This window comes from Eschscholzia californica, unplaced genomic scaffold (genome assembly GCF_041429995.1).
Source record: "Eschscholzia californica isolate CP2 unplaced genomic scaffold, dmEscCali1.0.p SCAF_1, whole genome shotgun sequence".
In the NCBI taxonomy this organism is placed as follows: domain Eukaryota; kingdom Viridiplantae; phylum Streptophyta; class Magnoliopsida; order Ranunculales; family Papaveraceae; genus Eschscholzia; species Eschscholzia californica.
The window spans coordinates 60,954,395-61,020,074 of NW_028238198.1; the positions used below are offsets into that span (position 1 = coordinate 60,954,395).

Genomic DNA, 65,680 nt, shown 5'->3' on the forward strand with positions numbered 1-65,680 from the left:
AGTGAAGGCCTCCCATTCGAAAATCTATCAGATTTGATATACCTGAGAACCTGAAGCTGTTTTTTAACCTCCTCCCATCGATTTTACCTAGTCGACTACCACTTGCACAATTGCACCTGCTCCCAAAGTTTTATAGTGAATTCGTTCGAAATGAAGATAAGATGGCAACTAGGGTTTTTATAGGGAAATATTCTTACCGTTGGAGAAAGTTGGGGGAAGGGAAAATTTGGGAAAAAATTCCACAACTATATGAAGTGACAAATTAGATCTTGGTCGTTGATCTTGTGTGCTTACACTGACCGTCGGATCATGTAAAAGTATATTTTCGTCCGCTGACAAGCACGTGACTCGCACGCTCACTACTTAACGAGATTTTGACGGAAAAAGGGGCAACGGGGGTTAACGCCTGAACGATAATGTTTTTAGGGGTGATGTCCTAATATTGCTAATGATGTGGCGTTAAAATGCCACATTTGGATACTTTAACTTTGATGAGTTAGTTCTTTTCGTGTTTTATTTCTAATTATTTATAAGTTTTTCTTGGTAGGTACCTCATTTGGAGTTTGACTCTTAATTCGGAATAAAACGGAGCGTTTGTCACATTTTCATCTCATGTGGGAACCGTAAGGAAATAGCACCAGGGGTATTCTGGTCATTTTGGTGAAAAATCAGAGGTTAAATGGCAAGTTGAGTCAATGGTGAGTCCGACGGCGAAAACGGAAGTCGAATCGGAGTTCGGACCGGAAAATTATGGAAGAAAGAAACCGAGGATATTTTAATCTTTTCTGAGAATTAGATGTGTAGAGAAAATGATGAAGGCACTCTCTGGTCCTAGATGAAACTCAAAGGCAAGCCCAAAGCCCAAAGCCCAAAGCCCAAAGAAGAATGAACAAAATGGAAATCTTATGAGCACCCTTTAAAAGCCCAAATCAAAATAGACTTAAGACCAAGTCAAACTGAGTGGACCAAATGAAGGTGATCCTAGTTTCTAATTGACAAGTCTGACTTTGGTTTTAATGATCAAGGAGTTAGGGTTTTGGGGAGAGCTCCATTAGGTATTTGAGAAAAAGCTAGAGAGAGAGAGAGGGAGGAGAAGCCGCCGGCCAAGCTTTGGCCGGCCGGGAAAACAGCAACATTAGGCTTCTAGGGTTCCAACAGCAGCAGCTCGGGTTTCCACTTGGACAGCAGCTCGGTTTTGCCTCAATCCTCCATTATAACAGCTCGGGTCTTCATCTTCAAGAACAGCAGCAGCCACGGGAAGAGCTCGGGTATTCACGGGACGCTTACGGGAAGCTTAACCGGGAGCACGGGAAGCTTGGCCGAACCTCAGAGCAGCTCGGATTTCAACTTCTTGGCCGGATTTTGCAGATCTGGTCGGACAGTTTTGTGGTGATTCCGGCCATCTTTTTGGCCGGAAATTTTAGGGTTTATGCTTGAGTTACTCACTTGATAATTTCCCTTGTGTTTCCTTGTGCTTTGGTGTTCAAATTTCTAGTGAGAGAAAGCTTAGTTATAGCTTTAATGGTGAATTGTTTTTGAAAGGAAGAAGAAGACACTGTCGTTAAGGGGAGGTCAAGTTTGGTTAAGAGGACACCTATTATATTTTGTTAAAGGGACTCCTGCATTCTTTTACAGGGAGATCGACAGCACTTCAATACATATATTTCCCGTCGATCTTAGTCTCGCGCCTCATCGGAATAGGGAGATTCTCACCTTAACTCGTGTCTTTCTTTGTTTTATTCCCGTTTATTAATTGTATCGCCATGTCTAGCTAGCTTTGTAGTCGGATACTCGTGAAACATGTTTTGATGTGACAAAGAGTCTTTATTGCTTTTAATGATGACACTTTCCGGATTCTAGAGCGTTCATGTTATAGAATTCGAGTAATATAAAGAGTTCGTTGACCAATCCAAGTAAGTGGGTGAAGTTAACTAACTTTTCATGCTCATAGATTATTCGTATTAGTCATTATCGATCGTGTGAATCGAAATATCCCTCTCACTACATTCTTGCTCGACTCTTATCCTGAGTTTCTCTCACCTTTTAGTCTAGTTAGTTTTTCTTTGTTTATTTATTTAAAATCAATCCAAAAACTCAACTTATTATCTTTTCGTTTTTAGTCTGAGTTAGTGACTGACACTTAAACCGGTGGGTTAAACTCTTTCGGTATTCGTATTACCTTCCTATCTTCGTGGATCGATCCCGGTCTTACCGGGTTATTACTTGACGCCCGTATACTTGCGGGTGGAGACCTTTTAGGGTAACCTTTTAGGCCCATCAAGTTTTTGGCGCCGCTGCCGGGGATAGGTTTAGTAGTTTGGATATTGTTTGTTCGTTTTGTTCATCAGTTTAGTGTTATTTGTTAACTTAGACGTTTTTGTTTATTTTCGTAGTTTCTGACTCTTTCTTATTTTCAGGAACTACTCTAAGGAAAAAGCCAAAAAGAGAAATAGGGGCGAAGGAAAAGAAAGAAATCGAAGGAAAAACGAAACGAGAGGAGCATTCGCTAGTATCGTATTCTATCTCTTTCTTTCTACTTGTGTGTAATTGGTTGGTAGTTTACATTTATAGCTTGTGTGTTGTTCCTTGAACATTGTGAGATCATGGCACGTTATTCTAACGGTTGGTCATTCCATGATGATGATGATGACCTTGATCTGAAGAGTTCCATCATTACCCAACCTGATATGACCTTAAGAGAATACCAACAGTTGCGTAGAGCTGAGCTTAACCAACGTGGTATGACCCTAGGAGAACACCGACGGGTTAATGAGGGGAATAGGTCAATTGAGCCTAATCGACCTGGTATGACCTTCGGAGATTATCAACGAATGTGTAGAGATGATCCGATTAGTGAGAGGAATAGACCATCTGAACCTGATCGATCTCGTATGACACTTGCAGAATACCGACAGATGTATAGAGATGGTCAGATTAGTGATGGATATCGTCCGACACCAAATATGTATGAGAGACCTTATAGTCCACACTATTCTGAGACCAATGACTTTAGAGGCAGGTATGATCCTAGTATATACGGAGGGAGTTATTATCAAGAGTCTTCATTTTATTACACTGGTGAGCCTTGTTATGAGGAGACTCTTGAAGATAGATCTCGATCAGAGTCCGAGTGTCGTCTTATTGAGATGATGTCACAATTTGCTACTCAAACGAAGCAGAGGATTGAGTCCTTAACTCAAAAGATAGAGACGCTCGAGTCACAGTCATTTGTCGACGAGGAAGGGGTTTCACCACCCCAAACTCAAGAGGGTACTAGGTACGATGACGAGGGTAATACGTCTAACCCTAGTACTAAGTTAAATGTCGATAAATCTACTGAGAGGACCCAAGAGCCCGAAAATATTGATGACCTTGTTTCGTCTTTACCTCAACTTTTATCGTCTCATTATGATAGGACTATACCAGACTTTGATGTTCAGGATGATGGCTCTATGAGCAAGTTTGAGGATGACACGATTATGAACTATCTGATTTTTGACACATGTAAGGAGTCAGTCTTAGTTGCAATGCTAGGAAGGCCTGATATTATAACTGACTGCGAGGCTCCAGATGCCTTTGAGGATGTTGATGACATAGTAGTTAGAGACATGTTGGATAGTTTGTCAGACTATTTACCTAAGGAAACCATGGACCTTGACTTGGTCCCCGAGCTTACTGCCTTACCCTTAGAGTCTAGTTCGACTTTCCACATGATCTCAAACTCGGTTGTTGATCCCTTTTGGGACATTTCAGACGTCTTTCCAAAGACGTCTATGGACATAGTGGATATTCTGTCTACTAAGCTTCCAGATGATTTTTTGCCTTCGACTGATATTTTGACTCTTCACATGTATGTCGATCCTTTTGATGATTTATTTGTTGTCGTTCCTTCTATTTATGCCTACTTAGTGGACTGTGCACCCACTAAGTTTGGGGATGGCTTGTTTTCTTCTATCGTCTCATGTGCACTTCATATCCTTTATCTTTTTGTGAGACGATTAGCACCTGCATATAGCTTTCTTTGGGTTGACCCCCAAAATTTCCGTCTCTTATTGTATGATCTTTGACTGATTGAGATGGGTCTTGATGTTTGTGGGTATCATCTCTGGAAACCCTCCACGAGACAGAACTCGTGCTCTTGCGAAAGCAAGAGAATCAACGGCTAATTGCATAGCTCAATGCAATCGTGTTTACCCGCGTTAGTGGTCATTTTTATGGTCATGATCTTATGTGCTTCATTCTCATATTTCTTGTTGATCATAGGAGTATTTCTTACTTGCTTTGCTTCTGAGGCATGGTTTGTTCCAAGTTTGGGGATGGCGACGAGCTCGACATCAACTTGGAACCTGTTCATACACGAGTCTCAGTAGTAGTATCTATTTTCTCCTCCGGCTACGGTAATATCTTTCCATTCTTCTCTTTAAATTAATATATCTTATCTTTTGGTGAGTATATGGTTGAAACATTGAGGACAATGTTAATTTTAAGTTTGGGGATGGGGTATGACTTTTAGCCATGACCATGGGGTTTCAAAAGACAAGAAGGTTCGATAAATTCGACCAAATTTGAAAATTTTTGGGTAGATTTGATATGATTTTAGTGGTATGCTTAAGTATGTTGATGCATGTGTTTCAGTTTTGGTGAATGTTATGCATGTTCTTAGTCTTTTTCATGAATGTCGAGTCCTTTAGCGTTTGTTGTCTGATCATGTGAGCAACATCCTAAGGAAGAAGAAACATTTCTGAGGGACCTATACTAGTCATTAGTGGAGACTTAAACCCATGTGAGATATCTGAGCCTTTATATTGTTTTCGAGTGTACTCTTCTGCGCTAACTCTGAGTAGAATGAAGAGCTACTCAACCTCGCAACTTTTAAAAGAGCTTAGACGATCTCATGAGCTCAACTTTCTTAGCCACTAGGAGTGACATCAGGATAGCGACCTTACTCTTGTAGTCCATGAAACCCGATAATAGTGTCAACTTTAGGTAGACGGATACTCCACCATTTATTCATCATCTTACTCCCGAGAATGAAGGCATGATAGTTATGGAAAGAAGAATGTGAAAGCAAAGTGTGAATGAAGAAAAAAAAGTTGTTTGTTGAGAATACTAGTGTTAGTATTTGTTTTGTTACGAAAAAAAAAAAGAAAAAAAAAAGGAAAGTGAAAAAAAAAATTGAGTTTATGGGTTATTTGTGTTTTTTTATGTGTAATTGTTGTGAGAATAAAGTATTCAAAGCAAAAAGCTAAGTTTAGAAGCTGTTTGAACGTTCTTTTTATTGAAGGCGTCGACATTCTCGGGATCTCATCACTTCCATCTCATTACTTGTATCCGTTGACCTTTAGGAAACATTGTTAGAGGGTAGATTGGGTGAGAAGGGGTTTAAAACATTGAGTGAGCTTCCCCATTCCATTTTAGTGGTTATTTCCATTCTTTAGAGATCATTTCGTTCTAAAACTTGTTATCCTCATTTGTTTTGTATGTGTTGAGTTTATCTTTATTCCATGCTCACACATTAGAGTGAACCGTATTATCTATTTTGAGTGATTTCATGTTTAAGAGTGTATAACCGTGAGGCTAAAGTCGAGGCGAAATGTACTAAGATAGGAATCGAGGTTTTGCAACTTTAGACTTAGATGATGCTCATTATGATTGGACGCTTACATTTTAGGATGAGATTACTAGTGAGGAGACTTTTAACATTTATATGCGTTTATCGATTTTGATTCGCTTGTTTAGCATGCTTGAGTGTGTCATTAATTGTCATTATCTTATTTACATCGATGTTGAACTCTTTTATGTCTTTGAAATCTTGAATTTTGTGGGTATATTCACTGGAAACCCTCACGAGACGACACTCGTCCACTAGGGGTAACCTAGGGGTTTAACGGCTTGTTGCATACGCTAAATGCAACCGGGATTCCTCCGAAAGTGAGTTAGGATTTTACTTTATTGTTTTGTTTTGTTTATTTGCTCGAGGACTAGCAAATTCTAAGTTTGGGGATGTTTGATGTGGCGTTAAAATGCCACATTTGGATACTTTAACTTTGATGAGTTAGTTCTTTTCGTGTTTTATTTCTAATTATTTATAAGTTTTTCTTGGTAGGTACCTCATTTGGAGTTTGACTCTTAATTCGGAATAAAACGGAGCGTTTGTCACATTTTCATCTCATGTGGGAACCGTAAGGAAATAGCACCAGGGGTATTCTGGTCATTTTGGTGAAAAATCAGAGGTTAAATGGCAAGTTGAGTCAATGGTGAGTCCGACGGCGAAAACGGAAGTCGAATCGGAGTTCGGACCGGAAAATTATGGAAGAAAGAAACCGAGGATATTTTAATCTTTTCTGAGAATTAGATGTGTAGAGAAAATGATGAAGGCACTCTCTGGTCCTAGATGAAACTCAAAGGCAAGCCCAAAGCCCAAAGCCCAAAGAAGAATGAACAAAATGGAAATCTTATGAGCACCCTTTAAAAGCCCAAATCAAAATAGACTTAAGACCAAGTCAAACTGAGTGGACCAAGTGAAGGTGGTCCTAGTTTCTAATTGACAAGTCTGACTTTGGTTTTAATGATCAAGGAGTTAGGGTTTTGGGGAGAGCTCCATTAGGTATTTGAGAAAAAGCTAGAGAGAGAGAGAGGGAGGAGAAGCCGCCGGCCAAGCTTTGGCCGGCCGGGAAAACAGCAACATTAGGCTTCTAGGGTTCCAACAGCAGCAGCTCGGGTTTCCACTTGGACAGCAGCTCGGTTTTGCCTCAATCCTCCATTATAACAGCTCGGGTCTTCATCTTCAAGAACAGCAGCAGCCACGGGAAGAGCTCGGGTATTCACGGGACGCTTACGGGAAGCTTAACCGGGAGCACGGGAAGCTTGGCCGAACCTCAGAGCAGCTCGGATTTCAACTTCTTGGCCGGATTTTGCAGATCTGGTCGGACAGTTTTGTGGTGATTCCGGCCATCTTTTTGGCCGGAAATTTTAGGGTTTATGCTTGAGTTACTCACTTGATAATTTCCCTTGTGTTTCCTTGTGCTTTGGTGTTCAAATTTCTAGTGAGAGAAAGCTTAGTTATAGCTTTAATGGTGAATTGTTTTTGAAAGGAAGAAGAAGACACTGTCGTTAAGGGGAGGTCAAGTTTGGTTAAGAGGACACCTATTATATTTTGTTAAAGGGACTCCTGCATTCTTTTACAGGGAGATCGACAGCACTTCAATACATATATTTCCCGTCGATCTTAGTCTCGCGCCTCATCGGAATAGGGAGATTCTCACCTTAACTCGTGTCTTTCTTTGTTTTATTCCCGTTTATTAATTGTATCGCCATGTCTAGCTAGCTTTGTAGTCGGATACTCGTGAAACATGTTTTGATGTGACAAAGAGTCTTTATTGCTTTTAATGATGACACTTTCCGGATTCTAGAGCGTTCATGTTATAGAATTCGAGTAATATAAAGAGTTCGTTGACCAATCCAAGTAAGTGGGTGAAGTTAACTAACTTTTCATGCTCATAGATTATTCGTATTAGTCATTATCGATCGTGTGAATCGAAATATCCCTCTCACTACATTCTTGCTCGACTCTTATCCTGAGTTTCTCTCACCTTTTAGTCTAGTTAGTTTTTCTTTGTTTATTTATTTAAAATCAATCCAAAAACTCAACTTATTATCTTTTCGTTTTTAGTCTGAGTTAGTGACTGACACTTAAACCGGTGGGTTAAACTCTTTCGGTATTCGTATTACCTTCCTATCTTCGTGGATCGATCCCGGTCTTACCGGGTTATTACTTGACGCCCGTATACTTGCGGGTGGAGACCTTTTAGGGTAACCTTTTAGGCCCATCAGCTAAATAAGTGGGGGGGGGGGGGGGGGGGGATTTGCTAAATCTCCCTAAATTATACGTCAACTTTGTTATATATTTTAATCAGTATTATCTATTCAAATTTGTAGAAATAAAAACTAACGCGATACACTAATTTAAACAGTATTCAAAAAATTCTTTAAAGTAAATATAGTTCTCGGCTAAATTATTTTCTTTCTTGAACGTTATGAAATTTTTTAGAATGAAGGAAGAACAAGAGAGAATGAAAAAAATCTTTAAAGTAAATAAAGGTCTCGGCTAAATTATTTTCTTTCTTAAACAGTATTATCTTTTTAGTTGTTATATTATGTGAAGGACGATTCTAATATTGGTCATTCTAATTCTTATTAAGGGTAGTTTTGTCCATAGATATTAAAACAAATCATTTCTGAGAACGAAAATCACAAACCCTCCCCCTTCCTGGGTTTGCTATTACCCCATTTAGGAATAATCCTATTCCTCCTGCATTCCTCTCAGAATAGGATTCCTCCTGCATTCTCGCTAGCCAAACAATAATTTGGATTGTGATTCCTAGGAAACGCATTTCATTCCACGTGATTCCCGCGCGTCAAACATGGCTTAATGATTAACACTTGGTTGCCCAAGTGGTCGATAGTGTAATTGTGTTTCCATAAACTCTAAAACTCTAGAGGTCTCGGGTTTGATTCCTAGAGGAAGTGGAGTCTGTAGTTTATTGAACTTAAGTTATTAAAGCCTTAAAGGGATAAATGATAATATAAATTTATTGTGATTTAGGTTATATATTATTGGGCTTTAGGTCCCGTTAATTATTGGTTTAACTTAGGTGGTTATCATGCTTATCACATGATAAAAAAATTAATACACTAACCTTCAACTTTATACATTTTTGTTTTTCTTCCCCTTGACCAAATATGAACAGTGTCACACGAGTTGCAAACACTAACATGCCAGATTGACCACCATAATCACTTGCACTTGGACCCTTATAAGCTTTAAATACTTTTTTACATAACAAACTCAACACCCATTTTTTTTTTTTTTTTGTTAAGGAACTCAACACCCATTTAACATTCTCATAAAAAAAATACCCATTTAACAAATCTAACGCACGAATTTTAATACCACCCTTAAAACCAAGGGCAGATCCAAGATTTTTACTTAGGGAGTCCAAGATCATATACTCAAGTAAATTATTTTTGTACAAACACAACAATTAAGAAAATACTTATATTCATTAATTATACTAACACATCAACGATTATAAACGTAATTGACATCTACGAAAGTTCATGTTTTGAAATGTTTGCATTATCGAGTCATTGCTAATTTCACTAAAAATTTCATTTTCAATAAAGACTACTAAACTATCATTCAACCATAGATCGCCCATCTTGTTTCTTAAGCGCGTATTGATTAACTTCATAGATGAAATAACTCTTTTAACAGAGGTAGTTTCAACCGGCAAAATTAGTGTTAAAGTGATTTTGGTGTGGTTTGAAATGAACAGATGAAAGATATATAATGAAGTTTATAGGGTTTAGGGTAGATGAATTGAAATTTATATGATTTATGGTAGTTGAATTGAATAGTTTCAAAACATAAAAGTTAAAATAGTTACGAAGGGGCTCAATCCTACGACCTTAACCTTGCACAAATAAACCAGCCACAACATTACCACTAAGCCAAGTGTTACTTGATATCATATTTACACATTAAAATAGATCTAACATAAATCAGTAGTTGATTAAAGAACACCATTAGTAAAAAAAGAAAAAATAAAAATAAATAAATACAACATAAAGACGATCAAAAGGAATAACTAAATCTATTTGAGTAGTAATAAAGAACCTACGAATACAACACTAGAAGATAAACACAATGACTTGAACAATTAGTTTAGAGAGAGGATCGTCTGGAGAGTGGCGAGAGTGGAGAGAGTAAATGAGAGAAATGGGCTTGAGTATTTATATACACGATAGATAATTTTGAAAGATATATGAATTTGGTCGTGGTAAATAAATACTATTACGTGGGTGTGGATAGTCTTGGGTGAGGTAGTTTCAACCAAATTTGGTAAAGGAAGATTTTAGGGAGAAAGTTAGGAGATTATTGATTGTCGGTAGTTAACAATTAGTTTTTAATTGTTTTAGAATCGTTGGATCAAGAAATTTAGATGACAATCGGACGGTCGTGAATATCCAGAGATAAATCTTACGGTCCATCTCAAAAAATCATTGAGTTTTATATAATAGACTAGGTATAACTCGTGCCAATAAGGCACGACTAGTCTTGATAAGAGTTTTACATATTCTTGTAGATAAAATAAAATTTCATCTCTAAAGCTTAAATCTTTCTTTTAAGCCATTCAGTATATTATTATCTCCTGTCTGAACCTCAACATGAACCGGTCGTGCTGAACCAAATGAGAATTGCTTCTTCACATTTGTCGAATCTTTCACCACTTTCTCTATACCACTATCAACTGAAACTACACCAATTTCAAATCTATCTGGTGAATCATGAGTTGAAGAGATTGGAAAGTTTTGTGTCACATGCAGAACCTTCAATTCACAATCTTTGGATAATAAGAGAACAATTCTTTTCCGTAAGCCATCAGTTTGTGCATATCGCCACTAATTCCAGAGTATTTCGTTCCTTCGACCATTATATACATTACAAAAGACGACAAACTAATTAATGGTGAAAATTTGTCCTCCCAATTCTCCGTATAATTCTGTATTACTAATAAAAGGTTACAATACCTTTTTATGTTAGTTCCTCGTAAGTACACCAAAGTATTATTTAAGTGCTATTTATTTCCTGAAATTGGTGAGATAAGAACGAGTGCTCAGTTCAAGTATTTGCCATTAGTAACACAAATAAACGGATTTAGAAAAAAGTCAAATAAACATGAATAGACTACAGAACCAAGTTAAGAAGTTCGGGATAAATGGACTAACCATTCAGTATAACCGGGATCTACCATGAAAACATATATGTCAACAACATCACATATGGAGTGATGCTTATTCATTTCATTTCCTTTGGCAACTTACTAATAGTAGTCGCGTTTAGAATCGTAGTATACGCCTTCTCTCTATGATAATATTGAAAAAAATTCAGTGAGAAACTTAATACAAAATTCATAAATTCAGGTATAATTCATGTCATACCATGTCAAGTTAATCTATACCTTCAATGAATGAGTTTCTTTTCAGTTTCCTACTAAAGCTAAATAAACATAAGAAGTTGATATCCTTAAAAAGTCATTCGTTGTAAACTAGCCAACATAGTCTTAGTTCATATTAGACGTTATGCTCAAGACGTGGGAGAAATTTATAAATATTCAGCTCATACAGATAGCATAACTTTGAAGAGAATTGAATCCAGCTGTTTGTTCCGATTAATCTTAAATCTTAACAGTTAGATCTATTACCTACTATAAAATAGAAAATTTATTTACCCAATCAATAATGAAATAATGTAAGAAATGATGACAAATCTTGATCGTTTGATTTCATTTCACCTCAAATCATGACCTTTGAAACTTATCAACTTGTCATTAATTTATTGAATATTTATTGGTAAGATATGGTAATTAATTCATTAATTCAATTTTGTATTCAGCCAAAGGAGATTTCGATATTGACCCCCACTTTTATATCGATATTAGGACTACACCCCCGTTTTTTAAAACTTTTTTATTTACACCCCCACGTGGACGGAAAACGCTAACTTCTAGTTAATGTCAATTGTACGAATCACACATGTGAATCAGGACAAAAATACCATCATGAATGATTTTGGCATTGACCCCCACTTTTATATTGATATTAGGACTACACCCCCGTTTTTCAAAACTTTTGATTTATAACCCCCATGTGAATCGAAAACGTTAGTTTCTAGTTTAATTTCAGTTGAACGAGTCACACATGTGAATCAGGATGAAAATACTCTTATTTACATTTTAATTCCCTTCCCAGCATGTGAATCACACATGTAAATAAGGGCATTTTTGTCGTGATTCACATGTATGATTTCTATGACTGACACTTACCTAGAAGTTAACGTTTTCCGTCAACGTGGTTGTATAAATCAAAAGTTTTTAAAAATAGGGTTGTAGTCCTAATATCGATATAAAAGTGGGGGTTAATGTCAAAATCATACATAAAGGCATTTTTGTCGTGATTCACATGTGTGATTCGTACAACTGACATTTAACTAGAAGTTAACGTTTTCCGTCCACGTGGGGGTGTAAATCAAAAGTTTTAAAAAGGAGGGTGTAGTCCTAATATCGATATAAAAGTGGGGGTCAATGTCAAAATCTCCCTCCAGACAATAGCTTCAGTTACAAATTCTTAAAATTGAGATCCAATTTATAATATCTTTCCTTATCTTCCGTGACTCTTCATATACCTATTAATTCCAATTTACTCTGCAACGAAGTCACTTCAGTTACGTTTGCTCATCCCCATCAAACAGATTATTCCAACTATTCTGGGTCTCTTAAAACACACCTTATACTGATTTAACCATCATCTAGATTTGTTCTCAATTTTTCTTTGTTTTTCTCCTCAATTATGTACTTATTTTCTTAGTCCCGACTTGTTTAATCAAACTTAATTTGTGTTCTGGTGCAGGATCAAACAAGATTTTGATGTGAGTTATTCTTCATGTCTGAATTTTTTCTGATTAATTTAGAATTATTATTATTATTATTATTATTATTATTATTCATCATTTTTACATGTTTGATTTTATGCAATAGATTCTTAGTAGTTTGATTTTATTGATGTTGAGGATAGCACTCTGTCTACACCACCAAAAGTTGTTCATGAAAAATATTATTGCTACTTCTCTTTTTGTCCAACTTTATTTCCCTTAAATGGCGAGAACTATATATTCTTAAAGAAATAACTTAGCACCTCAAATGTTTTTTACAGGTGATGGTTTTGTGAAATATTCTTCTTTTTTTTAGCAAAACGTTGATCAGTGTCGGGGGTTGAAGGAATTCCAAAACAATTGACACCAATCGAAGATCACGATATCATTACAATTGTGATCGATAATACGTTCAAGATAGAGCTCTCATGATTCATCATCTTCTATTGTGTATGTTTAATCCAAGTTTGTTATTTTCCCGTATAGGTTGATTTAGTTGGGCGTGCATCTATACCCACTGGTAGACAACAAATCAAAAGTATCAAATTGTATAATAAAATATCACTACTTTAAGTATTACGAAACTCAATAGGAATCAAACATTACTTACAACTACTAAAGGAATCAAACATCACTTACAACTACTATAGGAATCAAACATCACTTACAACTACTAAAGAAAAAATTCGTTCAACAATTTAATCAAACACCACAAGTTTTAATCAACCCCAAACTTAATCGAACACCATAAGTTTTAAACTCAATCGAACACCACAAATTTTAACCAAACCCATATATACTTTACGAACCTTATTCTTGATTGTAAACAACTGATATATGGGGTCAGATGTGTACAGCTTGAATGGACACATTTACGTACTTTACCTTCAATTGATTTCGGAACTTTCTTTTCCGCTACTTTACTGTTACGAACAACATCATTTTAACAATATGGATTTCGAAGCTACAACTACCATAAACGTTATAGCAATGACATTATGTTAAGATATACTTAATCAACTCCTAAAAATATATTGAAGATATACTCAAGCATAAAAAGAAACTTAAAAGAGAAAAAATAATTAAAGTTAAATATTATAAAATAAAAAAATAAATCAAGTCAAGAAAATAAGGTCTTAAAAACCAGAAAGAAAAATAAATAATAACTTAAAAAACTAATACTACAAGTTATCGATATCTAAAAGAAATATAAAAATCTAGAGTTATCTTTAGTTTATAACCTAATAATAAATAAAAAAATCTTTAGACAAAGGATCGTTCTTATTTAAATATAGAGTTATTTTCTTTTTGACCCCTATTTTGTGACCAGCTTCTTTTTTGGCCCCCTATTTTTCATAAACTCAAATTTGGCCCCCCTATTTTCAAGTAAATGTCATAACTACCCTTCTTAATTTCAAAATAAAAATATTAAAAAGAGATATTTCCACCTCACCTATTTTCAAGTAAATGCCATAACTAGCCGAAATTTTTTCTCTTTTTTTAATATTTTTAATATTTATTTTATATTTTTATTTTATATTTTTCTTTTGAAATTAGGATGGGTAGTTACGGTATTTACTTGAAAATTGGGGGTCAAATTTGAATTTGTGAAAAATAGGGGGCTAAAAAGGAAGCTAGTCACAAAGTAAAGGGCCAAAAAAAAAAATAACTCTTAAATATACTATAATACATAAGTTAGTAAAATAATAAAAACTTTAATATATAACTCTTATACTGCATTACAACTTTTATTTACTTAAAAGTTAAATGTGTATCAAATTTATGAAGGAAAAGAAAGTACCTTCAAAATAGAAAAAGAGTTACTAGCAAAATTTATTTGTTGTAGTATCATGCTGCTAACTCGTAAAAGTTAAATGTGTTTATCCTTATACATTTAAAAGGTAACTAATTTTAAAGATTACTGATAGGCCCAAAATGGGTCTATTCCGTAAGTATACGGGATCAAGTTATAGTAAATTCAGAAGTCCGGAATCGATCCACAAGATTAAGTAATTTCGGTTTAAATCTTAAATTTACACGTCTTTCGTAAAGTTGATTTTGTTGTTGAAAACAATAAGAGAAGGGATCTACGATTTTCGGTTCCACCACATAAATTGACTTCCTAAAGCGTCCAATTAATTAATTAATCTTTAGGTTATTTCCCAAATAGCCCCCTCCCCCCAAATTTGTGACCAGCTTCCTGCCTAGCCCCCTACTTTATAAAAAATATCCAGATGACCCTCTTTTCCAGTTACCGTTATAACACCGTTAACTAGTCAGCACCTTCTCTCCTCCATCTCATCACCTCTCTCTGCCACCTCACCTTCTTGCCACCTCATCGTCTTCACCGGCGACCTTCAAACTTTTAAAAAAAATCTGGGGTAAGTCGAACTGACCTTGAACAGATTTGTTGAAGGTTAGTTCGACCTACTCCGGCGAAAGGTTTCCTTTCGACGGAGTATTTAGAGAGAGAGAGAGAGAGGAAAGAGAAAAAAAATTAGGTTTGAAGGTGGCCGGTCGGAAAATTTTCCGACTGGCGACTTTCGCCGCTGAAGACGATTAGGTGGCAAGAATGTCAGGTGGCAGAGAGAGGTGATGAGATGGAGGAGAGAAAGTGATGACTAATTAGCGGTGTTATTACGGCAACTGAAAAAGGGGGTCATCTGGGTATTTTTAATAAAGTAAGGGGCTAAGCAGGAAGTTGGTCACAAAGTTGGGGGCTATTTCGAAAATAACCCTTAATCTTTTTCCATTATAACTCGAAATCTAATATAATGACTACTTAAATTTCGGAATATAATCTTGATAAACTCATTTCATAATCATGATGTATTTCTAATTGACTATAATAAAAGCCTATACTCTTTAACTATTATTCATGATTTAATAAGCATATTTCATCTAACAACTTAACGAAAGTATGAGATATCTAATTATGAAGCATGAACAGAGAGACGAAAATAAAATTTAAATGCAAAGACAATTAATAAACATTAAAGCTAAATTAATCCAATGAATCAATAACACATCTCAAGAAAGATCAAATATGGTTTCCTCTACAATCCTAGATATGAAATTAGCTATACATTGAATTTAAAGACATATTCATTGTTAAAACAAAATACACGAAAATAAATGAGATAAAGAAAAGAAGACACCCAAGTAATCAAATCCATGTTCCAATATTCTCTAAATATGATCCAAATTATGCTCCAATCCAAATAATAGCACAATTTATTGCTTGAGAATAGCAAAAAGAATAACAGTTTAGAAAAGAAATTAGAAAGAAATAGTTGTAGAAAAGAAATGGGAGAAGAACATAGGTTGGAAGTAAAAATTAGATCTAGAAATTAAAAGTAGAACTTGGATAGAAGATGTGAAGGTGAGCATGGAAAGTAGAAGAAGATTAATTTTAGGGTTAGAATTAAAGTAGATGGAGAGAGAAGAGGTCAAGATGGTTAAGAAAAATAAGAGGGTTATCAAGTCTAGGTGTTAATGAGGGAGAAAAGGGTATTAAGTAGGACACAAACCCTAGTATGAGTGAAAGTTGGCTAGGGTTTCTCAAATCAAGGGCTAATGTATAAATGGGAGATCTTTAAGCCGTTAGATGAAAACATCTCGGGTTTACACGGTTATAAGTGAAAGAGGTGGGGGCAAAATTGGAAATTCCCGAAAGCCTTATAAATGTCCTAAAATAATCACTGGCGACTAAGTTGAAAAGATGTGGCTAATGTGGGACGCGGCTAAGAAAGAATAGTGCAACAACAACTGATGAGTGTCAGATCAAGGAGCGCGCGGGAATTTGGACAGAAGATGGTCACGGGACTACCGAAGCTAAGTTGGCTCGGAAACACCAAATCATGCGCACATGAGTCGCACTTTGCTGCTTTCGCGATCGTTAACGACTCGTACGACTCTCGGCACAGGGAACATGGAAGCTACTTTGCGGCGTTTTACACTGAATCGCGCCCATCAACGCGCGATTTGTTGCATCTCGAACCACGGGATTAACTTGCAACGGGCACCAGAGAACGCCATCTCATGCTTTGTTGTCTCACCTGCCCGAATCAATCCCGAATGTGTCCCACTTGGTTAAATGTTCCTGACCCATCTTTGACTTTTCTCAATTTTCTCACCCGAAATCCGATTTGACTTCCGTTTCCTCCTACGGGCTTGTCTAGGACTTCACTTTTCACCCCTATATTGATATTGGTCTAATTTCCCAGAATACCTTTGACACCAAAAGACCAAAATGCCCTTTGTGTACCTTTCGCCTGTTTTATCCGTTTTTCACACTTAACTCTATAAAAGACACTTAATCAAGAAATCTAATCATTTTATTATAATAAAGACTCGAAATGGACTAGCTAGCCTAAGTTAAACGACTCAAATGATACATTTTCATGGCCCATCAAACATCCCCAAACTTAGATTTTGTTAAACCTCCTCGAGCATAACAAAAAAAAATCTAACTCACTTTCGGAGGAATCCTCGTTGCATTTAGCATATGCAACAAGCCATTAAACCCCTAGGTTGCCTAGTGGACAAGTTTTGTCTCGCGAGGGTTTGCAGAGAATGTACTCACAAAATTCAAAAACATTTCAAAAATACAATAGGGTCCAAAAGTACTAAAAGTCAACTAAGATGGACCAAAAATATTTATCTCGTAGAAAATTTTAGCAAGCTAATAGAAATCGGTCAAAGTTAACAACACTATACAGACGTTAACAATCCCTTACTAATAATCTAGACTCGAAGTTTACGTAACTAGCCACAATGAGAATAACTTCATTTCCGAATATACAGAGTCTTGATCCCTATCATAATACATTTCGCCTCGACTTTGGCCTCACAAACATACTCTCTAAAGAAGAAATCACTCAAGAACGGTTTGCTCGTATGTGTGAGTGTGATCACGACTATAAACTCAACACATAAAAAGGGTGTGGACAACATTTTAGAACGAATGATCTTCGAAAAGGAATATAACTACTAAATGGAATGGGGAAGCTCACTTACCCTTCTCATCCACTCTACCTTCTAATAATGCTTCCTAAAGATCAACGGATACAAGTGATGGATGGTGATGAGATCCCGAGAATGTCGACATCTTAAATATTAGAGAACTTCAAGCAATTTTCAAACTATGCTTTTTTGCTTTGGACACTTATTTAACACAACAAACTAGAGTTCACGTGAACTTTCTACACAAACTTTCTCTTTTTCAGAGATTTTCTCTTCAACTTTTTTTTTTGTATCACTACTAACAACACAAATACAAATACTAGTATTCTCAACAACCAACTTTTTTTTTCACACTTTGCTTTCACATTCTTCTTTCTTTACTTTTCATGCCTTGATTCTCAAGAGTCATATGATGAATGGATAATGGAGTATCCATCTTCCTAAAGTTGGCACTATTATCGGGTTTCATGGACTACAAAAGTAAGGTTTATTCGTTATCCTGATGTCATTCCTAGTGCCTATGGAACTTGAGCACATGAGATCAAATGAGCTTCTTTTATCAAAATTGCGAGGTTGAATAGCTCTTCATTCTACTCAGAGTCAGCGCAGTAGAGTACGCTCAAAGGCAATAAAAAGACTCAGATATATCTCAAGGGTTAAGTCTCCACTGATGATTAATCTAGTTCTCTCAGAATCGTCTACTCTTCACTTCCATAATACTCATATGGCTAGTGCCGAAACGACCTCAAAACTCGAAACTCATGAAGAAACTTTTAACAACCGGATAGTACGATCAATTCGATTTTATAACTATTTTCAAGCCAAAAACAACTATTATACTCGCAATTTCAGTCTAAAATTTTAAAAATTTTGAATCCCCTGAAATTTTTGAAATGAAGGACTTAGCAAAAGTTCTTCCCTATCCCCAAACTTAACCGAACATTGGCCTCAATTTTTTGAAGACTACGCCATGAGAGGAAATATATTACCATACTCTACTGTTCTATATCTGAAGCATGGGTTGCCTCCCAAAAAGCGATAAGTTTAAAGCTTTCAGTCAGACGATGACTATTTAGAAAAAAAAGAAAAATTACTATAAACCTACTGGATTGTGGGTAGACGACTGCCCATACAATAGTAGCCGAAAAATCTTAGGGTCAACCCAAAAGATGAAGTGTCCAGGAAGGTTCAGTCTCGCACCCATGAAATAATACCACGATTTAAGTGAGACTTCCAATCTGGATGAGTTATCCCCAAACTTAGATGAAACTACAATCATTAAGTTCAGCGATAAACTAGAGTTGACAGACATTGGATAAAACGGATCCTCATACACGTGACAAATAACTTGAGAGATCATGTTAGAATTCACAAGTGATTGCAGCGGGGTAACTTGAACTTCGGAGGGAAATGATGCATAATTATTTAAGAGATTTGACTGACCTAGATCGACACTCAAACTGGAAGGTTTTAAAATAGCCTCATTGGCTCGTTCCGTAATTACCTCCAAGTTAGGTTCAAGTTCCTCAGATTCTGACTTAGGTAAGAACTCAGAAAAACTTTCTAAACTTTCTTTTATTATGATCTCATTAGTGTCTAGAACTTCACCTAAGTCGAGTGAGTACTCTCTTTAGACATTTCAACTAGCCATAGTTTTTCATCTTCATCTTTGGTATGACATCTAGTTTGATTCAAAAGATTATCATGGATAAGATGAGTTGAAAGTTTAGACTCAGGAGACAACACAGACTCAGCTTTTGATTTCTCTAAAGGTGGTTCAAGAGTTTCCTCAGCAATGGACTCATATGATGATAGTGGCGACTCTACGGTTGGCAAAATATTATGCTCGGAAACTAAATATGGGGTAGAATCGAATAAAGTATTTGCTTCACTTGTATTACCGTACTCATCATCATAAGACTAGCTCGAGGTATTGTGTATTGTACTCCATATTATCAAAGGACTCGTCTTCTATGATGTTGGGCTTCTTATTGAGGGGCAATCATAGATTTTTAGCAATTATTTCCTTTAGAGCTAATCTTTCAGCTCGTAGCCCTTAACCTTTCCGCTCGAGCTCTATATTAGTCCTGACAAGATGACTATAAAGTTGGTTTAATGAAGATATGAAGAGTTATTAGTTTGAATGTTATCCCATTGAGGCGGTTGGGACATGTTTTGATCATGAAACTCTTCATTATATTGATTGTAGGATGAACTATTGACATATGCATAGTGTGACTCATAACATTCTTGAGGTCGACAATACTCCCAATAATTATCACCATAGACATTAGCGCTCTGATTCTCAAAATAATTTTTATTGTTAAAACGTTGATAATTATTGGTATTTTGTAACCGAGGGACACAACCTTATTGAGCTTGATGATAATTCCGATAGTTATCAACGTTCTGACTATCATAACGGGACCGATTTAGAGTAGTGTTATTCCCCTCAAGTCTAGATAATGATCGTGAAAGTATCTCTTGTGCTTCTAGAAGTAATTGTTCCTTCCGCCTCTCTTCCAATTCGTCTTGATATTTTTTTTAAAAGAGTAACGAAATTACGAAGATCCAAAGAAAAACGCGCAGACAAGCAATCTGATTCAACCAAGCAACCTAGACACATCTAGACGACTGGGTGGTCTTTTTCACCTAAAAATAGATCTAGACAGCTTCTACTTCTGTCCAAAGCTCGAACTATAATTCTTATTAAGAGTTACTCTGTCACAGTACAACAATCAAGCGATTCTCTGGGAGACAACCAGCTATGGAAGTTGTAAATAACCGTCCTACCCTTGGCAACGTTTCATCTTCTCAAGGCAAACTTGGAAAAGAATTGTGCGCTTGGATTATTCCCTCTCCTTGGAAATACTCCAAATATTAATCGAGTTCTAGATTTGTTAAAAAGGTCATATAAGCTCGTTACCCTGTGGCCAATGTCTAAATCAAATTTTAATTTCAAGTGAGGTTTGCGATCGCGCAATATTATTACCTAAATGGGCAAGAGACCGACGATGAAATTCGACTCCTATCTTGTGATGGGGTTAATGCCCTTACTAATATGATAACTAAACTAACATTTCGATAATCAATTAGGCAAGCAAAAAACATCACAAGTACTCACTTACAGGTAATTCGTGGGTGATCTAGAAGTTACCTCCCGTTAAAGATGGGCGACGACCTTTATAGACGACCCGGGCCACTCTTCATGCAAGTGTGCGAACCCGAGGCTTCTTAGTTTCGGTTAGAAAATTAAATGTCCTCCAATTTAGGGTCAAAACAATAAACTCCTTAAACAAAACAAAAATAAAGAAATAAAAAAAATTATAACACTCTCTCACTGATAGGTCATGAAAATGTCTCATCTGAGTCGTTTAATTTAGCCGAGTTAGTCCGTTTCGTGTCTTTATTATAATAAGATGGTTGGTTTTCTTGATTAGGTGTCTTTTGTAGAGTTATGTGTGAAAAGTGATTAAAAACAGGAGGAAGTTACTTGAAGGGTATTTTGGTCATTTGGAGTCAAGGGTATTCTGGAAAATTTGGACAAGGTCAGTGATGAGTGAAAATTAGAGTCCGAGACGAGCTCGTAGGAGAAAACGGAAGTCAATTCGGAGTCCGGAAGAGTGACATATGCATAGTCAAAGTTGGAGTCAAACAATGTAGACTGGTGGGACACTTTCGGGCATCATTCTGGCTGGTGGGATAATAGAAGGTGACGTGGCACGTCCTGAATGCACAAACCGGACAGAATACCGTGGTCCCCTCTTTTCTCCTTTTAACCCCCCGAAATTACCTAAAAGCCCTTCCTTTTTGTCTCACTTTATGTTCAACCAATAAGAAATCATTTCTTGAGTAGAAAGCAACCCTAACTTCCCATTTTAACCCTCTTTCTCCCATTTCCTCCCAATTAACTCCTAAAACCCTAGCCATCAACCCACCTATAAATAAATCTCTACCTCTTTCATTTCTCTTTAGACTTAAAATCCCTCTCAAAAGGCTTCCTTCTCTAATTTCTAAGCCACTTCTCCTTCCCTCTTCTAACCCTAAATTCATTTCTTCTACTACTTTCTCTACCACCTTCATCTCTTCTTTCTAATTTCTTTCTACTTCTAATCTCTACATCTAACCTTCTAATTTCTTCATCCAAACTTGTAATTTCTTCATAAATCTCTTCTTCTTCTATCTCTCTTCTAAATTTCTCTTCTTTCATCTTCTAAAAAGCTATTATTTGGAGTTTTGGGTAATATTTTTAGAACATTTGGAGCTAATATTGGACATCAACATGGAGGCACAAGGAGCTATGGATCTAAATCTCATTTGGTGATTTCTTTTCATTATCTTTTGTAACTCCATTTACTTTAGAATTTCAATGAATATTACTTTAGATTTCATGAGTAGCTAATCTTGTATCTAGGGTGTAGAGGAAACCCATACTTGGACTTATTTTGAAATATGTTATTGATTAATGAATCCTTGTATTGAGCTTCAATGTCTATTAATTGTTATTTCATATAGATCTGATAATCTTGTCTTTATTCATGCTTCATAGTGAGATATTTCATGCTTTTGTTAAGTTATTAGATGGGATATGCTTATTAGATGATGAATGATTATTAAGGAATATAACTTTTATGTGATAATCAATTAAAATATAAATGATTTTGAAATTTGTTATTAAAGAATATCTTCCGGAATCTAAATAGTTTATTATGTTAGATTTTGAGTTATATATGAAAAAAGGAATTTGTTAATTGAATGCATGTTTTAGATAGTCCATTTATGTGGTGGAATCAAGAACCCTAGATTCTTCTTTCTCATCTTGATTTCATTTCTTTTAGTCTTTTATTGTTTCTTAAAATAGTTTTCAAAAACCAACCAAAATTAATGAAAGGGGTTTTAATTTAAGATTTAGATAAAATTACTTGTCCCTTGGAACGATTTCCCGATTTACAAACTTTACTATAATTTGATCCCTACACTTGGGGAATAGACCTATTTTTAGGCCTATCACTCACCAAAATAAAAACTAGACCACTACAATAACTAAAAAGATCTTCTTTTATGTCCCCTTTCTTGTTGCTCCTTATCTTTAGCTCCTTTGTGCACTACACACAAAAAGAAAAGAAAAGCAAGTCAAAGTAATCAAAAGAGACAAAATAACAAATAAAAATTAAGGGTGGGCAACGGTCGGTTCTTTTCGATTTTGGCTCGAGCCGAAGTCGAACCAATAGGTGGCGTTTGACTAAATCATCGGCCAAAGTCGAGCCGATCATTCGGCCGGCCGACAAGGTTCGACTCGGTTGAGTTCGATTGATCGATTTAACCGAGCATAGTTTAGAGAAAATAGTAAACTAATGTTATTCATTTCATTGCATATACCAAAAATAAAAATTAAGAATTCATCGTACTTTTCCACCATTACATATACAAAAATTAAAATTAAAATCCATCATATGTTTCCACCATTACAAACAAAAAAAAAGAATTGTGAACTCGAAATGGAGATGATAGTAAAAGGGAGAAGAAAAGTTTAACTTCTTTTAGCAGGAACTTATTTGATGCTTTGTTTATCTTATATTCTATCCAAACTACAAACTTGAGTAATAATGGATTGAAAGTGCTAACATATAACAGAGGAATTAGCCAATTACTTTGATTATCTCAATTGATTGTGTTTGATGACGAAGACGGCTGGGACGACGGGGGACTTGTGAAGAGTAACATTTTTTTATTTTTTCTTTTTAGTTTAAAACTTAAACTTTCTTAAGATTAGTATTAAAGTTTAGTACTTTTTAATCTCTACTCCTGTATAGAATAATGTAGTGTGATAAAAACCCTCACTGTTCGGTCGGTTCGGCTTGAGCGGTTTCTAGAAACCCAAGCCAAAGCCAAACCAAACCGGTTTGGGTTGTTTTTCGGCCGAATCGAGCCGAACAGTGATCGATTCGGCCTAAAAACCGATCGGTCCGGTTCGACTTGGTTTGGTTCGGTTTTTGCTCACCCCTAATAAAAATGAAAGAAATAAAAAAATCCTAGATATACCTAATTCAAGATTTAAAACAAACTTAAACTTACCCCGCCAGCGGCGCGAAAAACTTGATAGGCCCAAAATGTGTCTTTTTTCCCGCAATTATACGGGATCAAGTTATAATAAATCTGGTAGTCCGGAACCGATCCACAAGGATAAGTAATTGCGGTTTAAATCTTAAATTAACACCCCTTTCATAAAGTTGGTTTTGTTGTTGGAAACTATTTTAATAAGAAAACGATAATAGACTAAGACGAAAGCAATCAGAAAAGGAATCTAGGATTTTCGGTTCCACCACATGAATTGAATTCCTAAATCATGCAATTAATTAACTAATCCTTTTTCATTATAACTCGAAATCTAATATAATGGACTATTTAAATTTCAAAATATATTCTTGATAAACTCATTTCATAATCATGTATTTCTAATTGACAAAAATAAAAAGACTATTTCCAGCTGTTGATGCAGGGGCACCTGGCGTGGAGACTATTTCCATGACCGAACCCGGTCATGGACCAACCGGCCAGAGAGAGTAGATTTAGGAAGTCCTTATTTTAGTATGATTATTAGATAAATTAGGTTAGGAAATTATGCTATTTTAATATTTCCAATAATTGGAATGGTCCAGATTTGAGTCTAGTTATTTAGGCAGTTGCAGTATTTTAATTATTTAGGAAGTCTAATTCAAGTCTATCTAGGAAAGTCCAGAATCCTATAAAAGGATATCTAGTTTGTCTATTATTCTCAGATTAAGAGAAAAACCCCATTGAAGTTTTAATAAAGTTGAGTATTTAGAGTTATTTGATCTTTATTTTCATTGTTCTTATTTAGTTATTTATATCTTTTAATTCCGCTGCGTTTCTACATCAAGTGGTATCTAGAGCCATAATTTTTTTTTTAACTCCTTCATCACTTTTATCATCATGGTTAATACTACTATCTCTACTACACCAACTAAGGAGAAAACACCAACCTTCTCCTCTGAATGGGACAACATTAAAGAAGGGCTATCTGCAGGTAAAAAGTTGGAAGAAGGTTTCAATGAGTACAAGAAGGAAACGACAGCAAGATTCGATAAAATCGATCAACGATTCGATCGACTCAACGACTCCATCAACATCATCTCCAAACAACTCGAAGGTATGTGTAAAAACCAAACTCCACCGCCCACCACTATCACACCTCAACAACCCTCACAACTACCGACTACCACCAACACCACCCGATTTCCACCTCTCGGTTTTCCTCCCGAGCCCACGACACCACTATTCGGTCACACCATTAGCAACCCCCCTCCGATTATCACACCACCCTTCATCACCTCCTATTCACAAAACACATCTTTTCAAACACCTATGTACCCCTCCTATACCCACACGTCAACACCACCATCGTTCTCCTTCCCCGAGCCAACTACAACACCACATCGACCACCACACGAAAGCCACTTCTCGGCCGACCACCACCTCCTCACCAACCACCAAACCAACAACCGAAACATCACCAACCAAGCCCAACCAATCGCCCCTTTAGGAACCATTACAACCTACTAAGACCCCCGTCTTCTTTACCCGTATACCCGATATCCTTCAATCCCTACCAACCAAACCGAAACCCACTCACCATACCAACACCATCACACCCACCACAACCTCCAAACCGAAACACAATACACCCCCACGGTTACTGATCCAGTTACACCACCTCCACAACACCGCCGTCCACATGAAACCGAGACGACCATCACCCTCCCTCTACAACCCGACAACACCACACGGTTACTGGTGTTGGTATTTGCATTGTTTGTAGTTGTGTTTCAAAAAAAAAAAAAAAAAAAAAAAAAAAAAAAAAAAAACAGAAAAATCTCTGAAAAAGAAATTGTGTATAGTGTGTATGAAAGTTCATGTGAACTTTAGTTTGTTATGTAAAATAAGTGTTCGAAGCAAAAAACTAAGTATGGAAGTTGCTTGAAGTTCTCTAGCATTGAAGACGTCGACATTCTCGGGATCTCATCACCATTCATCTCATCACTTGTATCCGTTGACCTTTAGGAATCATTATTAGAGGGTAGAGTGGGTGAGAAGGGTAAGTGAGCTTCCCCATTCCATTTAGTGGTTATATTCCTTTTCGTAGATCATTCGTTCTAAAATATTGTCCTCACCCCTTTTTATGTGTTGAGTCTATAGTCGTGATCACACTCACACATACGAGCGAACCATTTCTGAGTGATTCATCTTTTAGAGCGTATGTCTGTGAGGCCAAAGTCGAGGCGAAATGTATTAAGATATGAATCAAGGCTCTGTTTGTTCGGAACTGAAGTGATTCTCATCGTGGCTAGTCACGTATACTTCGAGTCTAGATTATTAGTGAAGAGACCTTTAACGTCTGTATAGTGTTGTTAACTTTAACTGATTCCTATTAGCTTGCTAAAAATTTCTAGGAGATAAACATTTTTGGTCCGTCTTAGTTGACTTTGAGTGTTTTTGAACCCTATTGTATTTTTGAAATGTTTTTGAATTTTGTGGGTATATTCTCTGGAAACCCTCACGAGACAAAACTCGTCCACTAGGGCAACCTAGGGGTTCAACGGCTTGTTGCATACGCTAAATGCAACCGGGATTCCTCCGAAAGTGAGTTAGGTTTTTCTTTTATTTTGTTTTGCTCGAGGACTAGCAAAATCTAAGTTTGGGGATGTTTGATGGGTCATGAAAATGCCCCATCTGAGTCATTTAATTTAGCCGAGTTAGTTCTTTTCGAGCCTTTATTATAATAAAATGGTTGGTTTTCTTGATTAGGTGCGTTTTGCGGAGTTAGGTGTGAAAATGGTTAAAAATGAGAAAAAGATACACGGAGAGTATTTTGGTCATTTGGAGTCGAGGACAGTCTGGTAATTTAGCCAAGGTCAGTGCGTGGTTGAAAAGTAGAGGTCGAGACGAGCCCGTAGGAGAAAACAGAAGTCAAATCGGAGTCCGGATGAGTGAAATATGCAAAGTCAAAGATGGGTCAAATGCTGTTGACCAGGTGGGACACATTCGGTAGACATTCGGGCGTGCGGGATTCTGCGGGACACGTGGCGCGCTCTAGGGACCGGTGTATCCAATTCCCGTGTTTCCACTGGACATCGAAATGGCCCTTATAAGCCTGATTCAGTGTGACGCGCTGTAACTTGTTTCGGTAGCCCCGTCTCCACGTTTTAATCTTGGCCGCTACCTACCGCGTTGTCAAGATCTGACGGCTCCTGTGCATCCCGTCCTTTATTGTTTATTCCGTGTACCCGTAGCAGCATAGCTGCCGTGCTCTCGGACACGTGGCCTCCTCTTAACCATCCAGATCCGTGCTCGGCTTAATCCGACGGGTACCAGCTGCTGCCGCACCTCATTGCATTAGCTGCGGTACACCTTATCAGCCGAATCCTTACCAGCAAACCCTAGCTGCCGGGTCACTTGTGTAATTTAGGGTTTTTTTGCAATTTAACCCTCATAAATTCCAAAAGTAGCCCTCCAATTTACCCTTTTTACCATTTTAACCATACCAAACCCTAACCCTATATAAAAAAACTCTTGAACCTCCATTAAACCTAGACTTGCAAACCCTCTCAATCCCCTCTTAGCCTTCCTCTCTCCTCTTAGCCTCTCTTTCCTCCTCCTTGTAGTAGTAAAACCCTAAACCATTTTCTCCTCTTTTAGCCTCCTTTTCTCTCTACCTCTTCTAAACTAAAAAACCTAGCCCCCCATTCTTTTCTTCTACTTTCTCTACCACCTTCATCTCTTCTCTACACTTTCTTTCCACTTCTAATTTCTTCTTCTAACCTTCTAATTTCTCCATACCTTCTTCTCTAAAATCTCTTATTCTTCTATCTCTCTTCTAAATTTCTCTTCTTTTATCTTCTAATAAGCTATTATTTGGAGTTTGGGTAATATTCTTGAGACATTTGGAGCTAGTTTTGGATATCAAAATGGAGATACATGGGAATATGGGGTTTGAACATTCTTGGTGATTTCTTTCCATTAATCTTTTGTAATTCCATTTATTTTATAAATTCAATGAATATTACTTTAGATTCCATGAGTAGCTAAATTTGTATCTAGGGTGTAGAGGAAACCCATATTTGGGCTTATTTTGAGATATGTTATAAATCAATTAATCCTTATATTGAGCTTCAATGCCTATTGATTGTCATTTCATGTTGATTCTATAACCTTATTATCATTCATGCATTATAATTAGATATTTCATGCTTTTATTAAATTATTAGATGAGATATGCCTTTTAGATAATGAATGATAGTGTAGGAATTTAGTTTTATACGATAGTCAATCAAATATTCTTGATTTTGAATTGTGTTATTAAAGAATATTATCCGAAACCTAATTAGTTCATTAAGCTAGGTTTTGAGTTATAAACAAAAAGTGATTTGTTGATTGAATGTTTGTCTTAAGTAGTCCATTTATGTGGTGAAATCGAAATCCCTAGATTCTTTTTCTCACCTTGATTTCATTCTTATTAGTCTATTAGTATTGTTTTCTTTCTTTAAGTAGTTTCCAAATCAAATCAAATTTTTGAAAGGGGGTTTTTAATTCGAGATTTAGGTAAAATAGCTTGTCCTTTGGAACGATACTCGATCTTATTTTAAATACTATAACTTGACCCCTACACTTGGAGAATAGACCTAAGTTTAGGCCTATCACACAACCCCTAGTATGAGTGAAAGTTGGCAAGGGTTTCTCAAATCAAGGGCTAATGTATAAATGGGAGATCTTTTAGCCATTAGATTAAAACATCTCGGGTCTGGACGGTTATAAGTGAGAGAGCTGGGGGCAAACCTGAAAATTCCTGAAACCCTAATCAATGTCCTAAAGTAATCACTGGCGGCTGAGTGGAAACGATGTGGGTAATGTGGGACGCGGCTAAGAAAAAACTGTGCGGTAGCCACTGATAAGCGTCAGATCAAGGAACGCGCGGGAATTTGGACGGAGGATGGTCACGGGACTACCGAAGCCAACTAGGGTCTGAAACACCGAATCGTGCGCACATGAGTCGCACTTTGCTACTTCGCGGTCGTTGACGATTTCTACGACTCTGCTAAGTGGTGTTCAATATGGGAAAGCATGGATCTGAAGCGTACGTGGCACAGGGAACACGAAAGCTACTTTGCGTCGCTTTATACTGAATCGCGCCCATTAGCGCATGATTTGTTGCATCTCGAACCACAGGATTAACTTGCAACGGGCACCAGAGTACGCCACCTCATGCTTTGTTGTCTCACCTTCCCGAATCAATCTCGAAATCGTCCCAATCGTCAAATATTGTTGACCATCTTTGACCTTACTTAATTCTCTCACCTAGAATGCGATTTGACTTTCGTTTCCTCCTAAGGGCTCGCCTTGGACTTCACTTTTCACCCCTATACTGATATAGGTCCAATTTCCCAGAATACTCTTGACACGAAAAGACTAAAATACCTTTTGTGTACATTTTTCCTGTTTTATCCGTTTCTCCCCTTCACTCCATAAAAGACACCTAATCAAGAAAATCAATCATTTTATTATAATAAAGACTCGAAATGAACTAACTCGCCTAAGTTAAGCGACTCAAATGAGACATTTTCATGGCCCATCAATTACGAAAAATAAAAGACAATCAAATTATTATAAACTTATAAATAAAAAAATAACTTCAAAACATTAACACTTGGACAAAGTATCAAATTGTGTAATAAAGAATGAAAGCCAAAATAGTTTTTAGTTTTGTAACAGAATAATAAAGCTTTATAAAAACATAATAATATAAAAACTAAAAAAATAAAATAATAAAGCTTTAGAAAAACATAATAATATAAAAAACTGAAATTATATTTTAAAAAAACCTTAAGAGAAGAAAGGTAACCAGAGTCTTTATGTAATTAAAACACTAACGCTATAAGCAAAAAAGACATTAAATATGTGAAAATGATGCTTAAGCAAAAAGAAATTACTTTTTTTTTTTATGAAAGTAGGTCTTGCCTAAATTTTATTAATACTCAAAGATATGTTTGCTTTGTCAATTGGCAACTGACTTATAATACAATTCGGAGCAACATAGAATTCAAGAGGTACATCAACGTTATCCGTAAGTTTCGAATGTGCCAATAGGTGGGCAACTTGATTTGTAGTTCTAGGACAGTAAGAGAGCTACAACCTTGAACTCTTGATGCTGTCTTTTGAATATCCATTACCAAAGATCGAATCATCCACGGTATGTTATCTTCCTTCTCTGAGCACGCCTTTATGACGTTCATAGCATCACCTTCTATAATGCATTTGTATTGATAAAGACCAGTCGCTATTTTCAATGCTAATTGGGCTGCTTTTCCTTGAGCTTCCATCGTTGTCGAGGCATTAGATGCTTGAAGTAGTGCCATAACCATTTCGCCATCCTTGTTTCGATAAACAGCTGCAATGCTAGCTTTTCCTTCCCTATATGTTGCGTCAAAATTGATCTTTAATTCATTGGGAGGTGGAGTCCACAAGGGTATGTGAGGCACCTGTTTCTCGTCTGACAAAGTCATCGGGTTCATGCTATCAATTGAGAAATCGTTAACCATATTAATTGCTTCGGAAATAATCTGCCGACTTTGGTAGGGTGTTCCTTCGAAAATAATTGTTAAGCAAAAAAGAATTTATGTTCTTCTCGTTTACTCTAAAATAAAATCGCATGTTATTATCATCCCACTTAAAGCTCCTTAAGGCTCTATAAAGTTTCGACTACATCGTTTTATTTGAGCCCAGCTTATGCCTTACACTAGTGATTTAAAATCGACTAGTGACATACTGATGTGGCGTTAAAATGCCACATTTGGATCGCTTAACTTCGATGAGTTAGTTCTTTTCAAGTTTTATTTCTAATTATTTATAAGTTTTTCTTGGTAGGTACCTTATTTGGAGTTTGACGCTTCATTCGGAACAAAACGGAACATTTATCACATTTTCATCTCATGTGGAAGAGACCGGAAGGAAAGAGCACTAGGGATATTTTGGTCATTTTGAGAAAATCAGAGGTTAGATGGAAAGTGGAGTCAATGGTGAGTCCGATGGCGGAAACGGAAGTCGAATCGGAGTTCGGATGGGAAAGTTATAGAAGAAAGAAGTCGCGCGTCATTTTCGTCTTTCTGGAAATTAGAGGAAGTAGAGACAAGTTTAAGGCACTCCTTGATTTCTAATGAGAAGAAAAGCCCAACAGCCCAATAGCCCAACAATTCAACAAGTGAAGTAAATTTATAGGCACTCACTTTGTTTAAAGGGTTTTAGCCTTTAGGGTTGCCTTTAGAAAAGAAAGGGGGCTTGAACAAAAAGAGAAGTGAGACTTCATCTTCTCCATTGAAGTTTTAAGGGTTTGGAGAATTGGAGAGAGAGAGAGAGAAAAGGGGGTGAAAGATTCCGGCCAAAGCTTGGCCAGAAAGTTAAACCGGCCAAAGCTTTGGCCGGCACAAGAAGGGACGGCAAGGGAGACCACGAAGCTGCTCGAGAGCAGCTCGGCAATTGAAGAACTCGAGCAGCAGCTCGGGGTAACAGGATGTCGCCGGAACCTTCATCACCAACTCGAATCACCAAAGGAGCAGCTCGGGTTTTCGTCAACAGCAAGAGCTCGAGTGGGAACAGATTCAGACGACAGCAGCTCTTCAACAACAGCAACTCGACGTATTTGAACCATTGGATAAGCTCGGATCACACGGACAGCAGCTCCTACCTTCATCACCAGCTCGGTTCTTGAAGCACAAATCCACCATAGCAGCTCGGGTTGAAGCTCCTTCATTGTAGCTCGGTACAGGACCTAATAGCAGCTCGGTTATTCAAGAGACAACAACAATTCTGCCTTCCTTCTTGCCGGAAATACCCAATCTGACCGGATTAGTTTGTGGTGATTCCGGCCATTATTTTGGCCGGAAACTTTGGGGATTTTGTTCTTGGGTCTCTTGCCTTGATTACCTTGCTATTTGATTTTGATTTGAGTTGCAGACTCTAGAGAGAGAAAGCTTAGTTATAGCTTTCATGGTGGATTTGTTATGAGGAAGAAGATGATACTGACTGCTACGGGGAGGTCAAGTTCTGCTGACAGAACACCTATTATACACTGTTAAGAGGACCCCTGCATTCTGTTACAGGGAGGTCAACAGCACTTGAACACTTATATTTCCCGTCGATCTTAGTCTCGCGCCTCATCGGAATAGGGAGATTCTCACCTTAACTTGTGTCTTTCTTTGTTTTCTTCCCGTTTATTATTTGTATCGCCATGTCTAGCTAGCTTTTGTAGTCGGATACTCGTGAAACATGTTTTGATGTGACAAAAGAGTTTTATTGCTTTTAATGATAAAATCTTCCGGGTTTTTAGACCGTTCATGGACTGGAATCTGAGTTAAACAAAGAGTTCGTTGACCAATCCAAGTAAATTGGTGAAGTTAACTAACTTTTCATGCTTATAGATCATTAGTACTAGTCACTATCGATTTTGTGGATCGAAGTATCCCTCTCATTCGATTCTTGCTCGACTCTTCCCGAATCTCTCACCTTTAGTTTAGTTAGCCTTATTTGTTTATTTATTTGAAATCAATCCAAAAACCCAACTTATTATCTTTTCGTTTTTAGTATGAGTTAGTGAGTGACACTTAAACCGGTGGGTTAGACTTTCTCGATATTCGTATTACCTTCCTATCTTCGTGGATCGATCCCGGTCTTACCGGGTTATTACTTGACGCCCGTATACTTGCGGGTGGAGACCTATTTAGGAAACTTTCTAGGCCCATCACATACCTAAGATAGAAAGGAAGTAATGTATTTAAAAACAATGTTTACTGACCATAACATAATAAATACGAAACTATAGAAAATAATAAATAATCAACAATTGAATCATGAAAAAATTATAAATAGTAAAACATGTCCTTGGAATATTGAAACTTTTTTTTTTGATGAGATTAGAATATTGAAACTTGGAAAAGGTAATCAAATTATGTAATAAAGAATAAAGCCTAAAATAGTCTTTAGTGTTGTAACAGGACAATTATAATAAGTTATTTATATTTCTTAAACCAAAATAAAAAATTTAGGTGGTTTGTTATTATTTTTTTTTTTTTTTGAAAACTATAACAAATAAGGTACGAATTCTTATAAGAAGAAGAAAGGTAATCAAAGTCTATATGTAATAAAAAAGATTAAGTTAAAAAAAACTAAAAAGCTATATTTTAAATAAAGGTAACTTGAAAAAAATTATATACAATTAAGGTAATCTAAGTCTATCCAAAATATTATGAATAAAATGGTATGCGACTTTGGGGAATAAAACATTCTCCGGGAAAAAAAAAAAGAGTTTAGTCAATAAATATTAACTCAGAGACATATTTTTTTAAGTCCGAAAATTGACTTGACCAAAAATTGCCCCCTAATGTTCATCTTCTATCTCTCTATATCTCTCTCCCACTGTCTCGCACCATCTCTCTTTTGTTCTCTTATTCTTTCCTTCTTCTTCTCTTAGTCTCTCTCTCTATTCCTCATTGTCTATCTCTTTCCATTGCTCTCACAATTTATGTCTCTCGATCTTTCATTGTTTCTTTCTCAATCTCTCAATGTTTTTTGATCGATCTCTCGTTGTTTCTCTCCCTCTCTCACACAGAAACGCTTCGGCAAAGGGAAGTGTTCCCTTTTTTTGAAACCTGACATCAAGGAGGGGTTTCTAGTGAAGCCCTCCACGAGGATTTCATGGCCACGAAACATTTTGTGGCCATGACCATGTTGTGGCCACAAAACGTTCCGTGACCACGAAATCTTTGATTTTCACAGAGAGGTCTATAAAGATTGAGAGAAAGAGATAAGGAGAGAGACTCGAGAAAGAGAGCTAAAGACTGCGAGAGAAACAATGAGAATGATCTACAATGAGAGAAAGAAAGAGAGACAGTGAAAGCAACAAGAAGAGGGGGTAACAGTGAGTTAGAGAGAAAAGGTGACAATAGTGTTCGGAATAGTGGTGGTGGGAACTGGGAAGTTGTTGTGGTGAAGGTGATAAAGATGATGAAGATTAGGAGGCAATGTTTGTGAAATGAGTTTTTGGACTAAAATAAACCCCGAAAATATACAAAAAAGAAAACATGGATTCCCTAGAGAATTTATTTCCCGGAGATAATTCTTTATTCCCCAAAGCCGCAGACTTACACTTATAACCAAACAATAAAAATAAAATCAACTTTAATACGAGAGCTCAGATAAGCTTCGGTTATTTATACAATTAATTTTTGGAAAAAGGTAATCAACTCTTAAGAAAACCAAAAAAAAAAAATTAATCATATATTACAATTGTGTTTAAGTGAAACTATTAAAATTAAAACATAACCAAAGTTTATGATATTTGTAGGTTGAAGAGAAAATATAGAAAATGACTATTTGGGTAGTAAAAAATTTCAAAATAGCTAAAAAAACCCTCAATGTATTAGGTGTATTACTATTAGTCATTTTCTATCAAATTATTAAGGCTAATCAGAGGTTAGGTTTAAAATAATATTGATAATTATTATTCAGGTCTTTTTTTTATATTTTCGTTCCCGAAATACCCTTGCCTATCAAAACTCACTTTCTCTCTAAAAAAACCAGAATTTTTTTTAGGGTTGTTCTTCTTACATGCTTCTTCTCCAAATCTTCTTCTTCTTTCTAAAAAATTTAGGGAAGAACATTTAGGGTTTCTTCGTCCTCTTCGCTACTTCCACACAGAGAGAGAGAGTTTTCAACACAAATTTGTCACCATTCGTGTAACTGTAGCTTGAAGAGATGAGAGAGCTTTGAGGCTATTGACATAGCACACCCACAGATCGATCGAGTTTTTTCTGCAGATCAAATCGTCTACCTCCTTCAGTGGCGATGAAACTGCTTCTGTCTTCCGTTTCCTTGGAGCTGCTGCTGCTTTTGTTTTCTCATGAACACATCAAACCTAAACCTAGATCAATTCAACTTGATTGTGAAGTTTCTGGTTTTTAGGGTTTTATTATTAATATATGCATTTTTGAATTTGTAGGTATGGGAGCTGCTTATGCAACAACAAAGAGCGGAGTTGGTGTAGCATCAATGGGAGTTATGAGACCATAATTGGTTATAAAAACAATTGTTCCAGTTGTTATGGATGGAGTTTTGGGTATTTATGGTTTGATTATTGTTGTTATCATCAGAACATGTATTAACCCTAAGGCTAAATCTTATTACCTTTTTTATGGTTATGCTCATTTTTCATCTGGTCTTGCTAGTCTTTCTGTTGGTATGGCCATTGGTATTGTTGGTGATGCTGGTGTTAGGTATACCAATTATCACTTTCTCTATCTAAAACCTATTGATCTTTCATTATTTGAGTGATTCAAGTATTATGTGTTTTTGTTCTTAATTACTGCATAAAGGGAACTTGCTGTATATGTTTAGTGGGATTCTGGAGAAATGTGGTTGGGGTCATAAAGGAGAAAACTTTGAGATTGGTAGGGTAAGTTTGAAATTGTTGTTGCTAGAGAGGGGTTTGGTCTAGATTTTTGGTCTTAGGGTTTGTAAATTATTCATGTTTTGTGAAACTTATTTTAAGCCATATGATTGATTTAGGATGTGTTGTCAGATCATTACTCACCATCACAGTCCTGAAGTCTTGAGCTTGCATCCTAGTACTTGTTTTTACTGATATGATCAAACTTGTATATGTCTTTGTTGTGCAACCCCGAGATACTAAATATGTGACTTTTACCGGGGTTGTTCCATGTTCTCGCCGTTCTTTTCTCCGAGGGTTTTCTTCTTAAATTTGAAATATACATAATACATGTATTAAGTGATGTTCATTATTAGGATCCCTCCGAATATTATTTGATGCAGAATCCATGGCCTCAAGTCTAGATGTTTGAAAGAATTTCATGGCCACACATCCTACGTGAATGATGCTATCCTTAAAAGTGATCGAGCTCGTGTTATTATAGCTTCTAGTTTTCTCCCTTTACCATTAACGCACAAACAGTGGAAAACAAAAAGGCTCTGGAATTCGAATGTTCGGCGACTTGTGGAAGAAAAAGGGTCGCAAATAAGCAACTTCAGTATCTTAGTGACTGCATTTTTCATTTGTTTCCTATCTCGCTTATTTCTTTTGAAGGTTCTGAAAACATTTCGCAATACCATATCTAGTTTTTATTGTATTGTTCTAATTCGAAGAATGGTACTTTTGTCTGTAAGAATTTAGTTTATCAGTATATTTCTCGTTATTTTGTCGAATCATCAAAACAACTTCGATAGCTTGTTCTTTTGCAGTGAAAATTTTGAATAATTTGATGCATCAACCATTTGAGTTGGACCGAGTAATTCGAACACCCCAATAGTTTATATTCTCGATTTGGAAATCGAGTTTGCATGATATGCAAATCGTGTTTGCAATCTATATTTTGCAAATACAGTTTGCAGTTTACATTATGCAAACACAGTTTGCAGTTTACATTATGCAAACACATGTTTGCATATCAGATTGTTGCAAACACATTTGCATAACAGATTGTTGGAAACACGTTTGCATAACAGATTTTTGCAAACACGTTTGCATAATAGATTTTTGCAAACACGTTTGCAGAAAAATGTAAAGGAAAAAAACACCGTTTTTTTCAAGGTTTTTTTTTTAAAAAAGTATTGAAAGTGGATCTTGTTAGAAAGCTAATGAAAAATCATTTCTAAATATATAATTTTTACAGAAATCTGACATTTCAAACAAAAGTTATATCAATTTAAAATTTAAAGAAAAATAAAAGAATTTAGTTAAACAAAATGACAAAAAAATGTATTTTAGTATTTGCACACTTTTTGACCTGAATAATAATTTTCAAATGTTTTGTGATTTTCTACTCATTTTCAATATTATTTTGACCTTTCTAGAATTACCCCGAGAAAATATGTTTGGTTTACCTATACACTGCTCTCATATTGCATTTGTTAATGATGTACATTTACCTTTCTCGGATAAGTTAACATAAGTTATTAGTTTATAACCCTATAACAATATACTTCACAGTATTTTGTCTTGGTTTCTACTAAATCGTATTACACTGCAAGTATATTCTGTTTTAATGATTTCTGGGTATCATGAGAGTCTCTTTTTCTGCCATTGACGGTCACAATACATACTTGGGTAGGTACAAAAATATTTAAGCTTTGTGATTCCCAATTAAGTTGGCTCTTTAGAACATCTCCAATGGGACACTCAATCCCTAACACTTAGAGTGCCACATAGACTTTTTGGAGGTTTTGTTAAAAATCATCTCCAATGGAACACTTTATTAGACACTCTAATATGAGGTAGACAAATTTATTATAGAGTGTCTAGAGAGAGAAACTCTAAAATGAGAGTGTCTACTTGAGACTCTCTAAGTGTTAATTTTAAATTTCAACCAATAGAAAATCTTGTTTTTCAACTACTTTTTATCTATTGAATCGAAGAAGGACATGTGTATTAAATATAAACATTTTAGAGATCTCCATTGAAGACCAACAAAAATTAGAGTGTCTCTATAAGGACATGTGTATTAAATATAAACACTTTAGGAAAGAGAATCTCTATTGACCCTTGACAACTAGGACTTTTAGAGTGTTTGTTAGAGTGTCCCATTGGAGATGCTCTTAGCTAATTGCCACATGCATTCAATTTTTTTTTTGTTGAAAGTGCCCCATGTATTCTCGAGCATCTCTTTTTCTTGCTAAGCTAATTTCCACACAGTTCAACAAAAAAAAACAACTAATTTCCACACGTATTCTTGAGCATCTCTCTTTTGGCTGACTAGTATAAATAATAAAATTCTATGAAAAAATATTTTTCATTATACAAGATCAAAATTTGATAAATGAGAACTAAGGTGATGATGGTTTTAGTTTGAAAGTGATAGTAATATGTTAAAAGACTATTATGTTGTGTTGGTAATAAAAAGGGGGCGGGTGGTGGAAGTGGAATGGAAGGTGCCTTTGTTTTGTCATTGGTAAAGCTTCCAGGCTAGTGGTGGAATGATGTTGATTAAAGAGGCACAGTGTGATGGTGGAGTGGTCCATTTGAGATGAAGAATTTGTGGAATGGTTATGGTTGTGGTGGAGTTGCGGCAGAAGTTGTGGAGTGGTGATGACGGGCTGCTAGTGGCCCACTTTGACGCTTCTCCGCCTCGTTGTTTTAAAAAACCTCACTAAAAAATATGTTTAACCTCGTAAGAAGAGTACCACACTCCGACTCACCATGGAATTGTTTACAACTTTCGTTTTCTTAAGAAAGTTTTTCTTGCTCAAAATAAATGTAACTTTTTCGAACAAAACACATAAATTTTTTAGTAACTTTTATCTTGTTGTTGAGCATATTTAGACTACATTTACTTGTTGATTGCATATATATAACAATGAAAGTTATGCTTCCGGTCCTTCGAGGCTTAGGTATGTAATCTCCTGTTTCTTTTTTTCTTATCTAGAGTCTCATGTTTCTTTTTCAAAACAACTAATTTTTCCTTTCAAAGAGAATCACTAATCTCATGTTTCTCATGGTTGCTCACTTTGAGTGTTCTCTAGTGACCTCGAAAGTTCTCTCTCGTGTACTTCAGGACGAGAATCACAAATTTCATATATTTGAAGATTAAAAGCTTTAGACCAAGCAAAGAGAGAAGATCAAAAAAATTGTTTCACACATTCAGTTTTAATAAGGGTCATTACATTTAGTATTGGGCTGCGGAAATTAGTTTTAAGTTTGATCATTACAGAAAAACCTGTCAAACATAATCACACAATACCCAGAAAGGGTTCAACCCTATCACTGGTAGTAAACCCCATAACTCAGTATAAATAAAAAGCACCAAAAATGTTAATGGGATAATAGCAATTGCCAGTCTGTTGCCGAATGCCTGCATTGTTTTCTTTCGGTTTCCTTTCATTTACTTACACAGCAGCAATATTACATACAAAATCGTTTGTACAAAAAATATGTAAGTTTTCCAGACACGGGAAGTAAGAACCCACATGGAGGAAGGGCAAACACTTTCGGCTTAGGGTTTTAACGGCAACCATAACGGTACTAGATCAATGTTTAAGTGACTTACAGTAGCAGTTGCTTGGTTTTTGTTGAAGTATGTAATTCCCAAATAATATAACAGAAGTATAATCCAAACATTTCGACCTGCAATCAATAAAATGACATGAAGGTCAGGATTCTGAAGACTTTCGAGTTTACGATTTACTAATTTTTTAACTTAGCATTTCATTGAATCAATTGGGTATTTTAGGTGTAGGACAAGGTTATTTCGCCGAGCAGCCTGCCAACTAGTAAACCATCCTACCCACTTTTTTGTAGGGGACAGGAAGATAGTGCACCTGAGAGGATGGGAGTGTCAAATTTGCACATGAAATTTGTGTACATAATTCCCAACTTTCAGTTCAGCCGCGGAGCATCTGTACGAACTGATCCTGGGGTCGGAGGTTTGATCATTTCTCTCAAAGTATCCATGATATTGGAAAAGGAAGGACGTTTCCACGGTTCACTGCAGTAAATTTAACAAATTTATCATTAATAAGAGCAAGTCCAATGTAGGGACTCGGGCTCCCAATTGGTAGATAAGAGGGAAAGTTGGTAGAATGAAATGCGAATCGCCACTCACTGTGCCCAACAAGCTTCAATTAATGCGGCCACCTGAGGATTTACATTGGGTGGAATATCAAGCCTTCTGTTCTTAAAACCAACAGCAGCGACCACCTGCAAGAAGGGACACTTATATATTAATACCAACAAGAGATTTCGGTTTAGAGTTTAGTACACCACATTTGTAGTATTTTTGGCAACATAAATTTTCCTATTTCCAATACCTGATAGCTTCCACCATTCATTTATTTCAATCTCATCGATAAGTGTCCAGAAAAAAAAATCAACCAGAATGCGGTAATTACCAGCAACAAACTCGTAAACAAACCTGTGCTGCGTTTAGATGAACCCAAGGTGGTTGTAAAGTAACAAGCTCCCATAAGATTACGCCAAAACTGTAGATATCAGACTTCTCATTTGATGGCTCATCACGAAGGACTTCTGGTGCCATCCACTCAGGCTAACGAGAAATGAAAAGAAAAATAAGTGAACCATATAAGACCAACATCAATTGAAGATAATCCATACTGCCTCAACAAGAAAAGAAAGAAAATATGATATTGGGATTAAATTATGGTCATAACACTTACAGTCCCTGCCACTGATTTAGATGAGAGAAATGTATTTGCCTTTAAGCGAGAGAGACCAAAGTCGCAAACCTGGATGAATAGATACAAGTCCACAGAAATTACACGAGAAATGAATTGGCAAAATAGAAGAATTAAAATAATTAATGGAACCTTAAAAAAGTGGAGCTAACTGTAACAACATAAAAAGTAAAATGTTCAAATCTTGAAAACCTTCTTGTGAATGTGGGGTGTCCAAGAGAGCGTACACTAAGAAGAAAATTTTAAACACAAAAAAATGGGCTCTCAAGACCATAACTCCATGTTTCTTGTTGTAAGTCCTGTCCATGTGGTGGAGCCAAGTGTCCAGACCCACTTATCTTCGATTTCAGAAGCACAGAGGTACCATTTATAGAATGTCTTCAAGGCAAAAGTATGCCCATATTTTATCTTTGAGATAATATACAGGAAAGGAAGAATGGAAGACATGCGTCAAACTTGTAATGAGGTCCATCAAACTTGATTTTATGTTTCACAAATATTTCAATAGTATTCGAAGGTCACCTAGTCTGTCATGCAGTTTGCTTCCCAACCTACTAGATTGATCACCGTCCAAGGAAGAAAGTCCAAGTGTTGGTTTCTTCTTTCAGGGATTCATATTGATATTAATAGATCTTACCTTCACAGTGTACTTTTTGTCTACCAGAAGATTCGGAGACTTCAAATCTCGATGAACGATGGGAGGATTGTGTCTGTGTAGATAATTCATTCCCTTTGCCTGCATGAAAAATGAGAAGCAAATCCGTTAAAATAAATGTAAGAAGGCAGTACTCTATTTGCAATAATTACTGTCCACCGACGGAGGATTTTAATCGATATTTCAAACATTGACTTTACAACTTGGAAGAAAAAAAAAAAAACAGCGTAAACGATGAGATCTTTTGAGTTTAGACAGCATACCACATCATAAGCCATGCTTAGCCTGCGCTTCTCATCCAAACCTTCCCTTCCACCCGATTTATGCAAAAGGCGATATAAGCTGCCTCTGCAATTTGAACACAACAGCATTATTATTTAGATGAACACGAATGTAACAGATTAAAAGCGAGAGGGGGAGAGAGAGAGAGCGAGAGAGAGACCTTGATAAGTATTCTGTTACGATGGACAAATTTGGGGGGCGAGTAACAGCACCCATAAAAAGGACAATATTTGGATGCCGTAGCCTTTTCATTATCGCAACCTGGTGGGAAGTAAAATCAGTAATCACGACTTAGTAAACCTAATTTACAAAACCGAGATAGTGAAACTACAGGTGGAAGTAGCGAGTACATAAGCACCATCAATACATTACATTACATTTCAACATTTACAGTTAGCAGAAAACTCAATTTAAGTATACCTCTCTCAAGAATTCTTTGAAGCGCTCCGCGTGAAAATCTTGCTCCATCAGAATCTTCACAGCCACATCCTGAAACCATTCTCATGGTTAAAAGCAAACTCATTAATTTATTTTGTATAATGTATAGCATACTGTATTATATAATGTATATTGAAGAGTCACGCACAACAGATTCTTGGCATCGCCAATTTTGACGCATTCACAAAAGCAGATAAATTTTGAAGAACCACTATAACATCATTAAAATGAGATTCGACCATAATTTATTCTACCTAAGTGAAGATATACCATAATAGTATGCAGACTGAAAATTCGAAGTTCACTAAATGTAAAAAAAAAATATCAGTTTACATACCGAGCCATTCCAATCAGCGCGATGAACAGTTCCAAAAGAACCTGCATTTAGTCAGTTCACTCCACTTAAATCATTAATATTGTAACAAAACAATAGAGCGCGCAAACTAACATTTCCAACAATTCGATCATCTTTAAATTGTTTCAAAATAGCGCATACCTGCCCCAATCTTCTCCTTTATATCAAGATGACTCCATGGGATGTCCAAGTCTTCCACATCAAAAGAAAGTTCATTACTTGATCTATTTGGTACTACTTGACTTCCCTGCATGAACCTTAGGTCTCTACTCATTTCGATCCTTGGATTAGATACTGGTACAATTGGTTGGTTATCCCTGTGTCCATTTGCTGGAATTTGGTTTAGCAGCATAGGATCTCTGACCAACGCTAACGAATTCACAGGACTGTGAGTAGGATTACGTGAAACTTGAGCTTGGGAATCTCTATCAAGACCATTAGGTCGAGCAGATCCATGGCCCAGAGGGGGCAAAATTTCCATATGTTCACCTGAAACAATTATTAGGTTGTTCATATCAAATTGTTTCACAGAACGCCAAATCCTCTATATCTTCTCAATCAACCAAAAAAATGATGAAACAGTTGATTTCACTGCAGAGACCCTGACACCATATCACACCCAGATCCGAATGAGAGGAACAAAACAAAAGTAAGGAGATTCAACATGATAATTTTGAATCTGTATCTTACCAGGAAAGAAAATTTAATTTTGTGCACCGAGTACAAGTACACGTGTCAAAAACCATCTCACCCAGAAGTCCTCGGGTTTACAGGTTTTCTTGCCGTTCATTAGTTTAATAGCGGAACTTTCATAAAGGAATTACTAAAAGAGAAGCTTAGTAATAAAAAGACAATCAACAATTAAATACTAGCACCGTGAAAAGGTAGATGTTTGTCTTTTATCTTTGGATACCTGAGTTAGAATTTAGAAATTAGTTGATTTGAAGATCTTGTTTTGAGTGATACTGCTTTTAGGTAATTTACGTTCCAAACTCTTTAAGTTACTATAAATGTAGGCTCAGGCTAAACTAATCGAAGTAAAAGTATAAGGTTGCTTAGCACAACGAAATAAGCATGAACAAATCAATGTTATACAGTTACAGATATTACTGGGCCAAGAAAAGCATAAGGAGTGTATTCGTATTAAATGCAATAAGCGACCTGTTCGAACTTTGAATGTAGTCTAAGCAAAAGTGCACAGAAAATCATTCATATTTAGATATGTTATACCACCACCAGCAACATTGCACAAAAAAACAAGGAAGATACCAGGAGGTGTGTCCTTGAAAATGAGACTAAGTGACTGGCAATCCTGGAAATACTTCTTGGCCAATGACTTGAAACTCTCAGCTGTTTCAGCAGGCTTAAATCTTGGAAGCCGTAACGGCGAAGCAATTGAGATAGAAGATGGGCCATTGAGTAAAGAATCAGGTTCAACTAAGGACCCTGGATCCCCAATCAGATCAACTAAATACTCCCTGTAAATAAAAATATGTTTTCAGGAGTTGAGCAAATCAAAGCATTTAAAATTAACGGTGTCCAACAGAGACTACAAAGAAGTAAATGCATTACTAAATATTATTTTAAATTAGTAGAGTGCTGGTATACATGGCTCACTTCATGGGGCACACTAGATTTATGAAAGTCAATGGTTTCAATCCCACAAATGGCTACAAAGTAGACATGTCAAATGGCGGTGAGGATGACATGTTACTTGACAGAAACAGTCACAGTGCTGAGTGATAAATAACCTCTTTACCTTTAAGTTGAATATTTACTTTACAATTCAAATTTAATAGGACAGTGGAACAGTTTTCCAATTAGACCAATCACGCGTTGGTTCAGTTCTCTATTAGGACAGTGAAATTAACACGGAAACCATTATTATGCATGAACAAATTGACACCCTTTCGCAACTCCTTGTGAGTTATCATTATCTGATTCCCACTATGATGAGACTGGAAGAAAAGGAAGAAACAATAATAATCAAACTTTCGATACAGCGGATTCCAGTGAAATGATGAACTTTCCTTACTGAACAGGATTGACAAAAATGGCGAGAAGTGCATTTATAAGCAATTCTTATAATGATTATTAAGATTGAGATAATAAATTAAAGTGGTAGAAGTCAAAAGATAGCATAATGTAGCATACCGGTCGAGACCAAACCGCACTAAACAAGAGGCAGAATTCTCCCTGCTACAATACTTGCAACCTTTGGCAATTCGGCACGGTAGATCAATTGTGTCCGCTAAAATCTGAAATTTTTATAACCAAATTAGGGCATTCTTCTTGAGCCTCCTAAAATACACACAAAAGTAGGAAACAAAACAACAAAAGTATTTCACAAGAAATATGGTTCTTTACTTCTATTTACATAGAGAGATAAATAGCTATTGCAGTGAAACAAGAAACCCATAAACACATCCATGCCTAAGTAGTTCAGAAATTCAGCTGTAAAGTTTGGCTTAGGACAAAAGTATTTAGTAGTCCTTTGAGAATTAGATAAAGGGAGATAGAAGAAAGTGCTCGATAATCGTTTGTGTTGATATGTTTCACAGACATAAAGTTTTAACCAAAATATTTGATCGGACGACAATTCTAATTTTGCATTATATACAAAAGATGCGTAACCTAGCTTATAGAAAATCTTAATTTCTAATTAAAGAAAATATAGTTGGAATGCCCAAATATGCCTACTTCGAGATTCAATACACTATATTACTTACTAAAAAAATAAATCGAGAAAGTAGCAGAATGTACTTTAAATAGCAGAGCACGATGTCGGCAGACACCAACTGATAGGCTTCCCATAGGAATGACAACACAGCCTAAGCAATCTTTCAGAACTTGACTACTTTCCTTCCAACGAGAAATCAAAAAATCTTCTCCACTAGAAGCTGCATTCCTTATTATAGCGAAAAAAATGGTTATTGGAAGCATAAAAGTAAAAGATAAAATTTGAGTAACAGTAACAAGAATATATAGACAACTTACCCCATATGCATGCAGACGAGCTTCGCAAGATGTTCAACTACCTCTTTCGTGGTAATACAACTGTGCGAAAGGTCAATGACTCTATTTTGTAGCTCTATCAAACTGGGATCACTACTTTTATCAATCAAAACAACTTCTATTGGTGAATCACTATCAATTGACTTAAGTGATTCAATTGATGGAATCCTACCACTCTCTTGCAGATCAGTGCACATTGCCCATACATATGGATCCATCCCACTAATCAGGTAAAACCCATTTGGAACTTTATCGAAATAAGATAAGCAGCCATTAACCTGGTACATGTGATGTTTTACAAGTGTTAGACATAGGTTAAAACATAAAATAGGACAGAGTAATTTGGTTCGAATGTAACCGATCTTGTTATCAATATTGACATAATATCATGAAAATAAAAAATATTATTAGGAAAATCTAATAAGTACTATCAATAACATTCCGACCTTCCACTTGACTACGACGCCCTTCTCAGTTCTGACCAAACTATCTCATTCTACAACGACTACAAAACATAAAGTCTACCAACGAAGAAAAAGAAAGGTAATAAGTTCATATAAATACAGGATTCCACAATCTGAACAAAAAACGAGTGTCTCCACTTATCAGCGACAACGTTACTACTTACTACATAATCCAATTGCAAAACCAGTAACGGACAATCTAGCCTTTTTGGGCCACGGCATTAATCATTGGTGAACTAAATCTTGCCATACATTTCAAAAGATCAAATCTTGTCATCAAGTTGGGAATAGTTTTAGATTGAACTTCCTTGATGCAGTAATGGGATTTCCTTTTTTCTATTCTGGCCATGATACATCACGAACCAGCATAGTTGTTTTAATAAAACTTATTCTACAGACCAAATGTTAAGGAAATCTCGCCATCAAAGTTTTGAAAATGAAATAAAGCAATTTTGTTGTTGAGTTCTAAACAACTCAAAGTATGGAAGTAAAGACATAATCCCTAATAATCCAAGCAAGAAAGGGGTAAAACTAAGTACAAGGAAATATCAAACTGTTACCCAAAATCGATGAGACATGGCTACAGCGGAAGAAGAAGAAGACCTAATTACAGATTCATCAGGAACAGGATCCAGAAAATTAGGATCATCGGCACAACTAGCTTCAGAAGAAAGCCTTAAAGCCAAAGCTAACTGCAATTGATAACTCTCTTCTGTTTGTTGAGCCCAACTTTTCAAAGAAGAAGATCCAGATTTTTCCACTGTTTTTAATCTCAACTCACCAACTCCACCTTTAAATCCATCTTCAGGTAAATGACCAAATATTTCTTGATCATTATTAGTCGCCGACATCGTCGGTACATAATATTCACCTGATAATGAACTTTCCCCAAAACTACTCCCACTTGATTGTCTCTGTAACCCTAAAGATGGAAACAAATTACTGATCCTTCCACCTTGTTGTTGTTGTTGTTGTTGTGGTTGATGTAATCGATGATCTCCATCCCAATCATAATTCTTCCCTTTAATCTTCTCCGCAGATAAAGACTCATAAAAACCAGATGGAACTTGAGCATTACCACCTGAGAATTTCTGTTGATTTTGCTGTTGTTCTTCAGGAAATTGACTTAATAAAGTATAATTTGGTCGCCTTCCAGGCATTTCCATAGTAAACCCCCAAATTGAAAATTTGAAACCCTAGAAAACCCTAAAAGAGGATCCCCATTCTTACAGTTGTTGGAGTTGTTCGGGGGTTTCGCTAAATAGAGAAGAAGGTCCCAGTTTCGATTTTTTCTTTCTTACGGAGAGTCGGAGACGAAGATTTTGGGGTTGTCTTCATTTTAATTTTTGGATGCCTGCTTTACTTCCACGTCTGAAATTCTGAAATCTGAAAAAGTGAAAAACAATGAACCTAGCTAACTATGTAACGCCACCATTTCAACAAAAAAAAAAAAAAAAAACTATGTAACGCCACCATGGCTTTAATAATAATATTTTTCTGGATTATTTCCAGATTTGCACCTAAAGTATGACTAGATTTTCGTGTGGCCCCTAAAGTACCCGAAATTCCCAAATGGCCCCATTTTCCATCTTTCCGTCCACCGAGTTCTTACCGTCACTTTTTCACTTCCTCTTTCGCCCTTACGTCTCTTAGGTGCCTCGTCGGTCATCTTTGTTAGGTCATAATTTCAACTGGCTGGCGCCCCTTCCCGGTGCTAATAATGACGAAAGATTTGGAAATATTCTTTTACAAATCCAACGATTGTGATCCTAAGCACAGGTTGATTTTCGAGAAAACCCAAAGGTAAACTTCCCAATATCGCTTTTTGCTTCTATCTCTTCTCTTCATCTCCATTTTTCTCTATTCTCTTATATATTTTGTCTTCTTCCATCTTTTGCTTCAACTTTTTCTTCTCTAAAACTGAAATCAGACATGGGTTTCCAGTCCAAAAAGTTATATATAGATGTAAAACTCCATTATGGTGGAGAAGAATTTATTATTTTTTTTTGTTGATATTAGTTCAACGGATCTGACTTACATGAAGTTGTTGGAAATCTCTTGCGAGGCGTTCAAATTACCAAAAGGAGAACTTTTGTTAGAGATTAATGGTTCAAAAGAAGGGTTTCTATGTGTTTCCTAACGATTCTGAGTTGGAATCGATATCCTAAAAGGCTAGAGTAGGGCCGGGAAAACGGTCCGAAAATCCGAAACCCGGCCCTAACCGCCCGGACCGGTGACGCCCGACAACCGAGAAGAACCCGGTTCGGGCGGACTCGACCCGAAATCTCGGTCAGCCACGGGCGGTAGGGGTGGGAATCGGGTGGGTTCGGTCGAGTTTGGATTTTTTGTGCGCGGGTTCGGGCAGATCGGGTTGTAAAGTGTTGCGTCCGATCGGACTATCGAGCGGATCGACCGGACTAATGTGAATCTCTTTCTGCCTGCGGCCCGGTTCTGCCCGTTGGCCTGCTCGGGCTCTAACGGGCTTGGGTGGACGAGTCACGGGCTTTTTGAATAAAAAAATTAATTAAAAGTATTGATAAATTAAGCTGAATTTTCATCATTATCCATCATATCACTATATCCAAAAAGAAAAATTGAAATTTCATTTAAAAATAAAAGACAAAAGTTACAGAAAAAATACATAAAAACAGTTTTACATCTACAAATATAAATCAAAAAATGAATTACATAAAGCCATATCTACTGTGAGATCGATCAATGGTTTAATCTTATTAGTTCCTTATCTTCTTTTCCATGAGATCTGTATAGAGAAAAATTCATCATCCCCGGAAATAACAAAAGCCATAAATGTATTCAATAATCAAAATCATCACAAATAGGTCCTTCCTAATGTCACATAATAGACAACTTTCAAAAAGCAACCACATAGATGATAGAAAACCCTAACGTTATACTTCATCAATTGAAACCACTCAAACTACAACAAAACCCTGACCCTAATTATTTCAACTTCCACAGAAAAAAAAGTAACTCCAAAATCAACAAAATGAAACCAAAATAAAAGAAAGATCAGAAGATTACCACTATAATTGACAAGAGGCGGCATGAGTGCTAATTACCAACTTCTGAGTAAAAAAAAAGGGAGATTTTGACATTCACCCCTATTATTATATCAATATTTGGACTATACCCCCGTTTTTTTAAAACTTTTGATATACACCCCCACGTGGACGGAAAACATAAAAACTCCGCTATATTGAGCGTGTGTGAAACACACGTGCGAACCAGGACGAAATTACCCTTCTCTACAAGAAGATTTCCAACTCAACTTCATCTTCTACCTCATCATCATCTTCTCCTTCATTATCAATCAACTCCATCACCAGCACCAACAAAAACCTCCACCATCACCACTCTACAATAAGATTAAGAATGAAGAAGTTGTAGTAAGATGAACTTCTAGCAACTTATCATTCTTATTCAATGGGTTAAAAATATAGAGAACCAAATTTCAGAACCTACCCCATACCAAAAAAAAAATCACTAATTTCAGTACCAACTTTCAGCACCTTTTCTTTTCAAATGCTCCGACAACATTCAAATTTTTCTATCCCGAAACCAATTTGAGAACCTACCCATACCATCCAAGAAGAAGATGTTGGATGTGATTACCATAAGCTGATTTTGTAATTGCAATATGAGGAATAAAACCAATTTCATCAGCACATGCCTTTTGATAAGCTAAAACCCATAATTCCAATCATGAAAGATGTGTTGTTTAATTTGTTAGGGTTTTATCTGGTTCTTTTAGATTCCCAATCCACATAACTAAACAAACAGCAACTCCATCTTCTTTTGTCATGGTGGTTTGAAACTCGTGTTTGCATCTATAAGGTCAATAGAAATCCAACGAAATCATGGTGGTCTGAAACTCGTGTTTGAAGCAAAACTCGTGTTTGAAACAAAGATCTAATTCAAATTTATCTCTCCAGGAACTAAAAATTGAACAAAATAATGTTGGGGCTGAGTTTCTCTCTCTAATTCTCTCTCCCTTTCTCTTTCTCTCTCTCCTGATTTCTCTATGGGATCCAAGTTTTTTGTTGTCCCCATTTACTACATCCTTGTGATTAGTTGAACCTGTGAAGAAGAGTAGAGTCATCAACTGGTTTTCAACGTCCCCATCGCTAATAACATATGTTCCCACAGTTGAGATTTGAGTTCTTATAGTTGTTTGAAACCCTAAAAATCTATAAAAGCTCCTAGAAAAACCAGACTAATTTCATGATGAAGAAGAAGAAGAAGAAGACGAAGAAGAGGGTGGGTAGTTGAAAAGATTAGGGAGTTTTTTGATGCAACACCATTAAATATTAGGTTTCAACGGTTCGATCTTTAATGAAGGCAGAGATCCGTTAGATTAGAAAGGACAATTTTGTCCAGATTCACGCGTGTGTTTCGCACACGCCAACATAACGGTGTTTTTATCTTTTCCGTTCACGTGGGGGTGTATATCAAAAGTCTTAAAAAAACGGGGGTGTAGTCCAAATATTGATATAATAATGAGGGTGAACGTCAAAATCTCCCTAAAAAAAATCTGAAAAATTGAACACAAAAAGGGTCGGCTCCATCTATGATTTAGGGATTACAGAAAATGGGGGTGAGTTTTTAAGGTTTATGGAGATTTTAGAGAAAAACAGAAAATTAAATGATAATGAAGAATAGGGGTAAGATTTTTAGGGTTAATAGAGATGTTAGAGAAGAAGAGAAAATGATGTATATGGAGAATATGGTGAGAATTTAGTAATGGAGAAAATGGAGGAAACGGAGGCAGGAGGCTGTATAATGGAGGTGACTTTAGAGTTTGGGAGGAACATTGTCTAAAGGCTCTAAGCCATACTCGGTTAATGGTGGAGGAGGCAGTTGATGGTGGAGGCACTAGAGTTTTCTAAAGGAGGCACTAGGGTAAGAGGCCGAGCCGGGTTCTTCTCGGGCGTCGGGTCGTCCCGGACCAGTTGGTTAGGCCCGACGGATTTTCGGACCGTTTTCCCAGCCCTTAGCGGTGGGGACTCGTGTAAGGTGTCTTACCCGAGTTCCGACCCATTAGGCCCACCCGATAGACAACTGGAACCCACCCACCTAAGTAAATTAATTTAATGCCTGGGATTACACTCTCTTTGAGAGTATAATCTCAACCCTTCATTACCAATCTCAAGGTATAAACCCTAATATCAACCCAGTAACCAAATTATCTACTTCTTACTTCTTAGCCTTTCTTTACTCTACTTCACATGCATCTGACTCCGACGCATCCACCACAAGAGTAACCACAAATTCATCATCTTCTTCGCTTTTTCTCCTCGGCATCCTTCTCCTTTGTAGTGAGAAGCAAAGCAAAGATCTTCTCACTTATAATCTTGAGAAGATCAGATTTTTCTGTGAAGAAATTCGCTAAAGTTTCAACGACTCCTTATGGAGTTTGCTTGTCCAAGATCGATTTCAGAACATCATGGTTAGGTCAGGCAGAGTTTCCAAAAGATTCATGAAGTCAAGAAGATGAAGTTGAGGGCTTTTTTGTATCTTTTGTTGCCATTCTTCTTCTTGAAAATCATAAATAATCTTCTAGATTTGATTTGGGGTTTTGTGTTGTGGTTTTGATTTGAAAATCTTCACATTTGGAGACCGTTTCTTTTAGTCGGGATTTGGGATTTTTCTTTTGTGGTTCTGATTTGGGATTTTCACGCTTGGAGATCAGTTCTCTAAATTTTATTTTTATATTAACCCGACACCTGACTTGCCTGATTTATAGCCGCGACTTTGGGGAATAAAGAAAATTCTCCGGGGAATAAATTCTCGAGGGAATCTAGATTTTTTTGAAAATTCTCCGGGGAATAAATTTTTCTGGGGAATACAGAATATATTTTTTTGAAAGTTCTCCTCCATCTCATCACCTCTCTCTGCCACTTCATCTTCTCGACACCTCATCATCTTCTCCGGCGAAAGTCGTCGGCCGGCCAATTTTTCGGCTGCCGACCTTCAAACATAAAATAAAAAAAACTTTTTTTATTTTCTCTCTCCTCTCTCTCTAATTTTTTTTTCTTCTCTAGAACAGATCTAGAGAGAGAGAAAGTTTGTTCTCACTTTTTATTGTTGTTGTTGTTAGAAATCTCCACAGAAAACAAAAAAAAATGGGAATTGTTTCTCAAGATGCGATCAAGCAGTTTCAGGCTTTAATGGAGGACAATAAGTTTCTTTCTCTCTCTATTCTTTGATCTTTTTAGCTACCCATTTCTCTCAGTACCTATCTTTAGCTAGAAATGGTAAGATTATTTATAATCAAAATCTTATAACCCCCCTTACTATTTTTTCTCCTAGTTTTCTTATTTCAGTTGATGATAGGTTAAAATATTCATTTCAGGTTAGCATTTCTCCCTCTTTGCCTTATTAACTTCTCAAATGTTAGATCCTTTTGATATATTCATCAATTAAAAATGGGATGTTTCTGTAGGAATAGGAATTTGTACGTTTTCCAAATCTGTATGTTTTTCCAAATCTATATGTTCTTTTTTTGAGTATTACTCATACGGGCAACTTTTATTTGAGTTGTTCTTCCTAATATAGTATAGTGTCTCAACAATGTTGAATCTTGGAAGTGTTCTATGACATTGTTTCCTCTATAAATTTTGGTTCGAACCGGCATGTATAAATTTTGGTTCTCACGAACGGACCTTCTCTCTCTCTAGATCTGTTCTAGAGAGAGAGAGAAAATTAAATTTTTTTCTTTTTTATGTTTGAAGGTCGCCGGCCGGAAAATTGGCCGGCCGGCGACTTTTGCCGGAGAAGATGATGAGGTGTCGAGAAGGTTAAGTGGCAGAGAGAGGTGATGAGATGGGGAACCTTTATTATAGCATCTTCTAAAATTAGAAGCCCCTTAGCAATTAAAAAAAACATAAAAAGTCAATCTTATTTGACTAGTTTTAAGAAAAGTCTTTATTCCCCGGAGAATTTTCTTTATTCCCCAAAGTCGCGGCCCTGATTTATTTGGAGTTGTGCCCAAATCCTGACAACCCGACACCCGACTTGCCTAATTTATTTGGCGGGCTCGAGCGGGCTTCGGCCATCAAAATATCAAAATGTGCCCGCCTGAATCCGCCTGCCAATCTTGGTGGGCATAAGGAAAAAAAGGTCTGATCCGCCCGAACCCGCGCATAAAAAATCCGAGCCCGACCGAACCGCCCGATTCCCACCCCTAGGCTGGAGTGCATCTAGGAAGCTGTACCTTCATTTCTTCTTGGAAGTTGAATATCCTGAGTTCCCTCCCCCTTCACCCATTCTCTATCTTGAGTGGAAAAAACTTCCTAAGGTGAAGTTGTTTGGTTGTTGTTCAAGATACCATAGACAGAGGACGCATATAATAAGAATAAGTCGAGATAATAGGGTACAACAAAGAAGACTCGAGAATTTCTCTACCATTGGTGGTGAAAGGGTGAGGAAAACGGTTGTTACCCTAGAACAACGAAAGAAAAGAAGGGTGGAACATAGTCCATATCTTACCCCAGGGTTTGAAGAATAAGGAGCACGTGCAGAAATAGGAACAACTGCTGAAAGGGGGCCAAATTGAAATTGAAGATTTAGGGGAAAATATGGGAGCTGATACAAAGATGAGATGCGATAGTAAAGGGGTCTAAATGGGAAGTGAGGATCTAGTGGATGAATTGGGAACTGATGTAGAGATGAGATCTACTAGTGAAGGGGCCAAATGGGAAGTGAGTATCCATGGATCCATATTGAACGGATACAGAGATGAGATCTGCTAGTGAAGACGACCAAATGGGAAGTGAAAATCCATGGGTCCACTTAGGAACTGATACAGAATGGGGTTTACTGTTAAAGGGGGGGGGGGGGGAAATGGGAAATGAAGAACAAAGGGGCATTTGGGAACTGATACAGAGATGGGGTCTATTGTTGAAGGGGGCCAAATGGGAAATAAAGAAACATGTGGCCAATTACGAGTAACAAAGGTGGCGTCAACTGTTGAAGGGGGCCAGATGAGAAATGAAGAACCAGGGGGCCAAATGGGAAATGATACTGAGATGGGAACATCAGTTGAAATGGGCTAATCTGGAGTTACAGGGAATACTACTTCGTTCGATTGGGCTTCATTTTATTGGGATGAATTCATGGATCAAGATGATGTCTCACGGAGAGCAATACTTCGAGACATGGTGGGTGTGAATTTTGGTTGTTTTCTCATATCCCTTGAGTAATAAGGTCACTTGGACATATTTCCCATTTGGCCCCTTTAGTAACAAGGTTACTTGGGCAATTGTCTGCCTTTTTCCCATTTGGTCCCCTTGAGAACCAAAGTCATTTGGTCTACTTGAATGTTTTTCCATTCGGCCCCTCTTTTTTCGCCAAATTTATTTGGTCTGATTTGAATATTTTCCCATTTTGCTCCCTGAGAACCAAGTTGGTCTGATATGAATGTTTTTCCAATTGGCCCCTTGAGAACAATGTTATTTGGTCTGATATGAATGTTTTTTCCAATTGGCCCCTTGATTAGTATTTAATAATTATTTATTATGATATCTAAACTATATGGTATGAATTTATTTTGATTTATCACGTATGTTTAGATAGAATAATATTGTTAAAATATTATATTTGAAACAAAGTTCGCTTTAACTCCCCTCCGAAATATATTTATCTCTCCTGAAAGGAGAATTCGGTTGGGATTTAAAGATCGAATTTGTTTGACTTAGTAAAATCAGATTTTGAGAAATAAATTAGGAAACAAAATCTGCTAGGATTTTTGGAATAAAAGTCGGTTACTTGATTTTTATATTTCTCCCTGATCCTTGTTTAAATTATACTATCTCTGTTTGTCAGAGCGATTATGGTTGAGATATTTTTGGGATATATATTTGGTTACTACGTTTAGTTAATTTCGAATTGACATTATTTGTACAAATTTTTATACTTTGTTGTTAGAAATTTTTGCCATATTGTTTGAGAAATTTTAGGAATTAATTTTCAAAGAGATTCATAATCGGTTTAGAATTAGAAACGAACCAAGTAAAATGATGATATATAAGAATTGGAGTAACAAATTCATATATTGTATGAAATTGATAGTTCTATTACTTTTTCTCTTTCATTATAATAACCGATTGGAACAACTAATATAGAGAGATAAACTTCAATTATACTCCATCTTGTTATTCATAAAACAAAAATACAGTTTGGTACATCAATTTTGATAGGTTACCTTGTTGTTTCCATGTGATATACATGATGATTTGTGGAGACCTTTTGTCTCTCTATCTATCTAGCATTTATGAACCTTAATATAGTTCCAGTTGAGATTTCTAGTGAACTCATTTTCATAAATATTAATTTCGAGATAAAATAATATCGTATTTTGATAAAATTTTGTCTCTGAAATCTCATTTTAACTTAATCGGGAACTTTTTCCAGATTTGATGATATTTGTGGTTATTTCATCAAATATACATTGTTTGTGGTTATGATAGGTTTGATCGACCTTGATAAACAAAATTATTATGTTTACAGATTAATTGAATGGAAACCAAAAGACATGTATATAATTGTATTCAATTATGTTATGGTTTGACAAGTTATATCACATGATTCATGTGTAGTACACAAAATATATATGTGAATGTCAAACTTCATGATCATAAGGACTAGTTCATGGATGGAGAAAAAGGGTCATTTAAGGTTGAACTAATGACATCATTATGTGCAATTAGTTATGGTTGGAAATTTGACATGCATATATTTATTTAAAGACATGATATTAAGGTATACGGAGGAACTGCATGAGGAATCGTTAATGAATATGGAAACATTGTCATTTATTTTGGACATTGCATGTTTTTAGAGTAGTCATAGCATCTTAAAACATGTAGATGTGAGATAATTGTTAGTACCAAACATTCGCGGAAGCTATCGAACCTATCCTAGGAATTGATCCGATTACGAAAATTAATCGAAAAGCTACGCCAAAACTAAATATGCGAACAGAATTAACGAGGTTCGGCTTAAAGCCTACGTCCTCGGGCGAACAAGAAAACTTTATTGAAGAATATATGAAGACGACTCACACAACCCCAAGTTCGTCCCAAGATGGTATTGCATAGAAAATAACCTTCTATACTAGATCTTTACTGACCGAGAAATTAAACACCACTTCAAAACAATGAATAAAATTTCTCTCACTCGCTCTCACTCTATGTTGAATAGTTGTTGTGTTTCTGTTGTTGGGTTGTTGTTGATGACAAGCACTCATATATATATATATATATAGGAAGTCACCGACTCCAATTTCCAAGTTTGAACAATTTCCAATTTTGAGCAATTTCCAAATTTTGAGCAATTTCCAATTTTTAGCAATTTCCAATTTGGAAATCCAATTTGGAGAAGGACTCTCACCAACCGCCTCTCACAATTCTCCACCTCGTACACAATTTGATATACTTCAAATTTTGGACGAACACCAGCTCTACTCCTTGTAAGATATATCTGCTTCTTGTAACTTCATCCGACTACGCCATATGACTGCCTACGTACCCTTTTACAGGATCAAGCCTACCGTAGTTCTACCAACCCTTCACATAAAATTAACCTTGTCTCCATTACGCCCTTTCGGGCAACTTAACACGAGCCGATTTGTAGCAATTACAGGCAATGCTAAAACTTGCTACACGTCACCACTTTAGTCAACATGTCCGCGGGATTCTCATCTGTGTGAACCTTCATGAGAGTAATATCACCTTCCTCTACGACATCTCGTACGAAGTGATACCTGACATCGATATGCTTAGTACGAGCATGATGAACCTGATTCTTCGCCAAGTGGATCGCACTTTGACTATCACACCATATATCTACGCACTCCTGCTTAATCCCTAGATCATCTAGAAGACCCCACAACCACAATGCTTCCTTCAAACCCTCGGCCATAGCCATATACTCGGCCTCTGTAGTAGATAACGCAACTGTAGATTGTAACATCGATCGCCAACTAACTAGAGGACCATGTACCCTAACATAACCAGTAGTAGATCGTCTTTTATCTAGATCGCCGTCATAATCTGAGTCAACATAACCGCTTACCTGACATGTGTCTCCACCAAAGCACAAACCCGTATCAACGGTACCCTTCAAGTACCTCAAGACCCACTTCACAGCTTCCCAATGTGTCTTCCCCGGGTTTGCCACAAACCTACTACCCACCATAGCGTACATCAAACTGCCAACTGCACTAGCATACGGTACATGATCCATATGATCCCTCTCCACCGTAGTAGTGGGAGATTGTCTTCCCGGGAGCCTTAAGTGTGGTGCCAAGGGTGTTGACACCGCCTTCGCATTCTGCATCCCGAACCGAGAAACTACTTGTTCAATGTAACTTTTTTGACTCAAGTACAGTTTCTTACTTGACCGCTCTCTCTTAATCTCCATTCCCAGTATCTTCTTTGCAGTGCCCATGTCTTTCATCTCAAACTCTTGACTGAGTTGAGATTTCAACTTATCTATCTCCACCATGCTTTGAGAAGCAATAAACATGTCATCCACATACAAAAGGAGATAAATAAAGTCACCTTCGCGGAGCTTCTTGATGTATACACAACAGTCATAGTCACTTCTGCGAGAACCATGCTTTAGCATGAAAAATCAAATCGTTTGTACCATTGGCGAGGGGGTTGTTTTAATCCTTAAAGAGATTCCCTCAAACGACATACTTGATTTTCTTTACCCTCAACCTTGTATCCCTCAGGTTGAGCCATATAATTTCTTCTTCCAAATCACCGTGCAAGAAGGCGGTTTTAACGTCGAGTTGTTCCAGCTTAAGATCATTGTGAGCAACAATACTTAATAGCACCTGAATAGAAGTATGTTTCACGACCGGGGAGAAAATCTCATTGTAGTCGACTTCTTCTTTCTGTGCATAACCCTTGGCCTCTAGTCTTCCTTATACCTTGTACCCTTGATCTCGGAAGAATCCTCTTTCTTCTTGTATACCCATTTACAACCAATAACAGACTTACCTTCGGGCAATGAGACAATCTCCCATGTCTTGTTCTTGTGAAGAGACTCCATCTCTTCTTGCATAGCAACCAACCAACTCTCTCTTTCCTCTGCAGTAATAGCTGGTTTGAAGGTGACCGGCTCGTCGTCTTACACCGAGAGTGCATATTCAACCACATTTGTCTGCCCATAATGCCTAAGAGGTTTGTCTGACCCTAACCTCTGTACCAGCTTATATAATCGTTTCGGGCTAGTCTGTACCGAAACATCCTGTTGTTGTTGTTGTAAAGCTTGTGTACCTACTCCTTGAACCTCCTCATGATTGTGTTCATTAATTTCCTCATCCTGAGTACTATCCTGATGCTCCACCTGATCATGATTCCTAGAAACCCGTTGGTCTTCCGCTTCTACTTCCACTACTTGAGCTTTAGTAGACCCAACATCACCACAACTAGGCACCGTAGCTTTCGTCATAGCTACAATAGATGACTCATCAAACACCACATCTCTCCTGATTACAAACTTCTTGTCTTCCTTACACCATAGCCGATAACCCTTGACTCCTGTAGCATATCCTAAGAAAATCGCCTTCTTTACTCTATTATCAAGTTTGTTACCTTTGACATGGTAATAGGGCGTACAACCGAAAACCCTAAGTCTCCCATAATCTGCATGTTCACCTGACCATACCTCGTAAGGTATGCCACCATCTAAAGAAGAATGTGGAGACCTGTTCACAATATAACATGTTGTAGCAACAGATTCTGCCCACCATTCTACGCTTAATCCCAAATTGGAGCCCATACATCTATCCTTCTCAAGTAGTGTACGATTCAATCTCCCTGCGACTCCAATCTGCTTGAGGTGTGTTTACTACTGTTCAGTGCCTCACAAATCACAATGCCTTCCTGATTACAAAACTCCTTGAATGCCCCATCCGTGTACTCGGTCCCATTATCCGATCTTAACGTCTTCAGCTTTCGACCAGTTTTGTTCTTAACCATTGCTTTCCACATCAGGAATGTGTTGAACACCTTATTCTTATGCTTCAGAAAATAAAGCCAGACAAATCTCGAATGATCATCAACGAATGTAACAAAATACCTGGAACCACCCTTGGAAGCTAACTTTGTCGGTCCCCAGACATTGGTATGTACGTAGTCTAATACCTCTTTGCTCCTGTGTTTGCTTGAAGAGAACGTCACCTTGTGTGCCTTCCCGAACACACAATGATCACAAAACTCCATGCAAGGCTTCTTCATGTCCTTTAACAAGCCTTTCCCGCACATCAAAGATAGACCTTTTCTGACATATGCCCAACGCGTATATGCCAAAGCCTCGTACTAGTCGTTGGATTCCTTTCACTGATTCCTACTGCTACATCTCCCGTAATTGTTGTCCCCAAAAGTTTGTATAAATTACCGTAACGAGTTCCTCTCATCACCACCAAAGAATCCTTAACGACTTTTATGGAGCCATTCTCTATAATTATCTTACAGTCGTTCCGCTCTAACACACCGAGAGAACTTAGATTTTTCCGCAAATCGGGTATGTGTCTTACGTCTGTCAATGTTCTTACCACTCCATCGTGCATCTTGATACATATTGTTCCGAGCCCCAAAGTTTTACATATATTATCATTACCCATTATAACTGTACCACCATCTATACTCCTATAGGTGGTAAACCACTTCCTATTTGGACACATATGGTGTGACGCCCCTAAATCAAGCTTCCACTTATCGGAGATCTTCTCAGACACCTCTGTTACCGAGAAACATTCGTTAGGGTCTTCTGACACATATCCCGCCTCTTGCATCTCTTGTTTCTCCTTGTAGCCTTCGTTCTTTTGCTTCAACTTTCTCTTTGGATAGTTCGTTTTAAAGTGGTCAAGCTCACCACAACTAAAACACGATTTCTTGAAAGGGCCTCTAGATTTGGATCTTGATTTCCCGCCCTTTCCCTTTCCTCTTTCATTACTCCTCCCCCTCGTTGCAAACAACCCTTGTGCTTGATCCTTGTCTACTCCACACGACGTCATACCGCTAGTAGCAGCCTTACGAAGGTCATCCGCTAATAACGAATTTCTCGTCTCTTCCATGCTTAGACTATCACCAACAAACATCAAAGTTTGAACAAGGTTCTCATAGGATTTAGGCAATGAAAGTAACACTATGAGGGCTTGGTCCTCATCCTCAACCTTAACATCAATATCCTTCAAATCTGAGATAATCCTGTCAAACCTGTTCACATATTCCTGAATAGGAGAACCCTCTTCCATTCTACATGTGAAAAATTTAGATTTTAAGTAGACCCGATTCGTTAAAGTTTTCGTCATGAAATTGCTTTCTAGCTTTAACCACACACTCGCCGCCGTTGTTTCTTCGTCTACTAGGAATGCCACGTCCCTCTCTAGACACAACATAATGGTTGCCCATGCTTCGAGATCTAACTCTTCCCAATCCTCATCTGACATATCTCCTGCTTTCTTTCCCGTCAACGTCTTGTGTAATTTCTGCGAGATTAACATATTTTTCATCTACATCAGCCAATAAGAAAAATCGTTTTTCCCATTGGACTTCTCTATCTCATATTTCCCTACTTTGACCGTACCACTTCTCGATCCCATCTTCTCTTCTTTCAATCTCAACAAGGCTCTGATACCAATTGTTAGTACCAAAAATTCGCGGAAGCTATCGAACCTATCCTAGAAATTGATCCGATTACGAAAATTAATCGAAAAGCTATGCCAAAACTAAATATGCAAACAGAATTAACGAGGTTCGGCTTAAAGCCTACGTCCTCGGGCGAACAAGAAAACTTTATTGAAGGATAGATGAAGACGACTCACAGAACTCGCAAGTTCGTTCCAAGATGGTACCGTATAAAAAATAACCTTCTATACTAGATCTTCGACGACCGAGAAATTAAACACCACTTCAAAACAATGAATAAAATTTCTCTCTCACTTGCTCTCACTCTATGTTGAATAGTTGTTGTGTTAGTGTTGTTGTTGATGACAAGCACTCATATATCTATATAGGTAGTCACCGACTCCAATTTCCAAGTTTGAGCAATTTCTAATTTTGAGCAATTTCCAAATTTTGAGCAATTTCCAAATTTTGAGCAATTTCTAATTTTGAGCAATTTCCAATTTTGAAATCTAATTTGGAGAAGGACTCTCACCAACCACCTCTCACAATAATAAATTGGGAAGTTTTAAAGGGGCCTCTCGTTTTTGTTAAAAGGCCCCCTCTCGTGAATTCGGTGCGAGCCCACCGAATTCACAATCAGTACGAGTCCACCAAATTCACAAAAATAGACTACTGGAGTGAATTTCGGTGGGCTCGCACCGAATAGGCTATTGTGAATTCGGTGGGCTCGCACCAAATAGTCTCTTGAGAATTCGGTGGGCTCGCACTGAATTCACGAGAGGGGGCCTTTTAACAAAAACGAGGGGGGCCTTTAAAATTTCCCTATTAAATTTTATTTGTTTATCGCATCTAGTTAAAATGATAATTCCAGTTACGATGTAATTTTTGTAAATAATTTCTTTGCCCCATAAGGAGGTAATTATTTTGTAAAATTATATTAGAATAAGATAGTAAATGAAAGTATTAAATGTGAATTTTCTATGCCCATAGGTATGAAAATTTTACGAATTTGATATTTTATTCGAACTAGTCTTATTAATACAATATAGTAAATTCGAATACGGTTGTAGCCTCTGCCCACAGGAATGAAGGTTAGAATTTACTACTAAGTTGACGTTGGTTGATTTAGAAAAATTCATAGCTTTGAATCCATTCATATTTTCTGTGATTCAAAAAGAAAAACTCTTTACATCAAGGTGTATGTGGATTTGAATTTGGTGTTTCATGCGGATATACCACCTATCCCCAAGAAATAAAGTACGTCTCAGGAAAGGTTGGACTATGAGTGGTGGTAGCGATCTAATCGCCTAAGTTTGATGTTCTTTAAGTCCCGCATGAACAAGACTATTCGGGTTGCATACCTGATTGTCATCACGCAAAATAATTTCTTAAAGTAGTTGAGGAACTATTTGTCCGCTCAAATAAAGTACAACCCAACACCGTAATGAAGAGTTTTCTCTGGATAAATTTTTTACCATTCTAAGGCGTGCGTGAGAACATTATGGAAAGTAGAGAACTTTTGCTCAACATTTGTTGAAGTTATGGAATCATTCTTGGTTTATTTGGTACTTAATTCTCTTCCAAAGAAATATGAGTTTTTCAAAATCTCCTACAACACACACAAGGAAAATTGGTCAATCAATGAACTTCTGACCATGTGTGTTCAAGAGGAACAAAGAACGAAACATGAGAAACTTGAAAGTGTCCATTTTGTTCTCATGCTAAAGAAGTACCAAGAAAGGCAACCATGTCAACAATGCAGAGAAATTAAGAAACAACTACACCAATAAAGTATCATGGCATTCAGGAATGTTTCTTCTCCAAAAGGGTTGAACATCAAAAGAAAGATTGTCTTAATTCTAACACAATTAAGTTTGCAAGATCAAGAATTCTATGTATAAACTAAAACTTGCATCTGACTAATGGTATTAAATTTTGATGTATATACCTTGAGGTTAGTGGGAGCAAGTATACATTTTTAGTATATGTAGATGGTATTTACTTGCAAATAGTGATTTGAGTTTGCTACTACTTAGTCAAAGAATTTAAATGTATTAATTATTCAAACACGTAATATGCATGTACAAAGGGGAAATTTGTACCTTGGGTTGAAGGATGGATCCGTTCCAAACATCTGAACAATACTAATAATTAAGCAGGTAACGAGAGAAAAATGTAATGGGACTGTGAGAAAATTTCATCCAGAGTATTATTTGAGTCGTTGCTGAAATAATATTATTTGGGTTAATGATTAAATAACCTAATTAAATAATTAGAGAGGAAAAGTAAGAAACTGAAAGGGGAAGATAGAAAAGACTTTCTCCAATGAAGAGTTCGTCCGTTGGAGCAACGAACTAATTTGAGGGAGGAAGATGAAAATCATGGGAAACAGTAATGAGAGAGGAGGTAAAGTAATTACAGACACATTGAAAGGATTTGAGATAAATGTGAGAGTTAGATTGAAGGATTAAAGTTCATTCATTGGATTTAATGGGAAGTTTAAGAGACCCATCCTAGTCAACTGGAGGTACACATGTCATCCTACTCATCATTCTAAAAATGTATTAATTTTTTCCTAGTCATATTGACCTGATTTGTATAATAGACTAGGTATAACCTGTGCCTTCGGCACGGACGCTCGCGTTAACTGTTCTACGCAATATAAAATGGTGGACCTCTTGTTATGAACATGACTGATTTTCAATTTTTATAAAGCAAGTCTTCCATTATCACAATTCTTAGATTTCCTCTTAACAAAAAAATAAACCAAACTAAATATTTGAGAATGTAAATCTAAAAATAAATAACATAATACACACAAATTAACATCTACTCAAAAATTAGAATTGGTAGCGGTCATTATAGAATTTCCATCGGGGAGTGCTACAATTACAAAAGAAAGTTGATTTAATGACTCATCTTCGCTAAATGATAAAAATGATAAAAAAAAATTCAAAGTTTGACTACGATCTAAACCATTCTTTTACCTGGGCGAGTCATTAAGTCATAGATTAAGTCTTATCTATTCTACATTTAGCATTTCCTATTTTCAAAATAAAAAACTACACTATTTGTAACAAAATCATTATTATATACTCTTCATTACCTTCTTTGAATTTCTTTCTTTGTAATTCTTTTAACATGTGCAAGATTTTTCTTAAATGTAGAACAAAAAAACGATGAGACCAATATAACAAAGAACATCAAACATGTTTAAGACAATAGAACTATACTCGAAGTGTACGTCTCTTTTGCCTCTCACGTATTTCTTCTAACAATTACTATACAAATCCCGCAAAACACAAGAGTTTCTTCTGTACAATAGTAAATGAAAAGTTAAATTGAGAACAAATATGCAACTTCAAAGCAATAAATCTGAAATGCCAAAACTACAAAAGAAACAAACCTAACAAAGGGTTTTACTACTTATCTTATGGAACAAAAATTTCCATAAGATAAGTTGAAGCACCAACAGCTCTGTCTTTTGACCACCATCCCCATAATTATATCCACTAATTCTTCTACTAAAAATAATTTAACTCAAGATCCATATTTGTATATATAATATTAAGAATCCTAACCAATGAATGAAAATCAAACATACTTGAGCAGCAAAAAAAAACCTTAAAAAGTGGAATCATATTATACTCGTAGCTAGTTGAATAAACAAAAACCATGAGCAATTTTCTACATTAACGAAATCAAAAGTAAAACGATTACCTTGCCTAACTAGTCAAAATAAACAATTACCTTGCCAAAATGATGAAGAAATGTTGCAGGTTGAATCCTTCGATGAGTAAAAGGATTTCTTTATGAAAGAGAATAAGAATACAGGTTTAATACCATCTGAAACTGCTAAGGTTTGAACTGAGAGGTTTTTGGAACCTATTGATCTCAATGGGTTGGCTATAATATGCAAGACCTAATTTCCACAAACAGAAGAGCAACTATATTTTAATTAAAATTAGAATTAGTGGGTGTAGTTAAGATGGAGAGAGATCAAAGGTGAAGACGTTAGGATTTTGAAAAGAGGAGAATGACACGCACATAAGAGATAAAAAGGAGTTGGGGGTAATTGATATTAATTAATGTAATTTGAATAGAATTTTATGAGCAATAAAACACCACATTAATTCATGTCATTAATGTTAGGATTTGATTAGAATTTAGAGTAAAGGCTACAATTGGAACTGAACCCACATGGACGATCACGATCTTTAACGAAAAAGAGTATGAAAGATGAAATCTCGATCGTTCTTTAAATGACGTAATTAATGAGTTTTCAACGTTAATTATAAAACACTTAAAATAGTTTCTCGACTATAAATTTAGACAACTTGAGATAATTGCAACCATTACTTCGTTACCTATATAGAAACAATAAATTGTTTGAACACGATTTATAAACACCAATGTGACAAAATAGGGCGAGCATATCAGAATGGAATGGGAACACATTATAATATTAATTACAATATACAATCCTGAAAAATGATAAGTTCCACAATTCATTTCTGAGAAATAAAGACACATACACCGCCTAAAAGGAGTTTGAAAACCATCTGTACCAAGTCTGACTTCCTCTTTCAACAAAAAAAAAAGTCTGAGTTCCTATTTCAACAAGAAAAAAAAGTCTGACTTCCTAATACCTAAAACCTTCCAATGGTGAAACAGACATAAGTACTCGGGGGATGGGCAATAGAGTTCAACTAAACCACTGCAACTATACACAAAAGCAAACGATTAAAAAAAGCAACCAAATCGTTTCAACAAACCATTGATTCAAGAACTCAAGTCCTAGTATTATATGAAAAGGAGAAGAAGAAAAAACTATTTGTTTCCAACTATTCAAATTCAATCATCGCAGAGAAGAAATCAAAAATCTCATAAGTATAGGAATTGTATGGATATTGAATTTAACCCTTGACCTAAAATTGAAAGGGTGATGTATGATAAAGCAATCTCTAAACGCAATGAGAAAGAAATATTACAGATCCCAAATTAGTAGTATATTGAGTGGTCAACAAAACTTAAAAACCATGACAATTTTTTTTATTATTAGTACAATCTAGTAATTATCAAGCAAAATGTCCCTTAACAAAAAGATAAAAGAAAACCTAATTGGCAAGGATCCCACCAACACTGCTATAGTTGAGAGCAACAATTATATTTTCAACCTATAAAAGGAAAAAAGAACCATGAGATATCTATGCCCAACCCAAAAAGATAAGTACAACACAAACTATAAATAAAAAGGGATCACCATAAATCTCATTTAGTTAGATAAGATTTCCTGATTTTGGTTTGAAAATTAGGAACTCCCAAATTGAAAATACTTGGCAAACAATTTGGGAAAGTATAATATTTAAATCAGCAGTTCAAAGAGTACCAAAACCCTAGAATCATAAAACATAATAAAATTAGGTTATCAAGGACTCAAAACCCAGACCCAATAAGCTGAAAAATCTTCCTTTCTTCAAATGTCTTCCTGTGCTTATGACAGGAAATTGTAATTCAGCTTTAATCAATTTCTTGATGAACACCCTTTCTTCCTACAAACCTTCCTTCAATCTCCCGACTTTTATGAAAATGTAAATGAGAACGAAATGATCGGTCTTATACACAAACTGGGTAACAAAAACGCCTCCATTGATTAAGAGCAGTGGAGAGTATTTGTAACAAAAGAATTATTGAGCTATACACTATTTAGAAGATAAAGGGTTTTGTTATAAATGATTGTCTGTATAGTTGGTAACGATTACTTTGTTGAAAGAGATTAGACGATAGATTGAGTGGGTGAACAATTACTTTGTTGAATTGAGTGGGTCGACTAATTTAAGATTTTTAAGGTAGGTAATAGATCAAACGATCAAAATACTATCGAAAACACAATGAAAGGCTGGATTTGTCTTTTGATTTGTCCCAGTCAGCGCAAAACATTGTGTTTTATAAAAACAATTGAGTGGGTCAACTAATTTAAGATTTTTAAGGTAGGTAATAGATCAAACGATTAAAATACTATCGAAAACACAATGAAAGGCTGGATTTGTCTTTTGATTTGTCGCAGTCAGCGCAAAACATTGC

At 36.5% G+C, this 65,680-nt stretch overlaps 1 protein-coding gene and 1 pseudogene across 1 annotated transcript; one reads left to right on the top strand and one right to left on the bottom strand.

Annotated features, from left to right (window-relative positions):
- Positions 1-32,771: 32,771 nt before the first annotated feature.
- On the top strand, positions 32,772-35,128 carry LOC147567989 (V-type proton ATPase 16 kDa proteolipid subunit-like; annotated as a pseudogene).
- Positions 35,129-38,178: 3,050 nt separating this feature from the next.
- On the bottom strand, positions 38,179-46,396 carry CTR1 (Protein kinase superfamily protein). Its single transcript, XM_086654464.1, has 16 exons — positions 45,494-46,396; positions 44,452-44,747; positions 44,218-44,362; positions 43,609-43,712; positions 42,724-42,932; positions 41,596-41,943; positions 41,437-41,477; positions 41,082-41,150; positions 40,822-40,922; positions 40,643-40,727; positions 40,362-40,460; positions 39,707-39,775; positions 39,445-39,576; positions 39,136-39,230; positions 38,852-39,018; positions 38,179-38,657 (listed from the first exon to the last, which is right to left on the bottom strand). Exons 1-15 carry the CDS (start codon positions 46,097-46,099, stop codon positions 38,910-38,912), a joined length of 2,508 nt encoding a protein of 835 aa, XP_086510590.1. The 5' UTR covers positions 46,100-46,396; the 3' UTR covers positions 38,179-38,657; positions 38,852-38,909.
- Positions 46,397-65,680: the final 19,284 nt, after the last annotated feature.

Coding starts and splice junctions, on each gene's coding strand:
- CTR1 (XM_086654464.1), bottom strand. CDS start 46,099: ATGGAAATGCCTGGAAGGCGACCAAATTATACTTTATTAAGTCAATTT. Junction 43,713..44,217: donor ATCGTGCTCTGCTATTTAAA/GTACATTCTGCT, acceptor TAAAAATTTCAG/ATTTTAGCGGACACAATTGA. Junction 40,728..40,821: donor GTAACAGAATACTTATCAAG/GTCTCTCTCTCG, acceptor TTCAAATTGCAG/AGGCAGCTTATATCGCCTTT.